General features: G+C 40.4%; 5 protein-coding genes and 1 long non-coding RNA gene across 9 annotated transcripts; 2 read left to right on the top strand and 4 right to left on the bottom strand.

Annotated features, from left to right (window-relative positions):
* Positions 1 to 11,875: 11,875 nt before the first annotated feature.
* Positions 11,876 to 23,936, top strand: SK13 (shaggy-like kinase 13). 2 transcript variants are annotated; one of them, XM_088985923.1, is made up of 13 exons: positions 11,876 to 12,136; positions 16,593 to 16,715; positions 16,830 to 16,922; positions 18,834 to 18,893; positions 19,024 to 19,296; positions 21,128 to 21,202; positions 21,276 to 21,332; positions 22,218 to 22,358; positions 22,455 to 22,505; positions 22,771 to 22,866; positions 22,964 to 23,047; positions 23,263 to 23,365; positions 23,447 to 23,936. In XM_088985923.1, exons 1-13 carry the CDS (start codon positions 12,134 to 12,136, stop codon positions 23,527 to 23,529), a joined length of 1,242 nt encoding a protein of 413 aa, XP_088842049.1. In that variant the 5' UTR covers positions 11,876 to 12,133; the 3' UTR covers positions 23,530 to 23,936. The 2 variants fall into 2 exon arrangements, with proteins under 2 accessions (XP_088842049.1, XP_088842048.1); XM_088985922.1 differs by having other exon boundaries at positions 16,588 to 16,715.
* Positions 23,937 to 24,697: 761 nt separating this feature from the next.
* LOC148853873 (putative polygalacturonase At1g80170) lies at positions 24,698 to 27,808 on the bottom strand. Its single transcript, XM_088983007.1, has 9 exons — positions 27,557 to 27,808; positions 27,300 to 27,428; positions 27,051 to 27,221; positions 26,913 to 26,933; positions 26,564 to 26,771; positions 26,089 to 26,170; positions 25,866 to 25,974; positions 25,585 to 25,701; positions 24,698 to 25,340 (listed from the first exon to the last, which is right to left on the bottom strand). Exons 1-9 carry the CDS (start codon positions 27,806 to 27,808, stop codon positions 25,026 to 25,028), a joined length of 1,404 nt encoding a protein of 467 aa, XP_088839133.1. The 3' UTR covers positions 24,698 to 25,025.
* Positions 26,493 to 27,569, top strand: LOC148853874 (uncharacterized). Its single transcript, XR_016112566.1, has 2 exons — positions 26,493 to 26,724; positions 27,073 to 27,569. It is a non-coding gene; the product is annotated as an uncharacterized LOC148853874 (long non-coding RNA).
* Positions 27,809 to 29,287: 1,479 nt separating the features above from the next.
* LOC148853872 (PPR superfamily protein) lies at positions 29,288 to 32,271 on the bottom strand. Its single transcript, XM_088983055.1, has one exon. It carries the CDS (start codon positions 32,224 to 32,226, stop codon positions 30,217 to 30,219), a length of 2,010 nt encoding a protein of 669 aa, XP_088839181.1. The 5' UTR covers positions 32,227 to 32,271; the 3' UTR covers positions 29,288 to 30,216.
* Positions 32,272 to 35,226: 2,955 nt separating this feature from the next.
* Positions 35,227 to 40,165, bottom strand: LOC148853871 (uncharacterized). The gene is made up of 5 exons (XM_088984209.1): positions 39,716 to 40,165; positions 38,725 to 39,062; positions 38,033 to 38,137; positions 37,878 to 37,925; positions 35,227 to 35,710 (listed from the first exon to the last, which is right to left on the bottom strand). Exons 2-5 carry the CDS (start codon positions 38,989 to 38,991, stop codon positions 35,471 to 35,473), a joined length of 660 nt encoding a protein of 219 aa, XP_088840335.1. The 5' UTR covers positions 38,992 to 39,062; positions 39,716 to 40,165; the 3' UTR covers positions 35,227 to 35,470.
* A 9,508-nt stretch (positions 40,166 to 49,673) lies between these two features.
* Positions 49,674 to 54,407, bottom strand: LOC148853870 (uncharacterized). 3 transcript variants are annotated; one of them, XM_088941467.1, is made up of 5 exons: positions 54,290 to 54,407; positions 53,329 to 53,728; positions 50,763 to 50,867; positions 50,611 to 50,658; positions 49,674 to 50,124 (listed from the first exon to the last, which is right to left on the bottom strand). In XM_088941467.1, exons 2-5 carry the CDS (start codon positions 53,593 to 53,595, stop codon positions 49,885 to 49,887), a joined length of 660 nt encoding a protein of 219 aa, XP_088797593.1. In that variant the 5' UTR covers positions 53,596 to 53,728; positions 54,290 to 54,407; the 3' UTR covers positions 49,674 to 49,884. The 3 variants fall into 3 exon arrangements, with proteins under 3 accessions (XP_088797593.1, XP_088797592.1, XP_088797595.1); XM_088941466.1 differs by having other exon boundaries at positions 54,229 to 54,352; XM_088941469.1 differs by lacking the exon at positions 54,290 to 54,407 and adding an exon at positions 54,169 to 54,239.
* Positions 54,408 to 71,106: the final 16,699 nt, after the last annotated feature.

The raw sequence follows: 71,106 nt of genomic DNA, 5'->3' as shown, positions 1-71,106 counted from the left end.
AACCATCTGTCGTCCCCCTGGCAGCTAGCCAAGACCGATTGGAGGACCTGATGCAGTGCATGCGGGCAATGCAAGCCCAAATGCAACAGTTCCAGCAACACCAGCTTCACCAGCACCAAGTGCTGCACAACATCTCCCAGTATCACTATCAACAGCAGTTCCCCCAACTGCCACTGAACCAACCACTACTTCCACCTCGCCACCCCGCTCCGAGGCCGGTCAAGGCCTCCCTGTAGGATGGGCGCCCCCGCCAGGCGAAGGCCTCCAGGCCCTAGAACCACCTCAATAGCCAGGCCTTGTGCCCAGGCCAAAGAGAGAAAAATGTCATCCCCGCCTCGCAACCCGCAGGCGGGTCGGGAACCTCGCCCGCGAGGTCGGCACCCTGGCGCTCCCAGCCCGACCTCCCGCTCACCGAAAACCGATTCAGTGCCCTGGCGGCAGACCGCCAGCACTCCGAGCCCATCGAGCTCGGTAACACGGAGGCCAGCAGCGCCAGCGCAAGGCCCGCTCAACGGCGAAGGCGCCGGCGAAGTCGCCAGACCGCCACCCGCGCCTTGTTGGAATTCAGAGGCAAAGCCACGAGCTCGAACGAGGTTGGGGCTACCCCGGCTCTCTCCGTTCCTTCCCCCCTCGCATCGGAACTCCTGGCGGTCCCCTTACCCAGAGACTTCAAGCTCCCACCTCTGGACAAGTACGACGGGTCCTTCGACCCCAACGACCACGTTGACGCCTTTCAGTCGCAAATGCACCTCGCCAGGGCTAGCGAATCGTGCATGTGCGTGGCCTTTACCACCACCCTCAGAAGGGTAGCCCGCACTTGGTACAGGAACCTGGCCCCCGGGTTGATAAAGTGCTGGGCCCAGTTCGTGCAAGTCTTCACCACACACTTCGTCATCGGCCGACGGTGCCCCTAAACAGAGGAAAGCATCTTTGGAGTGGTCCAAAGAGAAGGAGAATCTATTCGGGGCTACATCAAGCGGTTCAACGAAGAATGCTTGCAAATACCGCGGTTGGACCCCGCAGTGCAGCTCGCGGCGGTCAAAAGAGGGGTGACGCACAAAGAGTTCAAATGGCACATGGTGGCCAACCAGCCCGCGACTGTGGCCGAATTCCTCAAACTCGCGGATAAGTTCATGAGGACAGAGGAAGAAATCAACCAACGAACCGAAGGCGGGAACGAGAAAAGAAAGAGAGAAGGCAAGTTCTCCAACCAGGTGAATAGAAAAAACCCGAACCGGGAGCCGAAGCCGAACCAGTCCTTCTGGGCCCACCTAGCAGTTCGGACGGACTACACGCCGTGAAACACGAGGCGGAAAGAGATCTTAATGACGATCAAAGACGCTCCGTACGTTAAGTGGCCACCTCGCCTGAAGGGAAATCCGAACCGTTGCAGAAGCAGCCTCCGGAAGAGAGGCCAGTTCGGGGAACCATCCATGTAATAGTGGGAGGATCCGTGGTAGCGGGGTGTACCTCGGCAGCAGCCCGGACATCAGTTCGCGAAGCAGCCCTCGAAGAACGGAACCCCCCAAAGAGACCAAAGACCGAAGAACCAATCTTTTTCACGGAGGACGACGCGCGAGGAGTCCACTACCCCCATGATGACGCGCTTGTCATTAAGCTAAGGATCAGCGACTTCGAGGTCAGGCGCGTACTCGTAGATTCGGGCAGCTCAGCGGACATCCTCTTCAAATCGGCATTTGACCAGTTGCAGTTAAAGAGGAGCGAGCTGAAGCCCGCGAACACTCCCTTGGTAGGTTACAGCGGAGAGGAAGTTAGGCCCCTCGGAAAAGTAACTGTCCCTGTGGAAGTCGGCACATGGCCTTGTGCGGTCAGACTCAACCATGGTTTCCTGTTAGTCGCGACCCCCTCCCCATACAATGCCATAATAGGGCGGCCGGTCACGCATGTCCTACGGGCGGCAGTCTCCATCTACTATTTGGCCATGAAGTTCCCTATGGACTTTGGTATAGGGGTAGCGCGGGGCGACCAGCTCAAGTCCCGCAAGTGCTACGTTGCTGCCCTAAAGGGAAAAACCAAGGCTGCCGACGACCTCGAGCTGGAGCGGCTGGTGGAGCAAGGTGAGGAGCGAGCTTCGCCCATGGAGGAAACAGTCGCAATCCCGACTTCAGCTACGGACCCAGCTCACACACTAAGCATCGGAGCTTCCATCGAAGACCCCCTACGAGCCGAACTGGTGAGTTTTTTACTTCAAAATTTAGATATTTTTGCCTGGTCCGCGGCCGACATGCCCGGCATTAGCCCTGGACTGATAACTCTCAAACTTAATACTGACCCTGTAGTCAGACCTGTTAGACAGAAGAAACGAAACCTAGCCCCAGAACGCTGGAGAGCGGTCGACGAGGAGGTTGAGAAGCTCCTCGCAGCAAACTTCATAAGGGAAGTCCACTACCCGAGTTGGGTGTCCAACCCGGTGTTGGTAAAAAAAGCAAGCGGCAAGTGGATGCGACCTCGGGAAACGAGTTGCTAAGCTTCCTGGACGCCTACTCGGGCTACAACCAAGTTAGGATGGACCCATCCGATGAGGAGAAAACCAGCTTCATAACCGAGTTCGGCCTGTATTGCTACAAAGTCATGCCCTTCGGACTAAAAAATGCCGGGGCAACTTTCCAAAGATTTGTAAATAAGCTATTTCGGCCCCTGATTGGTACGAAGATAGAGTGCTATGTAGACGACATGGTCGTCAAGACTCAGTTTTCACAAGAGTTAATACAAGACTTAGATTCTGTTTTCCAAATCCTGCGTCAGTTTAGCATGAAGTTGAATCCCAACAAGTGTGTCTTCGGCGTCACCTCGGGCAAGTTCCTAGGCTACATTGTCAATCGGCGCGGTATTGAGGCCAACCCGGACAAAATAAAAGCCATTCTAGATATGAAACCACCTCAGAAAGTAAAAGAGGTTCAGAGGCTAAACGGCCGCATAGCCGCTCTAAGCCGCTTCTTGTCTATGTCAGCAGACCGCTGCCTACCTTTCTTCAAGGCAGTCAAAGGCAAAGGGTTTGAGTGGACCCAGGACTGCCAGTTCGCGTTCGACGAACTAAAAGGTTACCTCGCTAGTGTGCCAACCTTAGCCCGGCCCGAGGTGGGCGAGGTCTTACAACTATACCTCTCGGCGAGCGACGAGGCGGTCAGTTCGGCACTAATAAAGGAAACAAACCGGGTCCAACGACCCATATATTATGTTTGTAAAATTTTGCAGGGAGCAGAGGCAAGGTACCCGGAGATAGAAAAACTAGCATATGCCCTAGTAATAGCAGCTCATAAACTCCGCCCGTACTTCCAGGCTCACACCGTCATCGTCCTAACTGACAAACCTCTTAGACAAGTTTTACTCAAACCCGAAGTCTCCGGTCGACTGACGAAATGGGCCATCGAACTCAGCGAGTATGACCTCCAGTACAAACCGAGAACCGCTATCAAGGCCCAATCTTTGGCAGATTTTATCGCCGAGTGCACTTTCAGCCACGAAGCCCCAGAGGTCGAGCCCGAGGTCCCCTGTTGCGGCGAACCCGGAGCTCCCGAGCCCATAGAGTCTGAACCGCGTGAAGTAGCAGCCAGTGTGGCATCTCTCTTGGTCAAGCGAAGAGCGAATTGGGATGAGGAGCCCTGGATCCTTCACGTGGATGGTTCCTCGAACCGGCAAGGCAGCGGAGCTGGAATAGTCTTGTGCGGCCCGAGCGGCACAAAATTAGAATACGCACTACGCTTTGAGTTCGCGACATCCAACAATGAGGCAGAGTACGAAACACTGATCGCCGGGCTGGACCTAGCGCGAAAGGTTAAGGCAAAACACTTAGTCATTTGCAGCGATTCTCAGCTCGTGGGAAACCAAGTTACCGGTGAATACGAAGCACGCGATCTCTCCATGATCGCATATTTGGCCAAAGTAAAAGAAGCCCTGCTCAACTTCCGGTCACACATCATCAGGCAAATCCCGAGGTCAGAAAACACTGAGGTCGTCGCCCTGTCCCGGTTAGCCAGCACGAGTCACAACAATATGAGAACTGTGTACATAGAGGACTTAACCTCGGCCTAGTATTCTCGGGGGGACAGAGGAGGTCGCTTTCGTCTTAGAAGCAGAGCCGAGCTGGATCGATCCACTCGCGAGCTTCTTGATAGACGGAACCCTCCCTGCAGAACGCAATGCGGCCAAGAGGGTGCAGCGCCAGGCGGCCAAATACGTCATAATAGACGAACGGTTATACCGACGGTCGTACACGCTTCCCTATTTGCGGTGCCTACGACCTACCAAAGCCGAGTTCGTACTCCGTGACACTCATGAAGGCCTGTGCGGCGGACACTTGGAGGGTAGAGCACTCGCCCAAAATGCACTTCGACAAGGATACTACTGGCCAACGATGAAGGCAGAAGCTGTCGAGCTCGTCAGAAAATGCGATAAGTGTTAGAAGCACGCTAACATCCACCATCAACCTGCCTCCGACCTCAAATACCTCGCCAGCCCGTGCCCCTTTGCACAATGGGGCATCGACCTCCTAAGGCCATTCCCACCAGCAACAGGCGGAAGAAAAGTGTTAGTTGTTGCAGTAGATTACTTTATGAAGTGGATAGAGCCGAACCTCTGGCAACTGTTACGGCTCGAAACATACAGAACTTTTGGAAGAACATAGTATGTCGGTTCGGATTACCTCGGGTTCTAATCTCCGACAACGGCAAACAGTTCGAGGATATCAAGTTCCAAGAGTGGTGCCAAGACATGGTGATTCGGCAAAATTTCACGTCAGTCGCGCACCCACAGGCAAACGGCCAGACGGAAGTGATGAACAGAGCCATCCTGCGCGGACTGAAGGCACGTCTGGATCGTGCTAAGGGATTGTGGGCCGAAGAGCTACCAAGTGTCTTATGGGCTCACCGAACGACCGAAAAAGCAGCCACGGGAGAAACCCCCTTCAACCTCACCTACGGCACTGAAGCGGTGATCCCGGCGGAAATCGAAATACCAACGTTGCGATTAGAAACATACGACGATCAGACGAACGGAGACGAGTTACGCACCAACCTCGACCTACTGGACGAGGTAAGGGACCTCGCGCACATCCGAACAGCGGCATACCAGCAGCAGGTAGCTCGCTACTACAATAGCAGAGTAAAGCAACTAAGCTTCCGAGTCGGCGACCTGGTCCTCCGTAAGATTATGGTACCCGAACCCGGCGTCGGCAAGTTTGAACCTAATTGGGAAGGGCCCTATAAAGTAAAAACAGCGCTCGGGGGCGCGTATGAAATCGAAACCTTGGAAGGCAAACAAGTACCCCGAACGTGGAACATCGCGAACTTGAGGCGATACTACCTATAAACACCTAGCGAAGTGGACGAAATCAGGCCAAGTGCCACAAGGCAAGCCGAGGAACTTCAGCACATTATCAGCTCGACAAAAATCAGTTCGCGGCATAAAGGGCCACGAAAATTTAAAAACCCGACAAAGAAACAGCTCGGGAAAGATGAGCAAGGGGAAAAAGACACTCCATTGCAAGAAACAGAACACTGGCAAAAAAAAAAATTTACATGCTCGGAGCCACTTCTTCGCCATCGGAAGGCACTTCAACAACACCCGAAGGCCCTGCCTCTCCTTCAGAGTCTGGCTCGCCATCGGCAGCATTGGCGATCTCCTGAGTTATGCGCGAAGTGGTTATGGCACTTACATCGAGGTCGGGGTATGTATTCCGGATCATCCACCGACTCAACTTGAACCCCCTCCTGTAAGAGTCCACCATCAGATCGTCAAAACGCGGGGAGGCAATGTAGTGTTCAATTGCCTTCTTCTTGGCGTCTTCAATGCCTTGGGAAAAAATCTGTGTTCTCTCCCTAATGTCCTCCTGAAAATACTCGACTTGATGCTGCAAATCCAACTTCAAGTCCGCCATATGCTTGACAACTACCCCCATGGCCTCGGCGTCACGCTGAGACCTCGCCTGTCTGGCCATCGCGACGCGAGCAGCCTTTTCAGCAGCATAAGCAGCCGCCTCAGCAGCCGCCTCAGCAGCCCAGGTATTTGCCTCTACAGCACGGAAGGCTTCTTCAGTAGCATGAGCGGTAGCCTCAGTAGCTCGCGCCTGTCGCAAGCTCCTCTCCACTTGGGCCGCCAAGGCATGAATCGAAGAATTCACCTACCAAAAGAAACAAGTGAGCAAAATGACAGTAGAAGCAACAGAATAAAAAAGGAAGACAGAATCTAACTTACCACCATGGCATGCGTTCCGGCACGGCAAGCGATCTAATTCAAGGGAAGATCGGTCAACGCCGCGACCTCCTCGGGGAAAGTAGCGTCCCTACTCTTCTGAAGAGCGTAGTTCGACGTCAACACGCTCCTAAACTCCCCTTGAGCTCTCGAGCTTGAGGGCCCAGCCCGCGTATGAGCAGACCCGGAGTGAGCAGTAGCACTTGAGTACGCAGGAGCGCCCGTATGAGTGGTTTCAGCGTAAGGCGCCCCGGCAGTCTCATGCACCGGTGGAGTCACTTTGGGCTCCCTGGGCAGATCCTCTGGTGTATGGTCTGGGGCTTGGGGCTCCTCATCCAGGGGCAGCTCGTTACGAGTTCGCTTGGCAACCCGCTTCCTCCTCTTCATACCTTGGAACAAACGCCCCCCGCAAGTTCTCTCCGCATCCATCACACCTACAGAAACCTACCCGAACTCAGGCCGGCTGCAAAAAGCTTAGCCTCCGTTAAGTAGTGGTGGCACTTTAAGTTTTGTCGTGCCCACTGCCGGAGACCCTTCACCGTCTCTTTATCAAGAGTTACGCCCAAATTGGGAGCGGCCTCACCCCACCCGGTCTGAAAGGGCCATCCTTGTACACTTCGCACGCCGAAGTAGTCCCGCTTCCAAGCCGGGACCTTATTAGGAAGATCGTGCAGAAGCTTGAAACCCTGGCGAGGAGTAAGGTAATACGCCCGTCTCCCCCCTGGAAGAGAACCCGCCTGTCTCTTGAGCATCAAGATAGAGGAGAATATCTCCAAGTCTAAGGGAAAGTTCTGCTCGCAAAAAAGGGAGATTGTCCCCACCAGGTTCCGGATAGAGTTCGGATGATGCTGGCCAATGGTGACACCGAAGTGGTTTATGACTTCGACGAAGAGGGGATGGAAAGGAAGTCGCAACCCTGCAGCAAGCTGCTCTCGAAAAATCACGATCTCGTCGGGACCGTGTTCCCAAGGAAAGCTACCCGAAGGAATAAAATATGTGTACCCCACGGGAAGATTATAAGACAGAAGTTTGGATTGAAGCCCCTCAGGCGTCATGGTCGAAGGGCCAAACCGGTCTAGCATTCGACCTCGGCGGGAGGTAGACGCCAAACTGCCCGAAGCGACTCGACCTACTGGTTCGTAGTCCTCAAACTCCACCTTAGGATCACTGAGGCAGTCTGGGGACACGGCTCGGTTGGTGGAACCTACATCGGCCCTACTCGAAGAGTCGTCTGAGCTATCAAAGCTAGACATTGGGGAAAAGACGAATTCAAGAAATTACTCACCGGAAAGTTTGAAGAAAAACTAAAGAACCGTGAACTGTGTAAATAGCCTTGACGCGAGCTGGAAAAGACTTGGACACGAGCTGAAAGGTTGGACGCGAGCTCAGTAGACAAACCGCAGAAGTGACAAACAACCGGGGTCCCCTACTATTTATAGCTACAGTATCAAGAATCGGCCGTACAGACCAAAGATGATCCGACGACCCACGTTCTTACCGGCCGCACCACCCTTAAGGTCGAGACGTGATTGGCGCACGTCTTTCCGAAAAAAGCGAAACGTCAGCGCATCTTTTTGAAACTGACGTCGCTTCGACACGTGTCTTTTCGAAACTGACGCGCCGCACGTCTCCCTGACAGTCGACCGCGCACGTACAGCAGTGGCGTGCCTTTTTTAAATGACCCGCTGTCACGTCCCAACGGCGTGAGTTGGTTTGAAATTTAAAACGCGCGGTCACAACCACCAGCGTTTTCGAGTAGGCACGTTCCCAGCCTCCTCGGAAACCGAAAGAACCCTAGCAAAAGTGTCTCGTACTGTGAAGGTTTGAAGGACGGGACAAATCCACCAGCTACCTCGCGAAAACTCCCCTTACCATGGCAAGACCCTCGGCGCAAGGAGTGGGGGGCAATTGATGAAGGAAGATTTGGTCCGACCTCTTCATTATGTGACACGTGGCAGAAACGACAGCTCGGCAGAAGGGGCCAAGCCTAGGCGGGGACAAGGGGACACACCGTCGAACTGACCCACCTTGTAACAGCTCGGGATAAACATCGCCGAACTGACCCACCTTGTAACAGCTCGGGATACACTTCGCCGAACTGACCCACCTTGTAACAGCTCGGGATACCCTCCGCCGAACTGACCCACCTTGTAACAGCTCGGGATAAACATCGCCGAACTGACCCACCTTGTAACAGCTCGGGATACACTTCGCCGAACTGACCCACCGTGTAACTGCTCGGGATACACTTCGCCGAACTGACCCATCTTGTAACAGCTCGGGATAGACTTCACCGAACTGACCCACCGTGTAATAGCTCGGGATACACTTCGCCGAACTGACCCATCTTGTAACAGCTCGGGATAGACTTCGCCGAACTGTCACCTTGTAACAGCTCGGGATACACTTCGCCGAACTGACCCACCTTGTAACAGCTCGGGACACTTCGCCGAACTGACCCACCTCATAACAGCTCGGGACAGTTCGCCGAACTGACCCACCTTGTAACAGTTCGGGATACCTCCGAGCTCAAGACCGCCTCGCTCAGCACTTTGCATCATCTTCTAGGCACCAAAGCCAAACAAGTCGTACTATGCCTGACACCAGGGAAGTCCGTGCCCGAGGACGCCACGCCTGACTGACTTGGGATCTGACGTTTGGCAGCAGCACTCTAAACGGCCACCTGCCACCGCCACTGACGCCGCCATCTCCAGTTAGACGGTTAGGCAGTGACGGTTCTGTCTCAACAGAAGGGACGGCGGCCGAGTTGACAAGCGCAAGGGTAATCATACCCGATCTGACAAGGGCCTCGGGACGAGTACACGAAGTGACTATAAGAGCCCCCTGCCCCCTGACAACGGAGGTATGCAAACTTTGCGCTATCTGGTATTACCTTGCTTTTGAAAGATTCTAACTTGAGCTTCAGAGCCTCTACATCGGGTTCCCCCCGGAGCTTTCCCATCTCCTCCGTTTCAGGTTCCCTGCTAGCCCGTTCAGAAGCAAGGCTGCGGACAGCTAAGACCGGCTGGATCGCGCTCCGTCAACTTTTATTGCTTTTTAATTTTTTTGTCAGAGCAAACCATTCATTCGGACCAAACAGTTGAACCGTTCAACTGGAACTGGACCCAGAATGGTTCCCTGTTCATTTTTGCTACAACATAGTCTCACCTTAATGTCATCACTTCTTCTAACTCAAAGTAAAACACGGCAATCCATCGAATGCCATGATTTGACAATTTCAGCCCAGGGCCAAAATCAAATTGCCACATTTGTTTTCCTTTGTATCCATATATAAAGAGTGGCCACTTCGTTTTGCTTCTTATTACATGTAAAAAAAACGTAAACTAGAATTTACATTCGCCCTATTTGCACTCTGCATTTATAATGGCTTAATTTGAAAAACATACAAATACAAATATGTACCATGCAAATGTATATAAAATAATACAAAATATAAGATTTTGCACTCTACACATTTGTATTTGCATTCCTTCCAAACTGATTAAATGGTGCAAATGAAACTTGCATTGCAAACAAATTGAGACTTACATTTTTGAGTTTGCTTATAATGCATTTATGAATATTTGCTGCATGTTAAGTCAAAATTTAAATTATTCACATTAATGTTAGATGATTTACTTTTTATTGGTTTATATTTCACAATATGTTCTTTCAAGATGCATAGACTCATACCAGAATAAAAACTAGAATGCTATTCAGGTCCTAATTTTATCAGTTAACCCCAACCTACCGAAACTATCATTTAACCATACTCGAAAAGACCATCCAATTTGAGCTAAGTCTTAAAATTTTGGTTGTGACATTGTTTTATCACTGATCACATTTTTTGTTTCATGGTGTAATTCTTTTTTTTTTTTTTTTTTGGGTAAATATTTCATGGTGTAATTCATGCACCATGGATTTTGCCTATGTTTTTTGTTCATCTTCTTGTTTCTCAAATTTAAGATAAACAAGTTAACTCACTTTAACATTATTATGCATACGAAAAACATAGTTGTGTTGTTTTTAGGGGTATTATAATCATATTATTATTAAAAAATTTGCATCTGGACCATTGTTTTAAAAGGCTCTTGAGGTGAGGCCAAAGGCCTAAGCCTCGAGGCGAGACTAGGAAAAAAGACTTAGCCTCAATAGCCTTAGACCCCCACCAGCAAGGCTTAGGCCTTAACTATTTATTATGCTAATGTGGAATTTAAGACAAAAAATAAAACCTTGTTTTGTATATATTGGTATAATGAGCAAATAAATAAACATACAAATAATAAAAAATTGCATATAAAATGTATAAGAACATAGCTTGCTTTATTGTTCATGCTTTATTCTTACTCATTTGCACTTTTCTCTCATACTTCATAACCTATTTATTCTAAAGCACATGCATCATATAAATGGTCACTCTTCGCTAATGCATGCTAGTGCAAGAAAGGAGATAGGAATGCCTTTTTATTAAAATAATGTTAGTTTATATCCTTAAAAAGTTTGACTTCTATGGTTTTGTTCTTCTATTTATGAAAAAAAACTACTTCGATAAGATTCTAACCCAAATTGTAATGTCTCTTTGGGGCACAATGTGAATACTCAATACATCCCTTTCGACATATTGGGGTGTATAAATACTTTGAACCATGAATTCATGTCTAATATACCATACAAACCATATAAAATTATAATTTTATATTTTCATGTCTTTATTATTTATGTATTATATCCATTTTTTTTTGTTCAAGTCTTACGCCTCAAAAAGCCTTGAGACTTACACTTTGCCCCAATGAGACAATCGACTCGCCTTGACCATTAGCCTTTTAAAATCTTGATATAAACATAAAATAGTTGATACTTAAATGCATATTTATAATACAGATTTCTACATACATATGTATTATATATATTAGATTTAGGTCGGATGAAATTGTCTAACATCTCGGCCCTAATCCAACACAAAATTAATTGGGTTCATAAATTTCAACTATAACCCAAATCCAAACTTCATTCCGATCCGACCGAACCCGATTTCTTTGGGTGGTCCAAAGTTGCACCCCTAACAACTATGGCCAATTTCGGTTAGTCTATTCCATCAATAGTATTGGAAAATGAAAAATACAGACACTCATTTTGACCGGAGAGCTCTGTATCAATAATGAAAATCATAACGTCGTCGTCACTCGTCACTATGGCTTTAATTAGGTACTAAGGACCCTCAGACCCTGGCGGTGGTGGTTGGTGGACCTTTCCCTCTCTCTCTCTCTCACTCTCGACTTTCAATTCGACCATACTTTGAAAGTTTGAATTAAACAAAGCAACACGTCCTCGTCTATGCTGGGGTCCACGTCCATTGTCCAAGTGTCGAACTCAAATCCAATCTCCAAGCCACGTGGCGTTCTCTTTGAATCTGATGAGTCCAGTCGCAGTAACAAATCAATGATCATCCTTGACAGCGCTGTCGCAATGGGACAATTAATTCCACCTTTGATGAACAGTTGTAAGATTAGGATGATTTGATTACTGACTTTTGACTTTATTAAACCAAAAAGAAAGCGAGGTGTCGGCGGGAACGCCTGTCAGCAACTTCATAAACGCTTCCAATTATCGTATGCCACGTGTCTTAACGAGAACCGATTTCAAGATTGTGACGGACGTGGAAACTGTTTCTTAACTGGATTTAACTGCGTGCTTGGAGTCCGCCCTCTGTTTAAACGCCAAAGCTGAATGCAGAGACCACCAGGTACGGACTCTTTGGTCAAACCTAGATAGAGCTGCAACTGGAAGAGAGATCAAGGACTCAGGTTCAAGGGGTTTGAGAGTTTCTGAAGAGGAGGAGCACCGTTCTTTCTTTCTCCCTCCTCTGCGCTCCAATTTATAAGGTGATCAGTTAAAGGTGGAAAATGTGAGGTTTTTACAGCTCATGGTATCCCTCTGCAACCTTTTTTCTCTTTTGCCCTGTCTTGTGGCATAGTTTTTTTTGCTTGTCTTTTCATGCTTGATTTGTTCTTCGTCGTCGTTCTTGTTGTCGTTTTAGGGTTTCGTTTCCATTTTTCCTGACACATGAAAAGCAGTTGCTTCTCTTCTGCTGTGTTCATCTCTGTGATTTTGGTTATTCGCTTGTTTAATCTGAGTTATGTCGATGCAAAATGTATTAGAATTAAGTTCTAGGTTTTTACTTTTTTTTTTTGGCATCAGTAAACTTCGGTAGAGCGACAAAATATCCATTACGGGGGTTTAGTTTATTGGATGAAATCATGTCAACTTGTCTCTCGTAATCCTTACGAGTGAAATTTGGGCATTTATTCAATCAAGTTTGCCTCGTTATTATTGTGATGGACGATTTCACGTCTTGGTGAAGACTGCAAACAATTTCCAGGTGTATGCTGAGATGGATGACTAGAAAGGGTAGGATCAGAAATTCTATAAAACTGTTAACTGGCCAGTTATGCTCCACGGAGAGTGTTGGGCAGTCAATAAACAGCATGTGCACAAAATGGATGTGGCAAAAATGCTTATACTTGAGAGAATGAGTGGAAAAGCTAGAAAGGATAGGATCAATAATGAATTCATTGGAAAGAACGTAGGAGTATCTTCAATAGGTGATAAAATGGGAGAGAGTAGAATGCATGGAAGACCATGAAAAGCACGTTTAAGAAGAAGTCATCTGTTGCAATTCGAAGGAACTATAAGGGCTAGGGGGGAGGCCAAAAAAGGACATGTGTTTGGGATAAACAGAACGGAATGGCAAAATAGGTTCGTGTAGCTGACCCCATATGTTTGGGATAAGTCTTGGGTCAGAAATGTAGTCATTCAAAGGAACCTAAGAGCCAATAGGTGATAAAATGAAAGAATTTAGACTAAGATGGTTTGGTCACTTGCAGACCACCTGCACCGCTACACCGCTTGTTAGAAGTGTTCAGTTACATGAAAAGCACGTTTAAGAAGAAGTCATCTGTTGCAATTTGAAGGAACTATAAGGGCTAGGGGGAGGCCGAAAAGGGACATGTGTTTGGGATAAACAGAACGGAATGGCAAAATAGGTTCGTGTAGCTGACCCCATATGTTTGGGATAAGTCTAGGGTCAGAAATGTAGTCATTCAAAGGAACCTAGGAGCCAATAGGTGATAAAATGAAAGAATTTAGACTAAGATGGTTTGGTCACTTGCAGACCACCTGCACCGCTACACCGCTTGTAAGAAGTGTTCAGTTACAAGTCGAAGGGGCTAGAAGGGCTAGGGGCAGACCAAAAGGGACAAGGGTTGAGGTGGTAAGAAATGATTTAAGTGCTCATGGTTTAACAATAGTTATGGCATTAAACAGAATGGAATGCTGAAACAGGATTCATGCAGCTGACCCTATATAGTTCGGGATAAGGTTCAGATGATGATGATGATGACTGCTTTTATTCTTCACAAAAGATGGGTTGACACTCTAGTCACTAGGCGGCTTTCTGGTTCAATATCTCTTAAAGCTTTTGAATTTCTGAAACTTGAAAGTGATGCAGATCAGGGGGAATTTTAACCTTGATCATCTGCTTTTTCCTATCATATTGCTTTGATCTCAAAGTTGATACTTAGGAGTAGTAAAATGGAAATATTTTTTACCATAGGCCTTGAGAGAGAAAGTTTAATGGAATCATATTTGTTGATGGCATACCAGTGAAGCTGAAAGAATGCCTTTTTTCAGTGAAATCATATTTGTTGGATTCTTTTAAGCATAAAAGCTATTATCCAATGCTGGTCCCAGATATCCAGGGTACTGGATACAGATCTAAACTCTGGAATTTTAACATGAAATGGCCACTAAGGGAGCAGAATGGAAGGGGTCGTGGTTATGTGCAAGTTTGACAGTTATGGTTAGCAAAGTTGACTTGATTTCTTTGTTGTCCCAATTTCTAGCATATTAGGTATTGCTGAAATGTTCAAGTTGATTTGCTAAATGAATTCATTTAAAAGCAGGAAGTAGAAAACAATCATGACATTTGAGTGACTATGTCAACTGACAGAAAGGATCCAAGAATCTTTTATGGAGGGAGAAGATTATTTGTGCAAACTACAAATCTCAACAACTGCTTTATTCATATCATCAGAATAGTGCTGTTTTTTTTTTGAATTGATAACAAAATGTAATTTATTAATGATCATTGTCAATAGTAGAAGAAAATAACATATAGAAGGGTCCAAAAAGGGGGGGGGGGGGGCAAAGCTCTTCAAAGAAGCCAACACATGGAACAATCCTTGACAAGACATCAAAACTGAAAAAATACACCTCTGATAACAACAAAAAAGGTCACATGAGATATGGAACTTAAGACATAAAGCAGTGGACTGATAATTTTTGAACAAAAATTCTTCTTCACTGTTTTCCCTGCCGCAACTTCTGCTTCCTCTCTTGCCCTATAACCAACCATGTTGAGCCACTGAGTCAGAAAGGGATTTTAGTGGGGTGACTAAAATGTGTGCAAATCTTTAATACGATGCAAGATATTGTTTTTCTAAAGATAGTGGTAATTATGTAAATTTGAGCTATGAGTGGATTCTATCTCTTATCCTTGGGTTATCTATATAGTTAGTGATATTTTTGACTAAAAATGTGTTTGATGCCAAATTATTCAAAGATACATAAAATCTGAGAATGTTTTATTTTTAGTATATTTTATAATATTAAATATGATTATATTTGTGAACATGCATATTTTAATATATCATACATACACTTGCATGTGAAATATGCTGGACCTTTTGTTCCATATCTTAATAACTAGTGTGAGGGCATGTGCCATGCACATGGCAAGTAAAGGTAAAGATATAAATTAACAATATGTGATGAAATTTAACTATTATGACTGCACCATAACCAAAGCAAATATCCAGTTTATAATAGTATAGATGTATTAAATGCATATTTTTTTTTATTGCATCTTGAAGCCGTACACAAACTTTTCTAGTATCAAACTTATACCATTTACATATTTACTATGATTATAAGTTATCCTCAGCGCAAGGTTATATTCTTACTGGTTGAGGTTTATGCATGGGATTTAGCATGAAACTAGTTAAATGCCCAATCTTTGGAACAATATTTCAATTGAAGGGTTGAGACATGGTGTTAGCCTGTGATGCATGCCTAGCATACTGGTGTTGGGCACAATAGGTACCCAATATGACATTCTATATTGCATGGACACTTTCAAAGTATACTTCATTATGTTAACACATTTAGAAATTTTGTATATGTTAGAAATTAAACTTGACAAGATTTTTTTTTCGATAGATTAAACTTGACAAGATATAAGTATTGAGAAATGACCTATAGATTCAAAGACTAAAAGCCCGAAATAAACATAGTAAATGGGATAAAATGTGACTATCCAAGATCTTACTCTTAGGAAATAAAGAGTCCTATCTCTGTTTCTCATATCTTCATTGATGTCACTACTTGATGATATCTCCTCTTTTTTTGTTTTAATTAAAACATGAATCAACTGTTTTGTATGTGTCTTTAGACTGGGTTATAGATTGGGTTAAAGCATTATTGCTACCTATATCTATTGTAATTCAATACTTTTCTGTTATTAATAAAAGTCTTTTTGCTGATAAAAAAAAAGTACCGAAGCATGATTGAAAGACTATCTTATATAGGCTGATAAAAAATACTATCTTATATAGGGAGAACATATAACAAAATAATTATTGCATACAAAAGGATTATAAGAATATTAAGGGGCTTAAAAACTCATTGCATTCTTAAAATGCTTCAATGCCTTTCATTAGTTTCTTTAGGTAAAACAATTTTTAAACCCAAATTTGCCAAAGTAAAATGGTAAAAGCACACATCTGGAATGAACAGTGATAGAAGAAGAAAAAAGGAAGAAATAATGAATAACTCATTCAGGTGGATCCCTAGAATTTAATATTCTTGTGAATTCCCTACTATGATACTTTGCATGTTGGGCTTTGTACCATGGTCTCTCTCCTTGTATGCAAAGGTTTTGCTGTTGCACTGCTAACAGTCCACACTGTAATATTAGTAAAACATTCTTTGATCATTGTTTCTGATTAAAACAATAAAATCATGGGTATGTTTAGAAGATAAATCAGTGCTGTGTTAACTGCTAAGCTTTGGGCTCACATTGTAAGCTTCAATTATAACACTGAAGAATTTTTTTTTTTCTTTTTTGTTTTGTGGTAAAGTTCAGATGAATTGGTGAAGGAATTCCTATAATGTTTCCCTTGGAGACCAGTTGTGAAATTTTTCAATGGTTCTGTACTTTTTCTGAATTCTGATGCCTAGATATTTTCTATTTCTTTCTGAGGTCTGTCTTTATATGTTTCTCTGTCTATGTTGAGTGTCTCTTTGATATGTGATCTCCAGAGCAGTTTGGACCAAATATGGCTTCTGCTGGCATAGCCCCTTCAGCAGTCGGAAACCCTGATGGCAATTCAATGTCTGTTGACAAACTTCCTGAGGAAATTAATGAGATGAAGATCAGAGATGATAAGGTTGTAATTGCTTTTTCCGCCAAATATTTTGGAGGAACCAGTTCTATATTTTGTGATTGTTTCTACTCCTTGATGCCCCATATTCTTGCTGAACCTTTTTTTTTCCCTTCGTAGGAAATGGAAGCAACTGTTGTGGATGAAAATGGGACTGAAACAGGTCACATTATTGTAACAACAATTGGTGGTAGAAATGGTCAACCCAAACAGGTGTATCATGGTTGATCTTTTTGGTTAACTATTGGATTATTTGTTGTTTATTTAGGTTGCAGGGAGAAAAGTTGTTATTATAAAAAAGAATATGTGAATGGTTAAATCAATAAAGGAAACACCACCTCCTAAAACCCACTCCAAACATTACCCCGACCATCACCTCCCAAAACTCCAAGAACAAAATTTAAACAGCAAATACAAAATAACAAACCCACCGTTTACAAAACACAACCAAGCAAAAAATCTTCCAACAATTCAGGATAAGCAGTAAACTGAACCCCCAAAACCCACCCTTCAACCTTAACTATGCCTAAAAACAATCACTATCTTCTCCAACAAGCAGATTCTTCAAACACCACCTCCTAAAACCCACTCCAAACATAACCCCGACCATCACCTCCCAAAACTCCAAGAACAAAATTTAAACAGCAAATACAAAATAACAAACCCACCGTTTACAAAACACAACCAAGCAAAAAATCTTCCAACAATTCAGGATAAGCAGTAAACTGAACCCCCAAAACCCACCCTTCAACCTTAACTATGCCTAAAAACAATCACTATCTTCTCCAACAAGAAGATTCTTCAATCACTGCCTACCACCATTTGAACCTTAAAGCTCAATTAGCTGGCTACTAAAGAGACAATTGACACCACCTCAATACCTCTCTTAAAGATTTTTTTCCACCTTTTTGATAGGCCCTATCCCAAACACACCACCTCTCAACTCAGCAAGCACTTTGGAAACTGGGATAGTTTGATAACATTTATACCTGTTAAAGTGTTTAACTGCATTAATATTCTTCTTACTGTCTTTCACTTATTTTGAATTGTCATTAATCATCTCCAACTCCAAAACTGCATTTTTTTCTCAAATGTCTTGAACTCATCCCCCTTTCCAAAACCTCCTCTATCAACCACCCCACTATTTCCAGCTAAACCCATTCTGCCTTGAGCCTCCTTAAACCCTAAATTGAAACCATCCTCAGCTTGAACGTTCTTCTCTTCCTCCCAACCCCTCTCCCCCCAACTCTTTAAATGTCTTTCTTGCAAATTTTGAGTTCTTCTATGCTTATCATTTCAAGATTTGAAGTCCTCGAGGGTTCAAGGCAGTACATATTGATTCTTTTTGATCAGCAGGCAGTACATGTTGATTGAACCCTCACAAATAAGAAAGCTAATACAGAAGAAACTAGTATTTAACTTTAAACTGAATAATTTAATTTAATAATCTCTATTTTATTATTATAATTTCAAAAAGTTAAGAATACAAAAGTATCCAAGAGCATGTGAAAAATATCTTGGCGATTAAGCAAGGCAACCCTCCATGAGAACCTTATTGCCTAGGCATCACCTTTACAACTATGGAATAATTTGTTGAAACCTATCATTTTATATATTTTAAAATTGTTCATGCTATAGAGTATATTCAGAAGTGTCTATGCATTATCTGGTGTCATATCTGCAGGTAGTGTCTGACACTGGTACACCTGGTATCTACAAGTATATGGGTAGTCAATGCTAGTTCAGTTGTCACTAAATGATACCTTAGTTTCATATTGTTTCACCTTAACAGGAAAATGAACTTTTGGTCTCTTTAAGATGTTTCATGCTGTGGTCTGTTTGTCTATGGTAAGACTTGAGAAAACATGATTAAAGTGTAAAATGGTATGATGAGGAGACATTCTTAGCAATTAGGTTATGCCCTCAAACTAGTATGGATTTTCTTGTTCTACACATATTTGCCCCTGCACCTCCTCTCTTCCCTTGTATGATTTGTTGTTATGTGAAATTAAGGTGTGTGCAAGTAAAGTATTCTATGGCAATGTATATGATTTGTTCAAAGTAACAGAGATTCCTCTGCATATTATGGTTCACCCGCTCTAATGCATTTTGAATTGTTGTCAGACTATAAGTTACATGGCTGAGCGTGTTGTTGGACATGGTTCATTTGGTATTGTGTTTCAGGTGATTTATTGAATCAATCATCATATTTTGAATCCATCGAATGATAAACTATTGTTGTCTAAGTTTATGAGGCAGTTCTCTCCAGACTGAAATTTTAACATACTCTAGCTTCAATAACTTTGTTCTGCAGGCTAAGTGCCTAGAAACAGGGGAAACTGTGGCAATCAAGAAGGTTTTGCAGGATAAGAGATATAAGAACCGGGAATTGCAGACAATGCGCCTTCTTGATCACCCCAATGTGGTCTCACTAAAACATTGCTTCTTTTCGACAACAGAAAAGGATGAATTGTACCTCAATTTGGTTCTTGAATATGTACCTGAAACAGTTTATCGTGTATCAAAGCACTATAGCCGGGCAAATCAACGAATGCCTATGATATATGTCAAACTCTATACATACCAGGTCTGGAATTTTGAATACACAATTCCTCTAGTTTTGTTTGACATAATGGAAGAAGAAAATGAATTCATTGAATTATTGTTTTCTTGGCATTGATTTTTAAAAAAGTATTTATTTCTTACTGCGACCTGAAAAACTTTGTATCAACCAATATTTGCTGCTTTGGATGCAAACTTACCTGATGTTGATTAAAATTGTTTTTATTTGTTTTTTTCCCTTCTTGTTGGTTGTTGTATTAGATTCATAGCCTTGAGCCCTTCACAATACTATGTCTCTAATCTATAAATACGTGTTATAGACACAAAACCTGCTTCCTCCTGAATTGTACTTGGAACTCACAATTTGTTATATTTATTCATCCATTTTTCATCAGAAATAGATTAAAAGGAACTTCTAAGTGCAGATAAAGAGGAAGCAAAGCACACAGTACAACTTACAATACATCCAATTGAAATAATGTGTTAACCATGAGAACGCAATATCAACCTGAAGAGAATCTAGCATCAGCAGATATTGGAATAAAATCACTCTGAATGCTGTTCAATTGAAAGTGTAGGATCTAGCATTTAATAAGTTTCACATTAACGTCCATTTGGACAGCATCCAGCCAACCACCAATTGAGAACTCCTCTATATGCAATCTCTCCCAGCCTAATGCAACCCAGTCTTGTGTCCTGATCCCAAAGAGAAGGGCTATAATTACTGTTCTAAGGGGGACTCCTTTATTGAATCAGAGAAAACAATTAGAATTTTACTTTATCTTATCCAAGCATTTAATTTTGTTCCCCTTTCAGATTGTCCTTTGTTTTTGGTAACATTTCCTGTACTATCTTTCAATATCTTACTTCATACTTGTTTCCATAGTAAACTATTATTTTACTATACTTACCATATTATTGTTTCTATTTCATCTTTGAGAGTTTCTTTCTTGAAACAAGAAGAAAAGAAACCAGACTTGACTGGATCTCACAATCAGTTAACCATTGTTTCTGTGAAAGAATATTTTCTTAACATATATTAAAACATTAGAGTTTATTTTATGGGATTGGAATAGATATTGGTTTCCTGACAATGATGAAAAAGAAACAGTGCTGATCTGGCACATGACATTGTTGATAAACATGGCACACCTCCATTGGAACTACGAAAAAATGCCCCTTTATATAATAATAAGCATTAGTAGAAGGACAATTTTTCCCTTTCAATTAGTTAGGGTTGCCCCCCCCCCCCCCCCCCCATCAGAAATGGGATGTGCCTATTTCCAAACCAAAAAACAAGAATAAACAAAAGAATTGTGGCACAGTTAATGGTTTTCTTGGTGATTCACCCTTGTTGGTAAGGGCTTGGCAGGGTAGTTTCATCATTTCTGGTTTTGTGGAGTTTGTGAATATGTTAGGGTATGGTGGATTGAAATGGTAAGGTATCTATAAATAAATAAAAACAAAAATATAAAGTCATGCCTCTGTGGTTTTGCTTCTTCATATTTTTCTTCTTTCTGTTAGTACAATGATCGTTTATCATCCATACAAAAATCAGTGTAGTTACAGAAAGAAGCCGAGCGATGACATGTAACATCTTATTGTTTGCATATGGTTTCCTTCTTCATGTTCAATAATCAAATTTTCATCCAGATACCAGTCCCCCGTCTCTCTGCTGTGGTTTATTCTAATGTTCTGCCTTTTAGGTGTTATTTGTGGTGGCTAATGGTGGAATTTATTTTTGTTTTAGCTAATAAAAATGATAGTTTTTAAAAACCAACATCATGCATATTGGAAAACAGTTCCTTGTTAATTCCAAAATTTTGAAGATTTCTGCTTTTTATGGACAATGGCAGATCTGTAGGGCATTGGCATATATTCATGGGGGCATCGGAGTTTGTCACAGGGACATCAAGCCACAAAATCTATTGGTTTGTGTTAGAAGATCAGAGACCTTCTGTCTTTATGATTTAAAACTCTTCATTAACCCTGCTGCTCTTTCAGGTCAACCCTCACACACACCAGCTCAAGCTTTGTGACTTTGGGAGTGCAAAAGTGCTGGTATGTTACCATTTTTTTACATGTTGATGCATGTTCCTGTTTTTGATAACTAAGCTAAATTTTGTTTTTAAACTGAAAAGTTTCCTTGTAACTGTAATTTAATTGCGAATTCAGGAAATAGAGCAGATGTGAAATACATGTGGTTAGTGTGGCACATGGTTCAAAGTATTGATATGCATTGTACTGTATTGTTTTTCTTTTTATCAGTGTACTGTATTGTGTTGTAGTTTATTGGTTTTTAGGGTCACGAAACACTAAATACTAGGATTTAGGACATGTAGCCATGTTCAATGTTTACTACCCTCCTCAGAGATGGCCATGCTCAACGCTTGACACCTGGAACAATTTTTATCCATCAGTATTGTTCCTTTGAATTGTGCAATGTGCAAAAATTGCATATTGCTTGTGCATGTTGATACTATGAACCATGGTGTGGCAATAGTTCTTAAAATGATCAAGGGAGCCATTGCAGGTTGTTTCTTTTATTGCATTGGGAGGAGTGTGCAACACCATCAATTGCAGTCTCTCTCTGGTATCTTCCATTTCTATGAAGGCTCTTGAAGGTGTTGCACAATAATCTTTCAGGAAGTGTGCCTGCCACACCAATGCAGCTTTGATTCATATCCATCACTAATGGTCGGATTTGCCCATATCTGTCAAAAAATTGTCAGATTTGTCCATCATTACATGATGTATGACCCACGACCCTTCTTAAGTTCCATTTCTTTTTGTTCCTTTCTTTCTAGATGCTCGCAAATGCCAAATGCCATGTTTCCACGTAGACCATTTCTTTGTCATTTTTTAATGGATTCCTGTTAATGATCTCTTGGTTTCCCTCTCCATTGATAGATACCTAAGCTTCTTTCTGATCTATTAATGTAACAGGTCAAGGGCGAGCCAAACATATCATATATTTGTTCACGTTACTATCGGGCACCTGAACTCATCTTTGGGGCAACAGAATACACAACTGCAATTGACATTTGGTCAGCGGGTTGTGTCCTTGCTGAACTACTTCTTGGACAGGTCTCTGCAAGGAATTGATTTGTTTTTATTGATATGTGACAATAATTGGGAGTACTGATCCTTCCATTGTTTTCTCTTTCTTTTCTTTCTTAATAGCCTCTCTTTCCTGGGGAGAGTGGAGTTGACCAGCTTGTTGAGATAATCAAGGTAAATTTATTCCAAGGCTTATACAATAAGGGCTCTGTTTCAATATTAATGCTCAGTTTGGAAAGAGTACAAATACAAAAGTGTACGGCCTAAAACCTTGCATATTGTATTTATAAAACCTTGTATTTGTATTTGTACTCTTCCCAAACTGTGCCTAAAGGGGCAGAAATGTTCATTCTCTATGTTAAAGTTGTGAAAATTTAATTAGCTCTATTTCATTATGTCAAAGTTGTGAGCAACTGAGCGTATCTTAGTTGGGTTTCAGGTGCTTGGTACTCCCACACGAGAAGAAATCAAATGTATGAATCCCAACTACACAGAGTTTAAATTTCCACAGATCAAGGCTCATCCCTGGCACAAAGTGAGCACCATGTGTCTCCATGTTATCTAGGATTTATGCATGAAAGCTTCTTGGTATTACTTACAATTGAGGTTTTACATTATTTTCATTTGTTCAGATATTCCACAAGCGCACGCCCCCAGAAGCAGTTGATCTTGTCTCAAGACTCCTTCAGTATTCTCCAAATCTACGATGCACTGCTGTGAGTGCTTCCTCTGCCCCAATACTACCTCCTTTCAATAACAAGGAGGTGGGGGGGGGGGGGGGGTCCATTTCCTTTCTTTTTACAATTTGTGGAATCCATTTATTTGTTTGAATGCTTTTTTATGCTATTTATACATCTTGCCAAATGGATCATTTATTTAATTTTGATGTTGCTCATATGTTCTTGAATTTGTGGGGGGATATTTTATGCAGTTGGAGGCCTGCGTTCATCCATTCTTTGATGAACTTCGTGATCCAAGCACTCGTCTTCCTAATGGGCGCCCTTTGCCTCCTCTTTTCAACTTTAAACCTCAAGGTTGCTTTCCTTCTTACTGTGCGTGCTCATTTACTCTGTTTTGACTGCCTGCTGATGTCATGTAACCTTTTACATTTGCAGAGCTAAAAGGAGCAACTTTAGAGCTCCTTGCAAAACTGATCCCTGAACATGCTCGGAAGCAGTGCCCCTTCCTTGGTTTCTAAGCTGTAACATTACATGGTCATAGATATGAAGTTGTCAAGTGTAACATAATGAATGCCCGGCATGTAGTTTCAAGAAATACAAACTGCGCAGTTAAAATTGTTGTTTTGGGTTTCTTCCAGAACACTGTTGAAAGCCGCTTGTTTAACCATGTATTGCACTGCTTGTCATAATATTCGATCCGGAAATGACGTTGAAAAATTATGCTGGGTATCGTATCCATATTCAGCTATTGACAGGCTAAAACATTTTCCCTCTTGTTTTTCTCCCTGGTATTCTTGCTTTTGTATGGACTTGCTTGGACCTCTTCCTTGCTGTATTTTCCTACTTGTATCGACTGGTTTGGTTTGTATCCTAAGAAACAAAGATATATGAATTATCAGTAATAAATGAAGAGTGCCAGAATCAATGAATTTACCCTGCTGATAATGAATGAATTTGTGAAAACAGCATTTTGTCAGACAAGTTCGGATTTTATTTGGAAAACTTTTATTTTTAAACCAGACCTCGGCTGACAGCTGATCCATAAAAAAGGAATAAAGAAAAACCCACAAAAATTATTTGATTGCGGGTGCTGTGCTGCAAAATTTTAATGCCCCTTTTTCTGACAAGTATAATCCCTAAGATGCATCGTATTCTGTTGAATAATATTGTAGACGCGCACCAGGAGGCAGCACGTCTGTCCAATACAATACCACTTTCATCTCCTCAAAATGCCAAAATAAACCGTAATTCCCACGGAACAGATAGATTAGTGGTAGCTATGTAGTTTAGACGACGATGATTCTACATTCCTTTAATGCCACATCTCCTTCCATCCTACCCTCTTCCCTTCATCCCTCACTAGGTTTGTTTGGAAGGTGCATAATTGTTCTTACCCTTTGTCCAACCATTTGTGGTTTTTATTGTCATTTAAGAAGTCTTTTTTTTTTGTCTGTTTCAAGTTCCAGATGACTGTTTAGGTGAATGTGAGATATCATAGTTGTTTCTCTTGTAATGGTAAATGTAAGCTTTTCTGTCTGTGGAGGAAACTCGAAGAGTTTGAGTTTGCTGCTTCAATGGATACATACACCGTTTAAAATGTGATGTATGCATAAATAAAGTCTGTCTTTCTATAAAATCTACTTTTAATTAACTATCTAAAATAATTAGTAAAATATCTTGGCAAAGGAAATAACCAATCTCTCTAAATCAATGTTATTTTACTTCTTTAGTGTACATTACATATGTTTGCTTTCTATTCATTGAATCAACGTATCATGTGTAACACCAATATCAAAATATATGCGGCTTTAGTACTGCTTTGGGCAATGGACTATTTTCACCCATGGCCCAATTCTACTCTATGAATTAGCCGACCCTATATAGTTGGGACAAGGCTTAGATGATGATGGTGATGATACAAAACTCTATGAACTACATATATATATATATCTAGTTTGCAACCAATCTCACAGCACTATTGGTGGCTCTAGAGGTTTTAAGTCGAGGCTCAGACTCAGAGCTCGGTGTGGATAGGGTTGTTTCTACTGATGAGTGTCATAAGTTCGGTATCCTTTGTGTTGTCTGGGTGGGTCTTCTTGTCTGAGAACCGCAAGCAATCGGCAGAGGGATGCACGAATCCATATCCAAATCCTGTGGCAGAGTTGCAGTAGGTCTCAACTGTTCCGTCCTCCTTCTCCAGGTTGACATTACTCAGGACTATGTGGCTGCATGGAACTGTATCGCTGCACGCAAATTTCATAGCTTTTGCGCTCTTAGTAGTCCCACTGATGTTTCGGTACATGATTTGGCTTATTTGCACAGCCGATGTCTGATAATGCAAAGAAGAGAGCGAGGGTTTAGGGTTAGTTTAAACTTTAAACCTGCAGCAGTCATTCTTGATCATGAGCTATATATGTTTAGTAGGTGCAATTCTTAATCTTCTTATGTGTAGTCTTCAATGTCTAGTTCAGTCGATGAAATGAATACTGAAGAATCGTCATGCAAATATGCAATGCAACAACACCAAAGCTATGGGATGAAGAGTCCCAAGGTTACAACTATTAGTAGTGTACCTGATTCTGACAAGATTTTGGGGAGTCGCAGTAGAATTGATCGATGATGATGGGATTTTCAACTTCGTCCATCTGCACATTTTCAAAGCGTATTGCGCGAACGTAGCCGGATCCTCCCTGCACGGAAAATTAAAAGATAAATCATATCTCACCGAAAAAAACAAAAACAAAAATGGTCGAAACTCTTTTCTGGGTATGGACGTATTGTTTGGGGTGCCCACAAGGCTACAACTACAGAACAATTAATCCTTGCTTGTCTGTTTGTTTGGAGAAAGATTTACCTGCCAAGTCTTAATCCTGACGCCATTAGTAGTCTCCCTAAGGAGTGCAGTGTCCAAAACCACCTTCGAGACGATGCCTACGGAATTGTCTTTGCCAAGGCTCCCTATGCTGAATGTTTATTATAACCGAAAAAAAAAAAGAAGAAGCTTTCAGAGCCATAAACATTAATTGCTACTCATACTCTGCCCATATCTGTTTGCTACCACCCAAAAATCAACATACCTGATGCCGTGGCCTGGTCCGCAATAGATGTTCTTCATCTTGATAGCTGAGCTAGCATTGACGATGGAGATGCAATCATCACCTATGCATCAAAACCACAGACCCATGATATACAACTTGTAACTTGTTTAGGAGATGTAGTCTGTAGAAAGAGATCTAGAGAGAGAGAGAGAGAGAATCAAATTTCATTGTGAAACAACGTAACTGAGCTTTCAGTTATGAATGTTTCCTTTGACGGTTTAACTGCCAGTCAGATCAGATCCCATAAAATACCGTCAAAATGGGGCTCAAAATGCTCACTTGGTCAGGGCCTCGGTGGTTTGAGATTAAACCGCCGGGCAGATTCGGGCTAACCCAGTTTAGTCCATTGCTTCAAGTTTTAGCCTTTAAGATATAATAAGCTTATCAACCCAGAGAAAAGAAAGAAATAAGAATGCAGCTGGGGCCGTGGGGAATGGAATAATGTATGGAAAACCTGTTCCAATTTTGCAATTTTGAATCGCAACATTAGTGGAGGCAGTGATATGGATTCCATCAGTGTTGGGACTGTTCCCTGGAGCCGAGACTAGGACGTTGGTTACTCGAACTGATGTGCAGCGAGAGATGATGAAGTGCATTTGTTGACTGTTCTGAATGGTAAGATCTTTCACCCTCACCGCCGTGCTCGAATCTATCGTTAAGGCCTGCATTCATTCAATATAATCACTGCTCCTACGTGCATTATATGTACTGTTGCTTAAAACAACTAATAAAAAAGTAATGCTATTTGAAACCATTGGCGATCGATGATGAGTGGGTGTGGGTTAATGGAAGGTAGTCCTTACTGTTGGTGCTCCTCTGCATGGCTGTCAAAAACAGATTAAAATTAAAATGGAACATCAGCAAATTAAGAAAATAGTGCTGGTTGACAGAAAAGAGATCAATATTGGAACAGAATTAATAATTAAGATGGAAGAATTTACATTTGATTTGTTTCTTTTGCAGGATGAATCCCACCATTTTCGGCCTGAGCCATCTATAACCCCACTACCTTGGAAAACCACCTTATTCAGTTTGGAGAAATCAAGCCAAATTCTTGGGTTGTTGGGGTCCCATCTCTTTGGATCATCTGGCGCTACTATTGTTCCGTCGATCTGCATTATTTAACGTTCATTCTGAAACCTCAGCTCATCACCGGTGATTAATACCCAAATTACTGAATGATTTGGTACCTGGATGATGAACTTGTCGCCACAGGGCCCTATGAATCTAGTGGCACTAACGAGATAACGTCGTCCTGCAGGCACCAAGAAAACTGATTTTGGAGCAGAGCATGCTTTATTCCATGCACTCACGAAGGCCTGAAATATTAAATATATAAAATCAATATATCGAGAACACAGAGGAAAAGTTCTTTTGTGTTTCTTGGTTTTTTTTTTCCCTTCAATTTAATTTATAAAATATCAATAAATAAAGAAAATTTTCACACTTGGGTATCATCAGCAACTCCATCTCCAACTGCACCAAAGCTATCTACATTAAAAAGGGTCTTGCCACCACGTTCGCTTCTCCATCCTGGGGTCTCGAGAAGTTCCTCTTCTATCTCTGTGACACCGAAATTCAAGTCTTCATCAAGTTCTCCAAGCATGGCAATGTCGTCATATATGTTATTCTCTGCAACTCCATGAGCTCCAGCTACCAGCAGAAAAACAAGAAGCAACACAAGGGAAAACTTCTCCATGTTTTCTTACGTGTGTGATGACTATGTTTTTGTAGGAACTTCTGAGTTCTGATTTATATAAATCAAGGGGAAGACATGGTTTTGATTTATATACGTGACATTAGTGGTGAAAATGAAGAGTTTGGGAGGGTTGCATATGGCTTGGCTTTGAAGAAGATGAAGGTGTCTTCTTTCTTTATTCTTTATCCACATGCCTAGACTTTAAGTAGAAGGGAAAAATGTTTTGGAATATTTGGCTTTACTCTTCCACCATTGAGCTCAAAATTCACCCAAATCCCAAGCTTTTCTGGAAATCTTGATCTGATCTACGGGTACATGACTACATGCCGGCAGTTTTCCTGCTTTGCCTTGGCATATCAATGACATAAATGAAGAAATAATTGAGCCGCTTTCAGGTTCCACTCGTTTCAGTGCTGCGATGACCCATTTGCCACCCATTATCTACTTGAATGCTACGTTATGTAGCATTACATGTTTGCTCTGGCCTATCCCCATCTTACGGCAGTCCAAACAGACCATCAATGGGCCTATGGACGAATAATTTATTAGCCCAACCTTTCTGGGTTTGGATTTATTTTGTTATTATAACTTGCAGACCCAATAAACAGAATACAGAAACAAAGGTTAGCATGAGTTTGTTAAGTGGGTGTTGTTCCCTTAGAATTAGGCAGGCCTAGGACCATTTTTATGTACCCATGGATGGCTTGTTAATTATTAGGCTACTCAGGTCTGGAGAGAAGCTGTCTTTGTCCAAACTGCGCCAGTTATTTAAGATTGCTTCCCACAGATTGGAATCAGACCGTTTATGAAGAGGATCAACTGCTGGTACCTCTGAGAAATGTGACTTCCTATTACAGTAAAGTTAACAGGACTCGTATAGATTTCAAATTTTCAATGTTTAAAACTGTTTTTCTTGGCTCCATATCAAATCTGCGACAAGCAAATTCTGAGGGGAGGCTTGGTCTTTGGCCTCTTTTCTTGTGAACAGAGTAAAAAACAAGATACTTCCTTACGACTGATGAACTACATCTATGAACCATGCCGATGTATTAGCTTCTTTCAAGTGAACATGAAATTTTTACACCCAAAATTTCCTTTCTCATCCCATCCCACCAAAATCTTCCCACAAACCCAAATTTCCTAACTAATTTGCCATGTATTCTACCAAAAAAAAATAACTTGCCATGTATAAGTTCCCTGGGTCATTCAGGGAAGCCCACTTCACAACACAACTAAAGAAACCCACTCTGTTATATGTCATATGACTCATATCTTTGGTCAATGTATTCAATCCTAGCACCTTCTTCCTTGTCTGGAACCACCAATCGTCATAAATCCAAATATTGCCCAACTCATAATTGGTTGTTCGTGTATGAAAGGAACGTAACACAGTTATTGATAACGTCATAAACTTACTAATCAAAAGTTGTATCTTCTTATGTTATCAGGTAAATGCCTAAATGGGTCTTTGCTCCAAAAGAAGAAATAACAAATAAATAAATGAAATAATGAATCTCACAGGGGAGAATGGCATCAAAAGTGAGTATTTTTACAAAAAACACAAACTAGAATATAATAACAATTACAATCACATGTCAAAAGATACAGCTGAACATTATACATTAGCAAGTCCCTGCTCAGAAAACATGACCCCCCCCCCCCCCATGTCATCTCAGTTCTCCCTAGGATTGAAAGGATTTTTACACTGTCATAAACAGAAAGCATTATCAGTTCATAGTGTCAGCAGACCATTGCAAGAGCCTCCAAGAGGGGAGGCAGAAAATTCCATCTGGGTGTCTCATCAACTCTTGAAAATAGAGAAACATGGATGAAGACTGAAGAGAGACCTGTAGCCTCTCTGTTCAGCAAATCAAAGCGGGTGGTAGTAGATGTAATAGCACATAAACACATCTGCATCATCTGATATTGCTACATCATAACCCTTCTTACTCAAAGAACTAAGTGATGGCATCAACACAGCAAGTAGTCTTTATGCACCAAATCAATATTGCTACATCATACCCCACTCTTATATGAACAGATTCAAATCAATATTGCTCTCTTGCAACTGATAACTACATTTATGAATCATGCCTATGTATTTGCATCTTACAAGTGGATATATATACCCCTTTGTTCCTTTATCATCCAGTTGAATGTGATAGTCAATTGCTTCCTATTGTGACCTGTGACTGTGAGAGAACCATTACAATAATTATGTACTCAATAATTCTCGTTTAACCATTGCTTCCTATTTTACAGTCTTCTGTTTCATTCTTATTTCAGTAGAAGGTATTAGGTTCAGCCTGATCAGTATGATTTCTGGGCTGTAATTGACTGTACAGATTGATAAGTATACCTGCAGCAAAATAATGTGAACCTACCGGGGTAAGTAGTTGCACATGATGTCAAGAGTAACCATGATCGATTGACTCAATAAAGCTGTAACCTGTCCCCTTTCTCATTTCACTTGTTTCCTTGTATTCTCTAATTTTCATGGACATCTCTGTATCACCAATTTCAGAATAGAAGCTCGATGCCTGCAACAACACTGCAGGATTGTCTGGGTCGAGCTCCAGCAAAGCTATTGCAGCTCTTCTTCCTACCTTCTCATTTCGGTGTACTATACAACTACGCAACAGGGAGCTCCACATTACTGAATCACCCTCAACTGGTGAGCATTTTAGCAACACTTCTGCTTCCTCTAACAAGCCTGCTCGCCCCAGAAGATCAACCATGCATGAATAGTGCCTCCTGTCTGGGTAGACGGCATGGATGGTTTCCATTGATTCAAATATTAATTGCCCTTCTCTCACCAAACCTGAGTGACTGCAACCCATTAACACAGACAAGAACGTTACAGCATCTGGCTTCAGGCCCTCCTGGATCATGGTCTCAAGCATCTTGAGGCCCTCTCTACCCATTCCATGTCGAGCATACCCAGTAATGAGTGATGTGAAGCAGATTAGGTTTGGAGCTGGAATTTGTTTGAAAACCTGGCAAGCATGTTGGATATGACCACATTTTGAATAGGCATCAATCAAGGAGCATGAAACCATCATATCCAATTCAAATCCTGATTTTATTATGCAACAGTTCAGCAATGCGCAGCTTGTTAAACTTGCCAAGGCAGATGATGACAATGCCTTCAGTGTCGTAGAGAAAGAAACATGATCCAGTCCTACTCCTTCATCGATCATCAGTCCAAACATCTCAACCACATCCTCTATTGCACCACAGTGTAACAAAGAAGTCATCAATGAGTTGCAGCATTCTAGAGTTCTCTCCGGGCTATCCTCAAACAATGCTACTGAACTTTCAATTTGGCCACATTTTCCATAAATGTTGACCAGTGCAGATTGAAGATGGATGCTTACACAGTCAAAACCCAGTTTTAGAACACAACAGTGAACTTGTTCCCCAAAATGAAGAGTCTTAGACTCGATTGCTGCATTCAAGAAGGCAACAAATGAACGAATTGAAGGGTTCTTTCCCCAACATTGCATCCTAGCAAAGAATTCAAGAGCTTCATGTAAAAGACCATTATCAGCATAGACAGAAACAACTGAGTTCCATGAAAGAACATCTTCAACTGGAATAATTTCGAAGGACTTCCTTGTATCAGTCAAGCTTCCACAAGCCGAATAGAAGTCCACTAAAGCATTGGCAACAAATAAATTCGACTTTAACCATCCGCCCTTAATCACCTGACAATGCAGTTGCTTCCCTTCTTCCAACAATCTCCCAACACCACAGGCATATATCAAATAGCAGAAAGTAACACCATTTGGCTCAACCCCAACATCTGATTTCATCTTCAAGTAGAATCCTAGCACCTCATATGATCGACTCAGTTGACAGAACCCACGAAGAACCAAATTCCACGTTGCTAAACTTCTACCAGGCAATTCATCAAACAACCGCATGGCAGGGTTAAGATATGAAGCTTGCAGGTACAGATCAATCAGTGCGGACCCAACAAACAAGTTTGCGTTGAACCCAAGCAAAACCACTCTGCAATGAACTTGAAGGCCTTCTCGGTAGAACCCAGCACCACTGCAAATACTCAAAACTGAAGAACATGTGAACGAGCTTTCTCTAAGGCCTCGAGAAACCATTTCTTTGAAGAGATCAACGGCCAGCTCTGGAAACCCATGGCGAGCGTGACCAGCTATTACCAAGTTCCAGGAGACGACGTCACGGACGGACATTGCTTCAAATATCTCAACGGCTGAATGAAGACGGCCACATTTGATCAATTTATCGATCGTTCGGTTGCAGGAAAACAAACCCGCGTAATAACTTCCATCCAGCTCTAATAAAGCAGAAGAGAAAGAAGCTCGGGTTGCTATTTTTGGTATAACAACGGCGACAATCGATCGGGCAAAACTTAATAGACTTCTTGTTCGCAATGGCATTGCTTGCAATTGCAAGCGCCTTCGATGACGAGGTACCAAGGTCAAAAAAACAAGGATATTAACTTTGTGACTTTGGGATGCGACGGGTCGGGTGGAAGATATCGTAACATGACCCGGACCCAATATGCAAAGTGCGGCTCCTTTCCAGTTTCCACTTTCCACGCAGCAATGACGCAGGTTATGAAGTATTGAAGTATGATACGTAATCCGAATTCCGAACCCAAACACCTCTCAAGTTTCAAGGCCATGGCCCATGGGCACGTCCAAGGTAAAATCGTTAAGGCCCATTTGGGATTTGGGAGAGGGCTAAGCTGAAGATGGTTCAACTGTTTTTAATCTCTCCGGTCCAACTAAGTATTCAAAGAGGCTGAAGCTTACAACCCTTCAAATGACCGACTGACAGACGATTAGGACCCTCCTGATTTTTCGCCAAATAAGCACTTAAGGTTATGTTTCGTGTGAAGGAAAAAAATAGGAAAAGGTAGGAAAACCTTTACAAATCTTGTATAGGTTTTCTCATCTTTCCCTTTCTTTCCCTACATTTTCCTTCAAACCAAACATAACCTAAAACTCCTTCATCCCAAAGCTTTAGTTTAGGATACTAATGTGTATGGTGATAGACTGATAGTGACTAGGACTAATTCTCCAATTCTAGTGGGAACTGGGAACGGGAAGAACAAGCATGCGTTGGACCTTTACATATTTAGGGATGCAACTTGGATCAGGTTGGGTTGAAATTTTGTCAAATTTCAATGGGTACTAATCTTAACCTTAATCCAAGCCTGATGTGATGTAATTGAAATTCTTTTTAAGTCAGGCAATCCAATTTGCAGCCCTAAATGGATTGGTCACATTGGTTTTATGGTCAATTTAGACTAGGGTGGCAAAGGAGTGGATTGGATTGAGTTGGGTGTGGGAGTACCAACCCACCCATATTGACCCACTAACCTATTTGTCACCCATATTTATAGATGTTAATGGGTCACAATCCACTTTGACCCCGACTCACCCATATGACCTGCTAAGAAATTTACAAAACCTCTATTTTTTATGTACAATCCATAAAATTTCAAATTTATCTCCTCTGGTGATCCCATCTTCTCTCTTTCTCTCCCTCTCCTCTCCCAATCTCTTTCCACTCCTCTCTCTCTCTCTCTCTCTCTCATTCTTCTCCTCCTTTTCTCTCCACTGCTGCAACCTGCTTCCTCCTCTCTTCTACTACAACTTGCAACTTTGTATATAACAAAAATAGAGCATGTAGCAGCTACCCTCAATAGTAAGGGTGTCAATGGACCGGTTTTGGATTGGACCCCATCCAGTCCAAAATCAATTTGGATAGACCAACAAGACCTATTGGATTGGACTAATTCATTCCAAAATATTTATTAGATTGGATTGGACCTGGTCCATCCATAATAAATTTATATTGGATTGGGTTGGATTCAGCCAATATCAGATCCATTGATATAAGATAAGAATATATGTGTCAATGGACCAGGTTTGGGTTGAAACCAATCTAAATCAAGATGAATTTGAACAGATTGGATGGTCCAGACATTGAATTGAACCGGTCCAAAATATTCATTGGATTAGATTAGGCCTGGTCCATTTATAATGGATTTGCATTGGACTGAATTGGATTGGACCAAATTCAGATCAATTGACACCCCTACTCACTAGACTGGAGGTGAAAGGTTACTCTCCAACCTTCAGCCCTAATGCAAATAAAAATTTGCATTACTGCAAAACTATGACAGTGCAAATCATTTGAGTGTAAATTCTGACCTATTTTGTTTCAAATTTTAACTTATTTTATTTGATTGCGATATAAATAAAATAAATTAAGATATAAAGCAGAATAAAGTAAAACCCAAAACAAAATTAAAAGAGAATTTGCATTTTTTTCATTTGCATTCTCATACATTTATACTTAATGTAAATAAAATTGCACTGTAACCAAATAGCAGAGGTAAAAGGTGGGTTTTCAAGTAGGTTGGGGTCAAAATTGTCAACCTTAATTTAGGCCACCCTACAGAAAAGAGATGGTCAATATCAGCCACACGTAGACATTATATTAATAATAATTCCTGAAGCTTAATTATACGGACCATGCACGGTCATGGGATAGATCTACATTTGGTTTGCCGGATGAGAAGGAATAAAAAGGGAATGACTCTTTTCTTTTCTTTTTTCGGTTTTGAGATGAAATGAGATACGAGATACATAGGGCTATCAATGGTCCGGTCTACCTGACAGAACCGAATTAGCTGAACTGATAATATCAGTTTTGGTTGAGATTTTTTGTCCCAATTTTATTAATTGGGTTGGGGCTGGTTTCATGCAGTCCTGACCCAGACCCGACACGTGACAGCCCTAGAGATGGGATAGAAAACAGTTGGAAATGTAATTCTCCCTTTTTTCAGTTGTAATTCTCATGGTTTTTGAAGTAGGTTCGCATCATTTTGGTGTGAAAAAGTAGAAAAGGAGGGCAAGAACCATCAAACCCAAACTACTCCATAAAAGGAAAAAAGCAATGGTACATGAAATTTTTGGGGACTGACATTTCCACTGTATCTGTATTCCCTTGTACAACCAATGGAACATGAATTTTTTTTTGCACCCAATTTTCCTGTCATCTCATCCCGCCAGAATCTTCCCACAAACCAAATGCAAAAACTCTTTATGAGCTCCGAACTAATTTGCATAAGATTCCTGTGCAATTCAAGAAGGACCATCTAACAACAAAACTAAAAAAACCCACTCTGTTATATTTTTGGTCAATGCATTCAATCCTAGCACTTCATTCCTTGTCCGGAACCACAAATCATCATAAATCCAAACATTGCCCGTAACACAGTTATTGATAACATCATAAACTTATTAATCCAAGCTTGGGCATGTCATCAGGTAAATGATTAAATGAGTCTTGCCCTATGAGTAGCAATAACAAATAATGAAATGAAATACAGAACCACATAGGAGAATGACATCCTGTGAGTATTTTGCCATAAATACATACCGGAATATACTGATAATTAAGATCATATGTCACAAGATACAGCTGAGCATTATACATTAGCAAGTCCCCGCTCAAAAAACATAAACCCCCTATGTCATCTCAACTCTCCCTAGGAAAGAAAGAAACTTTCCTCGGATTCAAAGGACATTTACAGTACTATCATAAACAGACTGTATTCTCAATTCTTAATATGCAAGAAAAGAGGCTATTGCTAAGAATGTTGTGTCAACAGATCACTGCAAGAGCCTCCAAAAGGGAGGCAGCAAATTCCATCTGGGTGTCTTCATCAATTCTTGAAAACAGAGGAACATGGATGAAGAGAGACTTGTGGCCTCTCTGTTCAGCAAATCGAAGAGAGTGGTAGTAGATGTAATTGCACACAAACACGTCAGCATCATCTGATATTGCTACATCATACCCCTTCTTATTCAAGAACTCAGCGATAGCATCAACACAGCAAGTAGTCTTTATGCATAGACAAAGATTAAATAAATAAAAATTAGAATTTTAGGTTCCATATATAACAATGCACAATTTCATATGATAAGCAAAGACTAAGTAGTCTTTTTCCCCGGATAAGAAAGATGATAGGCAGTAGTTGAATCTTAAAGGGAGGATTTCATCTCAGGTCTTAGGATGATTAGGATACAATGATCCTAGCCATCATAAAACAGTGCAAAGAGGAAAAATTTTTAGAAGAAAAAGGTATAGAGATCAAGAAGCTAACATCATCCACCATTTGAGACCAAATCCTATGGACCCTTCAGTCCACCATTTACATGGACCATCCAATCAATTTTTTCCACGTAATCTCATAATTTTTGAGACTTAATGGTGGTTATGGACACCACCAACAGAATGAGAGCCAACAACTGACTTCCCCTTCTCTATCTCCCCATTCCTTCTTCCTTCTCTCTTCCTTTTCTCCTTTGTTGCCGGTGAACAGGAAAGCAACCAAACCAGCAGTGATCGATGGCATGAAGACAGAGGGGGTTATCTATGATAATCTACTTGTATTATCATGCTCATGGCATCGACCTTCTTCAACAATGGAAGGTCCTGCTGTTCAGCCAATAAGATTTCTTGACCTCCATTTATGGTCTTGCCACCCTTCCATAGCTCTGTATTTTCTTGGGTTTGATCTGAAAAACATTAACCAGTTGATTGCAGAGACACAAATGAAATTGCGAAGAGAAAGAATTCCAGATCAAGGGAAGAAAGAAGAATTGGACAAGTTGGGTTCACCGGATTTCATCTGAAAGAAAGTGTGACAACACAAATCAAAATTCTCATGAGCAACAAAGCAGAAATCAGAGATATACTAACCTAGGTCAGAAATCGGCAGAGGTTTTAGTTCATGTGTCATGATCTGTAATGACTTCATATTTTTCTGTCAGAGTATCTCGGTTTTTTTTTTCTGAAACACCATTCAAGTAACTCAGATTGATTCCAAAGAAAAAGAAATAAAAAAGATAGGGAGAAAAAGAAGGAACCAAGGAGACTAGAGGATCCTGTACCTTCCATGGCATTGAGTGTTCTTCTTTTTTGATGAATGCATTGAGTGTTCTTCTTGAAAAGCAAGTTTCGGAGCCAGAGGCATAAAATTGGGGTGTGTGTGTGTGTGTGTATGTATGTGTGTGTGCGCGTGCGTGCGTGCGTGCGCGTGTGTGTGTGTGCGCGTGCGTGCGTGCATGCACGCGTGTGTGTGTGTGTTCTCACACACACAGCGCTCTGGCTTTTTGTTCGAAGGGTTTCAGGTTGGGGAAGAAGAGAAAAGAAGACAGTGAACAATCAAGTTTCAGAGCCAGAGGCATAAAATTGGAGTGTGTGTGTGTGTGTGTGTTTCTCTCACACACAGCGCTCTGGTTTTTTGTTCAAAGGGTTTCAGGTTGGGGAAGAAGAGAAAAGAAGACAGTGAACAATAATGGCTGTTAAGTCTCATAAAAGTCATGAGATTACGTGGCAACAACTGATTGGAGGGTACATGTAAATGGACTGAAGGGTCTATAAGATGTGCACTCCCATCATTCAATCAGGTCAAGTAGCTATCATCATGCAATCATGTCAACTTGTAACTTAGAATATCTCCATATGGATCACAATTAGCATTTTTGCAAGCACTTGTAATATTTTCCGTAGGGAGGATTGCTTCTTCACATATGAAAATTTTGGGTATTTCTCTTGTTAATATCATTTTTTGCAGGTCAATGATATTATTATCATTAACTGAAGTAATTTTAAATTTTATAACTGAAAAGTTACATCAAGTATTTTTGTCAAAGTGCTTAGCTTCACAATCAATAAACTATCTATAAAAAAGTTTTAACACTCAAGAATTTTTGGCCAATTAATGCTTGTTATGATCCTTCATAAGTCCCACAAAAGATTCTACAAAGCTATGTTAGTAGCATGAAAGTTGAATTGCGAATTTTTGAGCAAGCATTATTTGGAAAAGTGCCACAGGGAATAAGGAGTAAATGATTAGTAGGAGAAGCAGTACTGGCACATCTTGGATCAAGAAGATCTCCAATCTTTTTTTCTAATACAATGATCAGTTCTCTATCCAGAATGTCACCAATTTATCACTTGCAACAAGCAAGTAACAGATAATAAAATATAATATGCAACTCACCTTTCTTGTTTGGAAAGTTCCTCCATCCTCAGGAAATATTGCAAGTTTCTTACAAGATTAAAATAAAAGGTTGAGTTAATAAACCATACATCCTGATAGCTTGGTTTCAACCAATTTAAGTGCAATGATATATATAAAATAAAAAAGACTCTTACCTGAGGCTGCCATCCAAGTTCATCCGGACAAAGAAAGGTAGCCTCATTTACTGCTTGCCGCTCAATAGCAAATTTCAGTGCCCCAGCATTGGCTCCAAAATGAAGCTGAATATACAGAAAAGGAGAAGCTTGAATGGTGAGAAATGTTACATCAACATTGGAGAAATGTAAGCAACCCAGTTTTTGTTTTTAATGCATTTCATTAAGCAACCTAGTATCTTTGAAATTATCAATGCTTTAATTATTCATAAATTTCAAACATGTTGAAGCAAATCTAAAGCTTTTCAATCAACGCCACATAAGTTGAATTTTTGGAAATCAAATTGATGAATGTGGACAGGCTTGATCACAACTACTCAGTTTGAGGCAAAACCAGATAATGGTACAGATTGCACAGTGCAGCTCACAACACTATTCCAAGCTTAGCAATATATACAACCAACTCTGTACCATGAATTGCAAGTCAAGTAAGGTTGATTTTACTCCCTAAAGGTTACCCTAAACTCACCCAATTGGAATGGGGTTATAATTTAAAAAAAAAAAAGTTTTTTTTTTTTGTTTTTATTTTCCTTAGCAATAAAAAATGAATCTAAATGAAGTGACTAAAATGCTATATAAAACTAAAATGAAACAATTCCATTTCATTAGAACACTAAGCTTCTTCAGACTTGAAAAGAAGGGCTGGAACTGACCCAAATGACTGGTCCATCGCTTGAAGAATTTGTAAATGGTTCAGAGCTACCTGACTCCATTATCTGATAAAGTGTGGGAAGAACCCCATGTCCAGCAGCCTCGAGAACAGTACAACTCCCAAGAATGATTCCCCCGGGCATTCCTCTTCTTTTGAGAAACTCTTTCAGGTTACTAACTATGACCTCAGTAGGATTATTGGCAACTCCATAGAATTTCTTGAATCCAGTCACATGGACTGTAATGGGAAGAGGCCCTTCTGATCCCATCTCCTTGCAGCAGACTCTAAATGCACTTCACAACATTTCTTGGTGGTATGCATATAAATATACCCATCAAACTGGAAAAAAAAGTAAAACAAGGTTACTTCCTTGGATAATAGCACAAGCATAACCAATAAGAGCCAGAGAGAAATCAGACCCCTGTTTGGAGGTCGGAGATTATACAAGAAAAGCATGGAGTAAAGTTTTTTTTTTTTTGTTCCATGACAAGAAGTATGCAGTAAAATTGAAGGATGAGAAAGAAAAACGATTATATGAGTCTTTTCTGTTATTATTAATATGGTAACTGACAGGCTTCGACATCCATCAAAATGGAAATTTGCAATCATACTTTCGAGTTTCAACAACCTTATCAACCAACTTATGCGACAAAGCTGCTTAAGGCTAATTCAAACCTATACAAAACTTGTATGGGTTGCCCTACCTTTTTCCTTCAAACCAATACAGCCTAAAGATACACCAAACTTATCTAAATCCTACAAAATCAAGAAAAAAGTGAGCTTTACAAATTCTGAGAAGTAACTTCTGATGCTTAAGCCCTGCAATCCAGTAGACAAATAAAGGATAGCAACGTTCAAGGTGGGGGGAAAAGAGTAGTAATAGGATTAGAAAGAGCAAAAGAAAGAAAAACAACGGAACGAATAGAAATTTATAACTTATGAGAGACGATCAAACCATGGGATTGAAAATTAAAGAAGAAAAAAAAAATCACCTGTAGAACCGAAGTTGGAAAAGCAAAGGCTTCAAACCCCACAAAAACCCTGATTCTTTTTTATATGAATCGAAGAAACATGGAGCCGGTAGAAGAAGGTATAAAAGCTGCAGCTCTGAGCACGGGGGTAGGGGGTTACCGCTTCCCCTTGTTAAATGTTGTTTCAAGACCTCCAATCATCCAATGGTTTCAGTTGAAACAATCAAACCGGAAAAGACAAAAAGTAAAACTGCGTATTGGAAATCCGGGATCGACAAATCGACGACGTGCTCAGTATTATTATTATAATGTAATTTTGTGTTTCGGATAAAGTTGAGAGTTGGGAGGCTGAGTTGGAACCGGAACAGTGATTGAGAGAGCGAGCCGCCGGAGTTTTACAGTTTTACCGGTTCAGGAATAAAGAGGGGAGGGGGAGAAAAAATAACTTCTCCCAATCTTAGTTCGTAGTACGTAGTAGGTGGCAGTTTGTCACCGTCTAATACAGCCTTCATTACTTGGCACGTTAAGGGACATTATCGTCATTTTTGTCTATAAAATTTTTGAGAAAAGTGATGTTATATTCAAAGAGATCATTAAAAGTTTAATGTAATATTTGAGAATGGGTGGTCGACCTCATTGGGTGCCTAACCTTGGCACTCCTAGACCATCATCCATTGCGGGGCGGCCCTAGTTAATGGTTAGCATGGCTATTAAAGTTCCTCATAGGTGCATACATGCTCATAGGGACAGTGCATGAACCGACACTGTGTTGCCGACACTCAAGGGAGGCTTGGCATGCAGGCCTAGCTCAAGCACGACCCTTCACCATGCCAGTCCCTTGTCCAAGTTGAGTGAGCTACCCCATTGTCCATAGTGCACGGGTGTGTTCCAGCCCAGCAATTGCCTTTCATCATGGCACACAGGTAACCACATCATCGGCATACAGGAAACCCATCACATCGACGCCCAATTGCCTCACATCATGCCCTTCCCCCTTTAGCACGTAAGCGGCGCCTCCCATGGACCAGCCAGAGCCAGCCGAGTGCCCCGGCCATGCGACTTGAGGTCATGATCCAGTGCTACTGACCTTGGTGGAGCCATCTCATCGGGCAACTCCTATCCTCCAAGCGCACATAAGGCTTATCATGGATGCCGCACGGGTTTCTTCCGCTGTAGAACTACCCCCGTGACAAGTTGGCACGCACAAACAACATAAACACCGAACCGAACACAGAGCCACCACGGCACCACCGTGAAGAGAAGACTGAAGAGATAGATGAGATCCTTGACGTCGTCCACACCATACCATAGAGGACTTTGGCTTCAATCCAGGCAGAGTTGGTGCGCCCATCGTTCGTGCAGCATGAATACGCACCACATGTCCTTAAAACATAAAACATGTGCGTCATAAAAACGTGTGGGGTGCTTCTCTCTTGCCCATACCAAATCAAACCACGTTGCACGCTGGTCCTCGAACTCGCATACATGGACTGGGCCGCCACGTCTCTCTCTCCTCTGTAGTCCCCATCCTCCCTCTCCCTTTCACTTTCATCCAATGTCAGGGTTCTACCTTTCAACCGGCTAGTGACCAGAGCAACCGGTGACGGACGGCAACCTTCGTCCATATACTGGCCATGGTTCTTGATGAAGGGTGATTTGGCATGACCTAGTAAGAAGGGGACACATAGACGCAATCTCCTTGAGGGGCGACAACCCAACCAAACGAACCCATTTCACAACATTTGGAGCTTGAGTATCCAGCCACCTCGACATAGAGACACCTCGATACCCATTCCCGTTCAGGACTAAAGAATCAAAGTGCCAGTTCGGAGCTAAAGAGCTAAAACGCCACATAATCGACTCCAAAGGCCTCCCCAACAGACCCTGAATTTCTCAGGATCACGATGAGACTCTCCTAGCTTCGCCTAAATCGGAGGTAAATGATAAACCTTATCAACATATTGCTCTCCTTCAAAAATGGAACAAATCTTATCTGCACAGCCCGGAGATCTCGGAGCTCTTTCGTAAGGCCCACAACTACTCCATTATATAAGGACATGAAACCTTAAGGCATAGGTACGCGTGATTATTTTACTCACTAGCATTCAAGCACTCAAGTATTCAGCTCACATTCACAGTATAAGTACTGACTTAAGCATCAGAGTGACCTTGTCGGGTTAGCTACCCCGAGTTCTCTGATCTACTATTCTACAAATTGGTCCAGCTCGCCGTGCAACTAGAGATCGGATCGTCTTCCAACTAGGAGTATCGAGATCGCGTTCCATCAATTGGTGCCGTCTGTGGTAAACGATCGAAAGGTCATCCCAACTTTAGTTGCAATTTTATTTTATTTTTCAAATTATCCCAATGGACTCTTCCAGCAACACTGGAAAAAGTACGGAGATGAATGTCACTAGGGGGCAAGATCAGCAATCAACTTTCCCCCAAGGTCCTATGGTATGTATTGGCCAGTTTACTATTTCTCTTACAATGTCAGGAGTCCCGTCACTTTTCGTACCGCGGAGCACTATGCAAGTGAGCATCCCGCTTCCCCTAGCGGGGGTGACTTTCTCCGAGCCATCTGTGGTCCCTCCTGGAAGCGGGCATTCCCAGTTCCATGACCTCGTTCAGTGCGTCCGGACAATATAGATGATGCAGCAGGTCCAACAATTCCAGTAGTATCAGTAGTACTATCTGTACCAGCAGTTCCCACCACTGCAGCCAAACCAGCAGTTGATTCCACTCTGACACCCAGAGTTGCGTCAAGGCCAGAACCCGAATCGGCTTGGAACCAGCCAGAACGTCAACCGATCCCCCCATCGGGGTGAGGGGACCTTGCAAGTACTGGTTCTTCCCAGGGGTCAGGTTTTGCCCCGTGGGAGGAGAGACGGTCAGCACACTCCTCCAGTCTTGCAAGGAAATTTTAGAAACAAGTCCGGGGATAGTCAGTTCAATAGGGCCAATCCACCTTGGCACTCTCAGCAGAAAAATGATAGCTCACGAGGAGATAATAACCAGCCCAGAGTTTGAGGTGTGAACTCGAGGTAAGACCCCTCCGTTCCTCGTGATAGTCAATGCGAACCCCGCAACCAAGAGAACCTAGCAAGAAGGAACCAGGATCTACCTCGCGATAATGTTCATAGTGATGCCGAAATACCAGACCAGACCAAAATCAGTAGTACCAATGTTGAGCCAGTGAAGAAGTAGCAGCAGCGACGTCGCAAGACACGCTGCTCCTCGGCCATAAACAATCCGCCGGTGAAGCCAGGCCAGCAAGTAGAGCAAGCCAAAGAAAGGGAAGAAGTGGTCTTGGTGTCTATGAAGACTGCGCCTCCATTACTTTGCTGGTCATCTCCTTTGTCTACCAAGCTCTTGGCAACTCCGATGCCAAAAGATTTCAAGGTACCCCCGTTAGACAAGTATGATGGGTTGCTTGACCCCAATGATCATGTAGACTCCTTCTAGTCTTAGATGCAACTAGATGGGGTTGACAAGTCCTGCATGTGTGTGGCCTTCTCTACTGCGTTTAGGGGGGTAGTCCGAACTTGGTATCGGAACCCCACGCCGGGCTCCATCAAAAGCTGGTCCCAATTTGCTGACCTGTTTACTGTGCACTTCATTACCAGCAAGAAGTGCCCAAATTCGCAAGAAAACCTTCGGGATAACCAATTGCCTCTAAGTAGCCCGAGCATAGATAGCTCGAGTGCAAACCCTACGGTGTCTTTCCACCTCGGCGTACAACAATGTAGGGCTAATCCCATTTGGAGTCTAGCTCATTAGTTTGACACATCGGAATAACCAACACTTGGAAAATTTTTAGAAAGATTTTCGCACAAGAAGATTTTTGCACAAGATTTTTTGAATCATTATATTTCATTAACATAAAAATTCCAAGTACATGATTACTATAACCGGGCTCGGAGGCCCAGGACATACACTATATGGGGGGGGTCCAAGAAAAGAGGCATGATTAAACATCCGATCTGCTAGAATCCCCTCCAGTAGGTAGGTCAGTCTCCATGTGATCCTCCTCCACGTCATCTCGGCCTGCCTCCCCTAATGGTCTCGCCTCGAGAAGTTCGTCATCGCTTTCTCCCTCGGAGGAGCCAAGTTCCTTGTCAACCTCCTTCGCCATTTCCAGAGTAACGGTGGACATAGAGATGGACCCGAAATTGAGCTCAGGGAACTTTTGCCGCATCAACCACTTGTAGAGCTTGAAGCCCGACCGATACGAGCCAAAGCCATACTTGACCTGGAGGTCGTGAAACTCAGAGGATTCCTTGAACTCCTTGATGGCGCGGTCTCTTTTATAGATCCTCGCCTCCCGAATGGTGGTGTCGAAGATTTTAGTATGCTCCCTGATCATTGCCTCAAGGTTTTCGTTCTCCCGGAGGAGAGCTTCCTTCTCCCCCTTGAGCTTCTTCTTCTCCTCTGTCAGCACTAGGATCAGCTCTTCTTGGCTTCGAGCTCCCTTCTTGGCTCTGAGAACTTCACCCTGAGCTAAATCCAGCTCATGGTAAAGCTTCCGAGCGTTCTCTTTGGCCTCCCGAGCTCGCTTCAGGCGGATATCAGATTGGTAGATGAGCGAGTGGATAGTGAAGTTCACCTAAAAAATAGAAAGCAAGCGTAAGTATCACTGATAGAAGAATAAGAAAGTAAGTGAAGGGGTAGGTTACTTACCACCATACAGTAGCTAGCCGCTCTCCCTCCAAGCTTACTCGTTGGCATGTCAGCCCACTCCGCGACCTCCTCAGGAAACACGACATCCTTGCTCTTAAGAAGCCCAAGCTGAGGAATCATTATGCTTTCCTTTGCTAAGGAGGGCTGAGGCTCAGGCACCGAAGTACCTTCAGGCTTGTGAGGTGGGGTCCCCTCATCCTGGTCCTCGTCCAGGTCAACAACCAGGGGGGTTGGGGGTGAACTTCCTCCCCCGGGAGCTCGGCAGAGGTCGGCTCTGGCGCTGCGACCTCGGGATTAGCAGGAACCAAAGAGCTAGCCTCCTCTCGATGAGACCTCTTCGAGGCCTTTCTCTTCTTTCCCTTCTGAACACTCCTTAGAAGGTTAGCAACGTCAACACCCGTCATAGCTTCTGTAAGAGAGAAGAAAAAGAGTTAGCTACGAACTGAAGTAAGTGCAAAAAGAAAAAAGGAGAAGTAATGTGTGTGCCGAGGTGGAGGCCTACCAGGAAGACTCAGCCCAGCTCGTACAAGCTTTTCCTCGGCCAGGAAATCTTCCATTTCAAGGTCGACGTCCCTCCAAGAGTTGATGACCACCCTAGTCTCAGCATCCAGCCTCACCCCGGGGTCCTTAATGGCCACTCGCCAGTGAGTCGGGAATGGCCATCCTTCAAGATTCTGAACAAAGAAGTACCTCCTCTTCCAAGCCGATACATTGTTTGGGTTACCGAACAGAACCTTGAACCCAGGGCGAGGAGAGATATAATAACTCTGTCGGGTGTCCTCGCGCAGGCAAGAAGCGTTCTTCTTAATGGAGCAAATCGAGCTAAAGATGTCTAGGTAAAAGGTCGGTTATACTCGTGAAAAAGTGAGATCGTGCCAACAATGGTACGGATGGAGTTTGGGTGTAGCTGGTCAATAGTGATGTTAAAGAACTTAATGATTTCTATGATGAAAGGCTGGTAAGGGGCTATCAAGGACAACAATCTGTCCGAGGTCATCGTGGAAGGGCCGAAGTTATCTAGATCCCGACCTCGAGAAGATGGGACCCCCTCTCTGGAGGTCGATCGCTCGACCTGAGGTTCGGGTTCCTCAAGTCGAGATGCCCAACGTCAGGTAAAGGCGTTTCTCCTAAAAGGTGTAAAGAGGAGCTCTCTAGCGAAGAGCTGACCCCACTGGCGGGAGCCGAGGACCGCACCTTGACACCCTCGAGCTCACTAGAATCGCTAACCTATCTATGCTAGCACTAGACATATTGGATAGGAAAATGAAAAGGGAACAAGTTGTGAAAGAAGAAGAACTCACCAAAAAAGACAATAACGACCTCGGACATAAAGGGAAGAATGGCGAGCTGAAGGACTCCGACGCGATCTCAGGAGAGCTCAGTTACACGATTTATGGCGAAGGTAATGGGCCCTTTGGCCCTCTATTTATAGTCCACCACATTCGGCAATCAACAGTTGAGACCTATACGATCCAATGGCACCCATGAAAACTAGTTGCACGCTACCCGAGGATGAAATTGGTTAAGCGCGCCCTTTGGCGTCTGCGGAGTTTATAAACAGTGTGACGACTGCGAATGCCTGAGACGTGACCTGGGTCATTTCATGGTTGAGCCAGATCGTTGAACAGGCCCGACCAACGGTTCGCCCTCCAAATCGTCTAGACTTTGTGCCAAATCCACGTGGACTCATCATGAACTCCCTACACCGGATTAGGACCCCTGACACGAGGAGTGGAGGGCAATTGATGAAGGGTGATTTGGCACGACCTAGTAAGAAGGGGACACATAGACGTGATCTGCTAGAGGGGTGACAACTCAGCCAAACGAACCCATTTTGCAACATTCGGAGCTCGAGTATCCAGCTACCTCGGCGTAGAGACACCTCGATACCCATTCCATTTCGGGACTAAAGAATCAAAGTGTGAGTTCGGAGCTAAAGAGTCGAAACGCCACATAATCGACTCCAAAGGCCTCCCTAACGAATCCCAAATTTCTTGGGATCTCGATGAGACTCGTCCTAGCTTCACCTGAATTGGAGGTAAACGATAAACCTTGTCAACATATTGCTCTCCTTCAAAAACGGAACAAACCTTATCCACACAGCTCGGAGATCCCAGAGCTCTTTCGTAAGGCCCACGACTACTCCATTATATAAGGACATGAAACCTCAAGGCAAAGGTACGTGTGATTTTTTACTCACTAGCATTCAAGCACTCAAGTATTTCAGCTCACATTTATAGTATAAATACTGACTTGAGCATCAGAGCAACCTCACCGGTTTAGCTACCCTGGGTTCTCTGATATACTATTTTGTAGATTGGTCCAGCTCGCCGCGCAACTGGAGATCGGATCATCTTCCAGCTAAGAGTATCTAGATCGTGCACCATCAGTTTTTCTTCTTTTTTTTTTCTTTCTTTTTAATCCTTGGTTTGGCCGTTACATCCCCTAAAAACTAACGTATTCTTTTTTTATTTTTGAATTATTACAGAACCGGTGGAACGGACAAGGTATCAGCCATTACGGGCGGTTACGGCATTCTTAACCATTACCGATGACGAAGAACAACAGAAGTCAGGTAATTCCCTTCTCTCTTCTTGTTGTCTTCATCCTCACAAATGACCTGATCTTGTTTTCCATGTTTGGTGGAGGTGGGTCTTCATGGGTCACTGGGAAGTCAAGAGAAAGGGAAAGAAACTCTGGAGGAGGTTCGCTGTCATGGAGGGCTGAGCTGCTGCTGCTGTTGGGTTGTTGGTGGGGACCCTCCACTTTGAAGTTTTGGCAATAACAATTTCAATTTTTAATAAGAGAGAGTTCCTTTTCAGTTTTCACACTAACAAAGGTAACCTGCGATCCTTTCAACAGCCCCTAATACAACAACCCTGTTTTAATTGAATCTAAGATTCTGTCTTTCAAATTTTGAACTATACTTTTTTTATATAATTTTTAGCAAGTTATTCGTTCAAAACCAAAACTTCAAAAGGAAAAAGTGTTGTGGAAGTTGATATTCATGGCTATTTTCTACCTTTCTAAGTACATAAACTGAAAAAAAGTGACAAGTAATGAGAGTCCTAATCTTAAGCCACAATTGCAGATAAAAACGGCTTTAGCTCATTCGTGTTTTCCACCAACTACAGTGTACAGTATAGAAATCCACATCGCAACTGGCAAGTAAATAACGCCAAATCTTCAGAATGTACATTCTCAATTTCTCATAAATTTGTTTCTTAAGCTACAAATAAAATAGAATATAACTCTATCATTGAAATGCCAAACAAATAAAAGAACCCTGCCATTGAGACTCCATGAAGCAAAAGCAAAACATATTCAACGTTTTCTTAGTTCCATCATGCTCTGTCATTGAAATGACAAAACATAAGCTTGTTTCTTGGTCCCACCGTGCTTTGTTTTCTTCTTTTTTTTTTTATCTCAAAATAGAATATTTTCGGACTGATTTAATAAGAATAAGCCATTAAGATTTAAGGCTAAAGCAAGAAAACATAATATTTGTTTAAAAAATAAAACAGAGCACGATGGAACTGACCATGGAATATTGAACGGCAAGACATAGCATGAAGAGAGAAGGGAATTACCGGACTTACCTGCTGTTCTTCGTCACCGGTAATGGTTAAGAATGCCATCACCAGCCGTAATGGCTGATACCTTGTCCTTTCCACCGTTCTGGAATAATTAAAAAATAAAAAAAGAGTACATTAATTTTCAAGGGATATAACGACCAAACCAAGGATTAAAAAGAAGAAGAACCATGGCCAGTATTTGGACGAAGATTGCGCCGGTCGTCGGTTGCTCTGATCACTAGCCGGTTGAAAGGTAGAACCCTGACCTTGGACGGGAGTGAGAGGGAGAGGGAGGATGGGGACTGCCGAGGAGAGAGAGACGTGACAGCCCGGTCCATGTATGCGAGTTCGAGAACCAGCGTGCAGCGTGGGTTCGATTCGATATGGGTGAGAGGGTGATGAGAGGGAAGCACCTCGCACGTTTTAAGGACGTGTGGCGCGTATTCATGGTGCGCGAACGATGCGCGCATCAACTCTGTCTGGACTGAAGCCGAACTCACCATAGAGATAGGGCCAACCAGAGAGTTTCATATTGCCATGACAAGTTGTCACAGGGCCAATCGGCAGGGCCCCATGCGACACTCGAATGGTTCGAGTAAACCTAAGAAAGCAAGTAATTACACACAAAGATGGTACACAAGTTTGTGTCGAGGGGACTTCGTGCTTAACCTTTATACGGTCTTGGCACCACTCAATTATATACCTCCCCTCAAAAAGTAGTTTAAGTTTTTAGTGTTCTGACAAAATATTACATAAAAATACTGAAAAATCATACAACATAATTACAATAATGCCATCGACAATCCCCCATACAAAATACACATGTAGCCCCACCCCAAACACACTAAATGACACTTGATGGCACGTCATGGGCATGTCAAAGGCACTTGATGGCGCAAAAGAATGGCCCCTTGTGACAAAGTGGCGACACTATACTTGACTTTAAGCCATCAAGCCATGATGTTGATGCTTGACTAGTGAGTAGTGACTGGTGGGGTCTTAGTGTCGGTCTCTCTCTCTCTCTCTCTCTCATCCTGAATTGTGATGTCAACAAGTTGGGCGTTTACTCAGCTACTGATCTCATAAGACCGGATATACTCCTCACACCTGGCGCCTCACAAGCACGTTACATGCACATCCTACCAATACCAATACCATGAGGACGAGGAGCCATTTGTTGCTATTCATTTTTGTCACGTTGGTAGATGTTAATGTATCGATATAATGGGATATTATTGTGGGGTATACATGTGTTTGAGTTTTCTTCCACTATCCTATTACCAAAAAAAATGTTTTCTTCCTCTATTAGCTAGTTTTAGGGATAAATTTCCCTGAAGGCAGATAATAAATAGTATTAGAGCCTTACATTATGCCTCCTGTTACAACTGGCGCAAGTAATGACATCGGTATTGGTAGTATTTTCGGATTAGGTGGACTAGTGTAAAGTCAAGCTGTGTTGTGGACTTGGGGTATATATGTGCTCGGTTCCCTTTCCCAAATCTCCTAAGGCACCTAACGTCCTCCTTCTCCCACTCAAAATATGTTAAAATTTTTAAGATACATATCATATCATATGCAAATTCATAAATTTTAATTAATAAAACAATATTCTACTATTAAAATTTTTATTTTTATAGTTCTATTAAAAGAAAATTCATTTTAAATTAATAGATTTGATAGGTTCATTTAACTCCCGTGAAGAGGGGGCACACAGTACCACTGTATTGAAGATACAGGAGAAAGCCGTACTTGTTGATCTTACTTACCACAAAATACATTATGATTCCTCCCCGAAAACAGTCCGGGCTTCTCAATTCTCCCAAGGAAAAGACTGCAGTCCCTCTGAGTTCAACTATTTTATGAACAAACACAACAAATTTACATGGGAGGAAGAAGACCAATGAAACAGAATTACATTTCAGACAAACAAGGTCATCAGCTGGTAGATGCAAGGGCCTCCAAAAGGGAGGCTGCAAACTGCATCTGAGTGTCTTCATCGATTCTTGAAAACAGAGGGACATGGACGAATAGAGACTTGTGCCCCTTTTGTTCAGCAAACCTCAGAGAGTGGTAGTAAACATAGTTGCACACAAAGCGACCTGCATCATCGGAGATTGCTACATCATAGCCCTTCTTCTTCAAGAACTTCACAATCGCATCTGTAGAACATGAAGTCTGCAAGAAACAGAAGACCAATCAGTGAATCAGATATGCAATGGATAAGGTCATTAAGCACAAGTTTTTACATGTGCTATGCCCAAACATCAACAAATATCTGTGTGCGTGTCTAGGAGAGATAAGTTGGGCGTATAACTGTGAACATACTGACCCATTTGGTAGGACTTAGCCTTATGCCTTTATCTTAGCTTGTAAGTAGCTGCCTTGGTTTAGCTTGCTTTGGAGAAGCCACTGGAGAAGGCTTCAATAGATTTGCAAGACTGGCTTACAATGATCAATTTTGGCCCTCTAGATTTTTTACCAAATGTTGCTTATAAGCTTTCTAGGCAGACCCTACCTCACAAAGCCAAAAGCCACAGCATAAAAGCCCTCCCAAACAACCACACAATCAAGGATTTTCTTTAGTTATTATACTGTTTACAGAAAAAATTTTAACTAAACAAGCATACCAGAATAGTTAGGAAAACAAACAGAAAATTGTACCTCTCTTGTTCGAGAAATTCCCCCATCCTCTGGTACTATAGGGAGTTGCTGAGAAGAAAACAAAAGGATTATGAATAATGTATGCAAAGATAATTTAATTTCTGCATCAAACAGAAGGGAGTTCATTATGGAAAATGAAGAGAGCTTTTCACCTGAGGCTGCCATCCAAGCTCATCTGGACAACGGAAAGTAGCTTCATTAACTGCCTGTCGCTCAATGGCAAACTTTATTGCACCACTATTCACCCCAAAGTGAAGCTGATAGACATAGATATTACAGAAAACTTTAAGGTTAACAATATTTGATTCACAAAGGATCAACACAAATTTGAACGGGTTGTGATAATGGGCTATAATCTTCAAACCATCATTCTTAAACAGATTTGAACTACTAAAAACTTTAACATAGATCCCCAGGCTAGGTCAAAAGATTTTCATTGAAAAGGTTACTATGCTTGGGAAAACAATTGAAGAATATATTATAGCCATGTAATTCAGACACCCGTTTGATAAACTTTTATAAAGATAGGCTTACACGTATATGATTTGGGTCATAATTGGTAACAAAAATAAGCAAAGCTTTATCCCCACCAATCCATCTTTGAGATCTTTCCCCAACCCACCCAAAGAAGAAAAGAAACAAGCTAGCATAATGCAAGTCAAAATGTTCCAAAACCAAATTAAAATTTAAATATACATGCATAATAGATGATGTATCACATGTAATATCCAATATATGGCACATACTCAGAAGCAAAGCGCAATAATAATAGTATATACTTGGATTCGAAATATGTTGTAATTTGTTATCAAGAAGAGGGAGCAGAAAAGGATCAGAGATCAAACTTTTGATCCCTATGTACGACAATGCTGTTAGAAAAGAAGTATACAGCACCAAAGTTCAAAATATTGATACACCCTGATATGCTCAGAACGTGCGTACTACGGGTTTGAACAACATGCTACCTTTTTTAGATTTTTTTCAAAATTTTACAGGGGGGCGGTATTAGCAAGGCCTACCTGTTAAAATACTAAAATTTTGAAAAACTTAATATTTCACGTATCGGGGGTCAGGGTGGGGCTGATACGATGCAATATGCCCCAATCCCTGGCAAAATTTTGAACATTGTACAGCACCACCCCTGATCTTGTGGAAGAATTTAAATGAGCATACAGATCTTACTATACCCAAAGTGGGGGTCTTGGGGGAAACTATCCATACCTGATACAACCCATCCCTCTACATAGAATTAAATAAGCATAGAATCCTAAGAGATATACCATATAGTCCTTTTATGTGTTAATAATAATCCAAAGAATAAATTACAAAGGAAAAAAAATCCATGGATAAAGATGAAATATAACAACTGAAAGCAAATTAGATAAAACTACATAATTTTCACCAGATTCCCAATCCAATAATCAGAACTTTCATGAACATGCTTCTTTTGCCTAGCTATCTGCCTCTACATGCTTGGTAAATCATACATAAAATACTAAATGGATGATTAAAATCACTCGAGGATCAGCTGGAACAGTATACAGATAAGAAGGGATTAACGGATAAAAATAAATAGACAACAAAGTGAAGAGGTTGACAAGAACTGGTGGACCTGGATAAGAAAACAGAGACATTTAACAGCAGATTATTGGGTTGTAGTGACACAAGATCTACAAAAGGTGCCAAGACTGCCATATTAGCATTGCTGAAAAGAAATTTGCCTATGCTGGAGATGAGGTAGGGGATGGATGGCTTTATTCTCAAAAGTCACAACGTAATTTAATTTGGTAAATCATTTGTTAGGAATACAAAATATCCAGAATTAATCCAATATTTGTTTCATGTTGGATGGTTTTGCAATATAAACATAGCACCTCTAGCACAGATAAAGAAAGAATATTTTCTTTTCCTTTTAAACTGGCCATCCATGTGCTATTTCAGACAGCCATTTCCTACAATGGATGAAGCAAATAATGTGACAAAGGGCAGACCATATCCAGCAACAAAGCAGAACAATGAGGAAGGGTTACTACTATTGCAACTCACATACAAAATGGACAGAAAACAAGAAGTCAAACCATTCATTCAGAATCACTAGATTCATAACAAAGACCTAATGCTACTCAAGGTTCAATTCCCACTTCCAAACCTGTTATTCCCCACGTCACTATCACTACAAAAAAAAAAAGCTTTAACTCTGAAGTTGAGAATGAGACTAGTGAAATCGTCTCCACAATAGAAGAGGCGATGGTTTCACCATCTAAGAAAGAGGTATAATGAAAACTCCATTCAGGACTCAGGAGGAGAATACTCCAACTTCCGAATTTTCACCGAACCAAACTATGGACCTGATTACAACATAAAATAAATCTCTTTCTTTCATGCCTGGGGGCAGAGGTGTTTTAAAGACCAACAGGCACATAGAAACAGCATCTTATGATTGTTTTTTAATTTAATAACAAGGACTTCATATGAAATGCTCTTAGTAGATTCAAACGTAAATCAACAAGTAACGACTAACGTACTAAATTCTGAGTTTAACTGCATTCTGAACTACCTTACTAAACCCAAGTAGAGAATCCAAGTAACGATTTCCTCAATAAGAAACTCCTAACCAAAACAGATACACTTTTAAGAAAGAAAATCGGTTCCCGGCCAGACTTTACAGAATTGAATTTAAAAAAAAAAAAAGGAATGTTTTGCATAATCAAAGCTTACCCATATGACTTGTTCGTTGCTCGGATGATCTGCAGATGGCTTGGAGGTACCCGATTCCAATGTCTTATAAAGCATAGGAAGAGCACCATCTCCGGCTGTCTCGAGAACAGTGCAACTGCCAAGAGTAACTCCTCCCGACAGTCCTCTTCTCTTGACGAAATCTTTCAGGTTACTAACAATCGTCTCTGTGGGATTCTCAGCAACTCCCTGGAATTTCTTGAATCCAGTTACGTGAACTGTAACGCTGAGCGGCCCTTCAGATCCCATTTCCTCAAACCACACTTGGATACAGTTCCCAATATTTGTTGAAAGTAGGAAACTCGTTAGTCTACCGAACAACTCGAACAGGATAAAATCAATACAAATATCGCTCGCCTGGTTCCCACAAATAATAACACGCCTGAAAGTAAGACGAACGAAGGCAGATCACTGCATGCTTTAAGGAATTAAGAAAATGAAAAACGATGACAAGCTAGGGGAAAAAAACGAAAATTTTAAGCCAAAACTGACGGCTACGATCTAGGGCGTTCCAAAGAAATAAGGATGAACAGGAAATTCGCAAAATATATATATATATATATATATTATTCCAAACCTTGAATATAAAAACACGAATATAAAAGCAAATACCTTCTAAAATCAGAAAGAAGGATAATAGAACATCAACTAACTAAATTTGATCATTTAGTAGCGGAGAAAATCGAATAACATGAATTTCGATTGGAATTAAAAACAACGAACTTCAACCCTTCAGAAAGTTGACCATGAAGCAAGACAAAATTCGAGTATTTTTACCGACGAGAGTTACATAAGAATCAAGCAAAAGAACAATTGAGTTACCTAAAACTAACAATCGTGAAAGAAAATTAAGAAGTGAAGTAGGAAAAAGGAAGAACTTACAATCTTCAAACGATCCTAGTTTTTCATAATCGAAAAAATAAAAGTTGCAGAGTAGATATACCCTTTCTTTCCGCTCTCTGCCAAATTATTGCCGTCTTTATTAAGAAAAAGAAGCAGCTTCAATGGTCTCTTTATCGGCTGCTGTTAGTATATTTCGCTTATACCCCTCTCCATTTAATATATTACCAATATGCCCCTCCATGTAACAAATCCACCAATTTCTTCTGAGTCTGATTCTACTGCGCGCACCTATGGACCATCCATCTAAACCGCACATCTAGCATACACAAACTCTTCATATCTTGAGATTGAGAGTTGAGACGACCTTTAGTTAGGATCCAGTTGTACCTTTTAACAGACTTACAGTTGCACCTTTTAACAAAGATGTGTTTGGGTAGTAATAGGAATCCATTATTTCAAAGTGAAGATAACCAAAGATTGCTACTTTGCTAGTGCGGATAAAAAAAAGGATTAATAAATTATTTATAAGTCGATTATCGATAGGTCAGATGACTCAGATCTACTCGATAGAACCTAATCCATCGAATCCATTTTTTAGGTTTTGTTTCTGGTTGGACCGAAACTGGTTCTTATTTTTTCTGAACCGATTTTATAGTAAATCACCTTTTTTTTGTTATATATATATTAAACTATAAAATTCACAAAAACTAAATAAATCTATACTATTATTAAAAAAGTATGAATAAAAATGTGGAACTTTTATTTATCTTAAATATCTTAACTTTTTTATTTGATTTAAATCCCTAAATATAATTTAAACAACCATTTTTCTTCTCATTTAAATCCCTCTGGTTAAGCCTATATTTTTTAAAGTAAGACCTTAAGCAAAATGATTCATCAAAATCATCATTAAGTACAGATAAGAGAGTCTAGAGGGGCTACAAGCATATTTTGCAATAGCATGCGCGGCTTTATTGCTTGTACGTGGTCTGAAAGAGAAGTAGCATATTGGAATTCCTTTAGATTAGAAGTCCCTGCAATTGGTAATGATAGAGAAAAGTGCAACGGCATGTTTAGATTATCATCCAACGAGGAATTAACAACCATCTATTAGCATATTAAGTAAGTCTTATTTTTTAACTAGAATATTCTTTTGAATTTGGGTCACTTTAATTGTGAGGGTATAAAATGTAATTTAAACTACTTTATTTCTTCTCATTCAATTCCCTTTTATTAAGTTATTTAGTATATTAATTCCATTATTTCTATTGGAACCTATGTTTTTTTGGTAAAAAATAATTGTGTGACAAAAAAACCTATGGTTAATGTTAACATTATTTCATTGAAACCTATGATTAATATTAATTAACCATATCAAATAAAAATAAGTATGATAAAGAATAATTGCTTTTGTTGATGATCGAAATAAAATATAAATTTAAAATTAACCCAAAATAGAGTTGTTTTCCTGTTTCGTGACAAGACAACAATTCAACCTTTTGGATTAAATATATAAACCTTTGATTTCATAATTAAATAATAATAAAAATTAAAAAATATAAAAACACATTAGGCACATCTTTAATAATGTATATTTACCATATTAAATTAAAATAAGACACATCTTTAATAATGTATATTTACCACATTAGACAATTATTGTATTTTTTCATTATCAATATATTTTCAATAATTGTGTATGTTCACTATAAATTTTCAATAATTATTGATGATTAAACTATTGTTATTTATTAGAGATGAGACTATTGATTCAGCTGAAATTATGAGTGTTCATGAGTTGGTTCGGTTCGGTCGTAGGCTATTTGGCCCACTCAAGTTGAATCGTTTTGGGTCAATTTTTTTTGTTTGGTCAATCGGTTCAAAAGATTTAAACTTAAAGTTTTAATTTAATTTTAAAAATTATAGTGCAATTATTAAATTAGATTTATGATATAAAACATTTTAAACTAAGAAATATGAGAAATTTCCCACTTTTTCATATTTTAAATTATATTTAAAATATGAAATATTAATATATATATATATATATATATATATATATATATATATATATATCCATGGTTAGGTCGTTTGATTTTGCTTGGTTTACAAATGGCCAAAGTGAAACTGATCCAATTTGGTCGAATTGGAAAAATTTTTAACCAAAGTCGACCTAAAATACTAGAAAACCGACCAACTCGGGTCGAGTTGATCGGGTTGGTTAGTTTCATCAATTTGATGATCAAGCCTAACAGAAATTAATTGTTGTTATTTTTGTATTATAAAAAATTTATTAAAAGTAGTATACAAAATATGAATAATTATTGATTATTTAAAAAGTTGTAAATATAAAATAATTGTATACTCTTATGTGATTCTATTAGGGTCATTTACTAGAACACATCTTATAGTTTTACATATTTACTTAAACCTACTTTATTGTTTTTATTTAATTAAAACATCCCATATATTTTACAACTTATTTAGTTAATCAACCTTTCATTAGGGAGTGTTTGTTTTGTCATTAGGCCCATGATTTATTTATTCCAAAAATACCGTTAATACTTTTTTTTTTGTAAAGAAAATAAAATTAACCAAATATAACCAAGTGGTTCCTTGTGTCTTATAAATGGCAAACATGGTATTTTTATTTTTATTTTCTTTTGATTAAATTTATTTAAATGAACATTATGGTCAACACGGTCATTTTCCATTGTCATCTAATGGACGATTAATTAAATCCATTGCAAATTATAAGTGGTGTTTTAGTAAAATTTTAATTATAAGATAGATTTTAGTAAATCTATAAAATTATAAGGGGTATTTTAGTAAATAACCATTTCTATTATTTAGTTTTTGCTTAATAAATCCCATGCATCGCACGGGTCCCCACTAGTATATTTTTTAAAAGATATATCATTTTCTATCATCATTATTGTCATCATCAAAATTGCCAGGTGCACACCCTTACTATTATTATTAATATATAAACAGTTTTTTACGTTTTTTGATTTTAAGCCAAAGGCAAATTCATTCATTCACATTGCTAAGTACATTGATCCTTAAAAACAACTCTGTCGAGAAAGGTGGTGAAAAAGTAAGTGTATGTGAACATTAGAAATAGCAAGGCTAAAGTTACCCACGGGCCACCATATTGCCTACCTTCGGAATATATTTCTCCCAGCAATGGGACAACTTTTGCCTAACTTCTTTGCAATTGGCTATAATCTAACTAGTAGGGTGCAATTGGATCGGATCACGATCCGTTTTCATAATGTTATTTTATCGGATTCAGTTATTCATATTTTCGGGCTTTTTGATCGGATAATAGATGAATTGGATCACTCCCTACCGACCTAATATAATATTATATATTTATAAATGTTATTTATATTGCATTTTTTGTAATTTTTTATATTAATTTAATTTTTATAAAAAAACATGTATATATATGACAAAATAGTTAAAAATATACTTGTATTTTTTGTTTTTCTTTATTTAAACTGTCATATTTTATTTTTCTTGTAATAATTTGTCATTTTTTAAATTAAATCAGATTGAATCATATTCAGATATCTAACATCCTTATTAGATTCGAATTCAAATCAATATTTATGAGGTACAATCAAATCTTTGGGTCGGATCAAGTCAACTCTTTATTGGGTCGAGTTCAAATATGTCCTGATTCACATCCAATCCAATCCATTTGCATCCCTACTGACCACGGGCACGACATTGAAAAGAACATAACAGTGAAAATAAAATTTATGTAGCAACCCTCTATATTTGTTTTTTTGATAAATAACAACCATATATAGTTGGACAAGTTTAGACAAGGATGCCGGTGATGACAACCACGACGACCAATAAACCAGAATATTCACAAAAAAAATGAAATTAAAATAGAAGCAGCTGTTTTACCAAAATACCCTTGGTATTCATTCAAGCTCATACTACTTTCTGATTGGTCAAAGTTTTTTTATAGATCATACCTTTTGGGCATTGTAATAAACAAGAAAGTGTCAAGAAACGATAAATAGGTTTTTAGAAAATTATAAACCATATATTACTTCTTTTATCACTAAAACTAGCCATATGTGTGAAGGATTGGAACAGGTTAAGGATGTCAGTGGACGCTCAATGTTCAACATCCAATTTGATATTCAATCACATCATTCATGGATTTAGATATTAGCATTTGTATCATCATCATCTAAGCCTTATCTCAACTATATGGGGTTGTCTACATGAATCATGTTTCTCCCTTTTGTTTTATTTAATGTCATATCCATTATTAAATAATAAGTGCTTAAATCATTTCTTACTAATTTGTCCATATCATTTTTGGTCTTCTTATTAGCTCATTTAACTTGGAATGAATGTGAATCACTTCTCATGGGTGATATGAATGGTCTTCACTGCGTGTGACCAAATCATTTGTCTACTTTCTCCCACTTTGTCACTTATTTGAGTTACTCTTAGATTCCTTCCGATGATTGATGGATCTATTTCTATGTTAGTGTGTGCAATTGCCCCCATTGGGATTTGAAAAGATTTTATAAAATAATGAAAAAATATTTTTTTTTCACAATTGCCCCCATTTAAATAAAATAGTATGATCAATTTATTTTATTTTATTTTGTTTTGATAATAAGGGGTCAAATAATGGCACCCATGTCTAGGACCCCATAAAATCATCATCATCCATGCCTTATCCCAATAGGGTTACCTACATGAATCCTATTTCACTAATCCATTATATTTAAAACCATATCCACTTGTTAAACTTTTTGTGCATAAATAATTTCTTATTATGTTTACCCGTATCCTCTAGGGCTCACTTAAAATCTAAAACTGAAATAATGAGAAGTGAAGTGACTATTATACCTTTTCTGATATGGCAATTAACAAGCAGTACACGTAAAAACTTAAGTGGTCATTCAAACCATCTATTCTCTTTTCAAGTTTAGGATTGGAGTCCCGGACTCTTGGAGCAGGTTGTTGGACTGTGGAGGTGAAAAATGGGAAGACAAACTAGGTAGAGCCATCTTCTATCTCTATTCACTATAACATTTTTGAAAAATGAAAGACATTTGAGGAGATCTTTCTCGTGGTGTTTTACAAATTACAAACCCTAGTTTTTATGTAAAATTGTCCAAACTGTTGGTATGTTAGGAACAATGTTCTTTCCTTTCCTTTTAGTTTTTAGATCCCTATGTGCTTGAGAACATTGGAAAAATCTAAAAAAACCACTTGTGAGATATATTTATTTTCTGAAAATGTTTAGAGTGAAAATATTTTAACCTCAATTTTTTTTTTTTAATTACTCAAATGTTATGAATAAGTTGATGTTCTATATCAACCACTTCTTCCAATGACTTCATTTCTGATCCTATTGTTTCTAGCTTTTCCACTCATGCATTTTTACGTTACAAATAAACATTCAAACTCTTATATAAAATTTTTCGGATGGATTTGGATCTAGAGATTCAATGAGCAAATAACTCAACTTCAAGATGAATATTGAACCAATCAGTGGGCATACTTTATTTGGGGTTACACAATGGGTTATCCTGCCAATCTTGGTGGCTATTGGATTTGATCTTTGTTACAATCAGATCAATATCCTAATGTAAGATGCCATCCAACTGATTGGTAAGGTCTCCTACTAATGGTAACGGAAATTTTGGATCTTGCCTGCACCTGAGTTTGGGGGTTATGGATTGGGGGATGGACTACTCCTATTATATAGCCCCTCAAAGATATATAAAAAAAAAATCAATATCCTACCTAACGTGCCACTTACTAACTGTAACGAAGTCAGGGATCCTAACTTTTTTTTTTTTTTCTGATAAATGGGATCCTACCAACTTGGGTTAGGAATTTATTAGAATTTGAATGGACCCAGCTCGAAAGTCCAGGTCCAATGCACCCGATATACTCCCCTAACATGTTACCAAGACCTAACTCGGATTCGTTGCATTTTTCCCTGCTTAGTTATATTTGATCGCCCTTTATGATCCAATATAATAATCATGAAATTATCGTTATATAGATTATGTATAATTATATAATAATTGAGCTATATTTACTATTATATATAATCAAAGGATAACGTTGGGGTATCATAGCCACATTATCAGCAAAAACCCATATTTGGCCCATAAAAAAAAAAAAAAAAATATATATATATATATATATATATATATATATATATATCATAGCCACATTATCAGCAAAAACCCATATGTGGCCCATAATAAGCCAGTTTGATATATGGCCCAAATCAATTATTTAATTTTGGCATGACATGTGGTGGTTAATGTTAAGCTTTAAACAATGTTCACATACAACCATTAATCGGGTCAAATAGGAAACCTCCCCGAACCATCCCACACCCATATGAAACATTGGTTAACCCGGCCTTACTGAGTTATTAAACCAAATAAAGCCCATTTATACTTACAGACCCTCTAGGATATGAGTTGGGTAGACGAGGTCCAAACCCGGCCCAGTAACAGGCATATGTATAAATGCTTCCAATGTGCAGCTGGTGACCTCTTTATCTCTCTCCCAGGAAACCAGATTGTTTTACTTTTACCATACAATGAAGCTTTAAACAGAACGAAATTCTTCGAGAGTTGAAATTGTAGAGGTAAACCATCTTCATTACGTCGAGTCTGCTGATCTATACTCCTTTTTTTTTTTTTTTTCTTCTGATGCTTATTTGGAACAATTTCTGCAGAGCTTTGAAGCAATCTCATGCTTAATCTTCAGGATTGTTTTGTGTTCCACGTTTCCACAAGTCACTAGTTTTAAATAACTTCAGTGTTCTTAGTGATGTCATTTGTTTTCATGTTCGAATACTTTTTGGTATTGTAGGCATAAGATTATGTTCCAATTATACTGTAAATTTTGGTGTTCTACAAGTATAGCTAAAATCTCCCTTCAATTTAGTGGTCCATTTATTTTTTATTTTTTCTTCGGAATTTCTGATGGATGTTTACCTGGTTTACGTACCAAAAATGAGAAAAATAAAGAAAGAAAATCCTGATTACATGGGCTATTTTGTTTCAGTTCTCATCCTCACAAATCGATTCCTGTTTTAAGAGCACGCTGATGGTTCTCGACACTACCTTCACACTCCATCGGCTCTTGGGATCAGTTTGCAGAGTTCTTCCTAGATCACTTTGTAAGTAACCAACGGTGTTATAAAACCATCATTTTTCTAATGTTTGTCAAGCAAAAGTGCGGGAAAAGCCTTCGGGAGTATATAAAGAGGTTCAAGCAAAAAAAACTCGAGGTTAAGAACCTCGACCCCTCGGTCTCCATGCATACAGCCATCAGTGGCCTTCAGCTTGGACCCCTCAATTGGTCTATTTCTAAGACTTCGCCCAAGTTTAAAGCCAAGTTCTTGAAGAAGGACCTCATCCTCAGAAAGGTCATGGTTCCTGAGCCCGGCATCAGAAAGCTTGGCCCAAACTAGGAAGGACCCTACATAATCAATTAAGTAGTAGGACCCAACACCTTTTTGCTAGAATATATGGGTGGAAGACCAATGCCTCATACCTGTAACTCTAAAAATCTTCAAATGTACTATCAATATAAATGTAAATATCTTAACGGAAATTTGTGAATGAAAAGTGCAAGTTCCGCTTTCGATCGAATCTTTCTTTGTGTAAGTGTTCTCGTCCCTTTCAATCACCAAGACCCCTCGACTGGCCAATCACAACATACAACCTTCCTTAAGGTTATACGCTCGGACAAGACGTCAGCCCCCTTGGCCGACCGATTGCAGCATACAACCTTAAGGTTATATGCATGTACCAAACGTTAGCCCAAGGCATACGGCACTTTGCGAGTCACACGCCTAGTTGCCTTTTTTACCTTTTAGCTGATGCCAGAACCCCCAGGACCTCGAAAACTATTGATAAGTGTCGACGACCCCAGATCCGACCTCAAAGACCCTAAGAGGAGAGAGTCTTTGTGAAGGCCAAAGAGTAAACACCAGCCACTCACTTAATAAAAATACGACAAGCGACACACTAAGTAAACAACACTTCTCTACTAAGGCAATCACCTTCCTCCTTCGCTAAGGCAAGAAGTTCCAAGACCTCGGCAACTGCTACTAAGTGACTTATGATGTCGGCTCGACCTAAAAAATTCTAAGGTGGAACATCCTCATGAAGAGCTAAGTAAAGATCATTTTTGCAAAAAAGAGATATTTTATTAAGAATTGCAAGTTTCTTTACAAAAATTCCTCTTTGGGGGAAGGCATCGACCCCTCGCACAAAAGAAGAAAGAGAAGAAGAGAATAAGATCATCTTTTGACAAGAAACTCAAGTTCCATTAACTCAAGTGTCTTTACAAAGAAAAAGAACTCTTATGGGGAGGTGTCGACCCCTTACAAAAGAGAGAGAGAGAGAGAGAGAGAGAGTAGAACAAGTACATGAAATATTCATTAAAAAAGGGGGCCTTGAATGTGGATAAATATTTTCACTGGGCATCCCCAATTTGAACCTCGACCTCAACATTCTCTTCGACCGTTACATCTTGCCTGATGGTTTGGTGAGCGCCGCCTTGAGCCTCAATCATGTCCACCACATCGACTTGGTTTTTGTCAGAAGGATCTAATTGACTAACCTCAAAGTTTGGGAAGAATTTCAACACATGGACTTTGCAGTCCTCATACCCCTCCAAGTAGGCTATGGAGGCGAACTTGGCCAAGTCCTTCTTGTGCTCCTCCAAGGCCTTATAATCCTCTACGGCCCAAGAAGACGTCTCCTGAAGCCTTTACTCCATGGACTTCAGTGTGGATTTCATAGACCTTAGTTGATCCTTCTTCACCGTTACATTGGCATCGAGTTTCTTTCGGTGCTCATACTCTTCATGAGCCTTCCCATCAGTAGCCTCTCGACCAGCTGGTGTCTTAGACGCTCAGTCTCTTTTTGTGATTGGCACAACTATTGTACCAAGATCTCCACTTTGTCATAGAGGCCTACTCCACAAGAATCCACTTGCAAAAGAAGAATAACTTCACATTAGGTGGAAAATTTTAACCAAGGGAGAAAGTAACACCGCCAAGGAAACAAGATCTCTTCCTAACTCGACTATCTTGTCCAGTAGTGTGTCCCAAATGGCTTGGGCGAAATGTTGGGTCCAAGACTGGCGACCCCTGAGGGAATCATGCCAACCACCAGCTGACGGTTGATGCCTACATTGCTTAGGTCATCCCCCTCCTTGACGTTCTAAACCGGGTGGAACATTCGATGCTACGACAACAACTCGTCCTCTAAGGGGTCTGAAGAACAAGGAGCTACCGGTCGTAATCTTCCAGGAATGCCCTCACCCAGTGATCCTTCACCAACACCTTTTTCAGAGCATGTTGCTCGTGGACACCTTTGGTCGACCGCTTTCATCCTTCTGGCCTTGGCGCCACCCCTCAGCCGAGGTGGGTTCAACTCGTTCTGCCTTCGAGGCATCTCCTCGGTCGGGCCCTTTCAAGACTTCATGGCTGCCTCTGCCAATGGCATGACTTTCATGTTATCCTCCATTTCTGCCAACAAGAGAAACAAACAAGTTAGAAAAGCGGCAACGAAATTCATGTAATTTCACAATTAACAGACAATCGGAGTGTCCATACCAAGGGGGACAGGACTAAGACTGACCATCACCAAGGCCTCCTCCTTCACCAAGGGTCTAGCATGAATTTTCCTGCCCAACTAAAGCTGATTCATCATGGCCTTGTCCTCGTTGCTATTGCGTGGCGCGATCCTCTTGGCCAGCATATTTGGGTCCCCCCAACTGGACCAAAAGGACCAGCCTTGGGGCAACTAACAAAGAATAATTTCTTCTTCCAATTATGGATGATGAGTTGTCCACCACCTTTCCCCGTCGGCCTTGGAAATACCACAAGCCTTCCCCGTTATGATGCTTCCTCCATGCAAACAAACTCCAAAATGTGTTCAGAGTCACAGGCATATCTCGAAGATGAGCCATCACCAACACAACCACTGTTGTCCTAACAACATTGAGAACAAGCTGGCTAAGGGTGAGCTTATAGTGGTTCAAAATCTTGGGAATTAAGGGGTGCAGGGGAACTTGCAACCCAAAGTAAAGGTAATGCTTGTAGATGCACACCTCCCCTTCAGAAGCAATTCACAACCTATCACCAACGCAGGGGACTCTAACCCTATAGCCTCCTAGAATGTAGTACTTCTCGGCCAAAGCCCTAACTTGCTCCTTATCGAGAATTCTGTCTAGGTCCAGACGGGGATAATGCCCCAGCGTCACGCCTCGGCTTTAGGTTCCTCGACCTCTTCTACATCTACCACTTCAAGAAGCACAAGAACATTTCCTATGGCATCGTCCCTTGACCGTGTGGAACCAGTACTCTCATTGGCAGAGTCCACACTCTACTGGTCACGCTTGACCCTGCATGACATGACCCTTTCCCTCAGCACCTGGGTGTTGGATGTCCGAGAGGAGCTATCGGAGTCACTGCTATCGCTCCCATCGTTACTAGGAGTGCTGCTGGGAGCACTATAGTCGGGAAATTCGTAAGCATTATGACCAAAATTCGAGGCCAACATGTCGAAGATAAAAGTTCTTTACCTAAAGATGTTAGCGAAAGGAAGTTTAAGGAATTAATTGTGGAAAGCCAAGGTGTCCTCAGTAGCTCCAAGACTAAAGGTTTTGAGCAAATTATGAAGTCCCACTCAACTAGCCACCCTATTTAAAGGAAAATTGATGGCCTGGATTCAATTGATCCAACGTTTGCGAATCAGCCGACCTAACAACCTAAACTGACAAGCTCCACGTGGCATCAACCTTGGGAGGCGAAATGACACCAAGAGACAAGGCCCGTTCACCCGTCAACTCCAGACCAAGGACATGATGAACTACACCCCCCGTACCATCTCATGCACGACCTCAATCAATCGATCCTTGCACCTGTCCTATGTATGGACCTACGATAGATGATGTTAACACCCATATAGGGCACTCACAATGCACACGAATAGCCTATGCCTGTATGGGCCACGGTCACATACCTTCAGCCTAGAATGATCCTTTAATAACACGGAGGATGAATGAAGGATAGAAGGAGCAATTGCCTCACAACCACTGAGAAGAGCTCCACAGCCGAGGCCGATGACTCCACGCAAATCTCTTTGGCCAAAGGCGAGGCCTCCACACAACTCGCCAACCGACCTCGACCACTATGGCCCTGAGAGTATGGGGCAAGTGATGTAGGAATATTAGGCCGACCTACAAATCCTAACATATGGCATCGGCCGGATGCATCCTGGCCATCTATCATCAACTACTATCAACCACTCTCAATTGCTTCTCTTTTAAGGCAACTTTGGCTATAAAAGGGGCTCCCACATTGAGATAAATACATAGAAATTTAATCTCTAAGTTTCCTTACTTGCGTGATTCGACCCCTCACAACCCTTGGCTAACTTGATCGTTGAAGTCTTCGCCCTTGGGATGACTCCCGATGCCTCTGACATCTTCTTTATCTCAGCGGGTTAGACCCATCGGCTTCGAACAACAGAAATATAGTTGTTGCCCTCGGCTTCATATTTGGCAGCTAACACCCACAGTTTACTCTTTAAATGTAGTGAAGCCATGGAGGGAAGGGCTTAGATAGTTGTGACCCAAAGAAAACAACTACAGAATTGACTTTACCAAGTGCTAAACAAATGCCTATCATCTTTTACGGTTTAAAAGTGGATACTGTTTCCCTTTTTCATTGGCTTCTGTTTAAGTCACTTCAACCATTACGTGTCCCTTGAATCTTTTACTTAATAAAATCATTATCATATTTCTTTGATTTTTTTCTTTTTCTTTTTGTTTTCAACTCATGGGATTATCTTCATTAGGGCAGGAACATATTGCTAGTGAAGGGAGTGATGACTTTGATTGGGAGAATGAAAAAGAACATGAGTTCAACTCACCATTCCCGTCTTGTTTGACTCCTGCAGTTCCTGGTCAAGGAGAGTTTATGGGTCACGGGGAGGTGTGTTACTTCTTTGTATATTGTGGAATCTCCTTCCTACTTGTAGCAATGAAACCCTTAATGTAGTTCATAATAATAATAATCAAAATATTATGTGAAAATTAAAGTATAATTACCTTTACTAGAAAAAGGGAATGTTATTCATGAATCATCTTAGCTTTGCAGTTACTTTACATACTGGTTGCTTTTCTTTGTTTTTGTCCCTCGAATTTGTATATGTTTGATTGTGTAACCTAGAATTCGGATAGGATTGAGGGTCATTTATCATTCATTGTTCATTGTCACTGCCTTTTTTGGTTATTATCCAATTATTGAACTGAAAGTGTTTATTCAATTATTTGTGTCGTTTTCTTATGGAGGGACGTTGATTGAAAAATGGTTCTAAAATTTGAAGGACCTAGGTGTTTCAAGGTGGTTTTGGGTATCAAAGTTTAGTAAGCACACACAGCTAATGGGTGTTGATGCACAATGATCATTTAATAGAATGGAAGAAAGCCTGTGAAACAGAACAGGTTAGAACTCAACATTGGCAAGATAAAAGAATTGATCACACATGGGGATAAACTAATCACTTCAGATAAAGAGGCTAATAAATTTTAGAACTCATTCAGGTGGACCCCTTGGCTAGTCCATCAGGAATAGAGGTGTCAATTGGACTGTATTTGGTCCAATCCGGTCCAGTCCAATGTGAGTCCATTACAAATGGACCTGGTTCAATCCAGTCCAATGAATATTTTGGACCATTTTGGACCGGTCCAGAGACTGTTCAAATTCCTGTTAACTTGAATTGATTTCAACTCAAACCTGTCCACTGACACCTAGGTTCTTTTCTTTTATCAATGGACCAGATATTGGCTCAATCCAATATAAATTTATTATGGAGGGGCCAGGTCCAATCCAATATGTCATATTTGTCCGTCTAATCTGTCCAAATTCAATATGTTTTATTGGTCCGTCCAATCTGTTCAAATGGATTTTGATTTGAACGGAGTCCAACCCAAAACCGGTCCATTCACACCCCTAATCAGGAATACTCTCCTCCATTTCTCCCTTTCATTAGATATATGACATGGGTAACGGTCTGGTATTATATACGTCTGTTCAGGCTTATTTTTGTGTTATAGAACTATGTTGGGATTTTTGTTGTCTCTATTGTTTATGGATTTTTAAGAATCTCTCTGCAGTGAAATTGTTTGTTGATTCGCTAGCACGTCTTGGAATTTCAATTTGCTTTTATTAGGGACATAAGAAATGTAGAAATAGAAATTAGCTGAATCGAATTCCTAAGTCTAATTCAGTATTTTAGGAGGTGTGAGAGGTGTAGGCACTTTTTTTCATTTTTCTTAATATAAAAGATTTTTATTAAAAATAAAGAAAAATGAAAAATTTCTTCCTCCTCGTCCCCTTCCACTTGAGGAGGCATTATGCCTCTTACGTTCTGAACTACGTCTGTTGAAGAGACAATATTTTGATCCACATGCTGAATGGTTCATTTCCTCTAAATAACTCTCCAAAACCTCTTACTTTACATCCTTTCTAATCTTCCCAAATGGAATTCCTGCATAATAACATTTGGAAAGCTAATTCTTTTCTTAGGATCAAAGGTTTTGCTTAAAGAACAACTTTAAAAGATAAACTTGTGCAACATGCTACTGAAAAGGCAGCATTACAATGCTGTCATCAACCAGGTTGAAAGGGATAGATTTTCAGATTTTATCTTTTCTTATGTTTTTATTCCTTTCTTCATTATAATTTTTGGAGATTTTTGTTGTATTCTGCAATTCTAGACTGTCATCCACCCAATGATATTATATTTTGACAAGCAATACTGATGAGATAGATTTTATTAATGTGGGCAATAAAGATCCACTATTTTAATGGGGTGGTTAGAAATAGGGTTAAGTAGATGCACAGCCTAAGGATGACCTTTAGGCTCAGTTTAGAAGGAGTGTAAATATAAATATGTAGAATGTAAAACATTATGTTTTGTATGCATTTGTACTGTACATATTTATATTTGTATTCATTTCAATTTAAATCGTAAAGACAAAAAAACTATAACAGAGAACATGAGTGAATGAAGCCATTGGCAGATCCAGGGGACAACCTAAATGAGCATTTCGTGTTGGGTACAAACGCCTTAGCTTCCCTTACATCAAAGCCTTAGGCTCAGTCTGGGAAGAGTGCAAATACAAATATGTATAGTGCAAATAAAAGGTTTAGAAAGAAGATTTTGCACTGAACATATTTGTATTTAAACGTTTCCCAAACTTAGCCTCAGGGGCCAGACCTTTCTGTCCCAGTGAAGAACTGTCTAACCATGAATTGGCACCATATACTAGTCCAGCCTAATCAGTAACCCAATTTTAGACCCTGAAGGAGAACAAGAAGTTCATACCCAAGTTCCTTAACCTGCTATCCCTGAATAGCTAGCAAAATATTTCCACCTTGGTCATCCCATCCAGTAGTCACCTGATGGTTGCCTTCAATTTCCACTCTTTGAACGCCCAAGAGAATTAGGAGTCTTAATGCTAACAGAGAAGAGCTGGGTTGCAACATTCCTGTAGAGCAACCTATCTAACCATATTGGAATTAGCAACTTCTTGCTAGTCTTTGAGTAGGGGTTAGCATTTTAATGGTTTTTGGATAATTTGGTTATTTTGGTTAATGTAATTTTAAAAGCTAAAATCGAAATTTTGGTTTGGTTTTTTGGTTTCACTAAACCAAATTCCTTAAGGCCGAGTTTGGAAGGAGTACAAATATAAATATGTAGAGTGCAAAATTTTATATTTTGTATGTATTTATACTGTACATATTTGCATTTGTACTGCTTCCAAATTGAGCCTAACTAAAATATAATGGTTCATTTGATTGTGTTCAAGTATGAGGCATTTAGTAAAAAGGATTGCTTATACGGGGATAGGAGAGTGCAGCATATCAATTGTATCTCTATAATTGAATGTTTCTCAAGGATCTTAAGTCCGATTTCCTATTTCATTTTGACATTACTAGTAATTAAGTATGTGTATTGCACGTATGAATATATTTTTTCATATTAATTACTTATGTAGTTATATCATAATTAAGATATAAATTAAAAATTAATAAAAGTAATAATATGACTGAAAATAAACTTAAATACTTGTACTAAATGTGCATGTACAGTAATTTTAAATTACAATTATTATTATTATTATTATTATTATTATTATTATTAACGTGCAGAAATTTCTTTTGGTAGGATGTATGCACCTTAATGGCTAGAATCATAAAATTAGGAAATGCACCCAAATTTACCCGGCCCAAGATCCAATTTCCAATTGCAGAGTGATTAGGAGTTGCAACTTGGACTGGTTTAGCTCTAACCTGATCCAAATCAGGTTTGGTTAGGGATAAAAATTATGAACCTAACTTCTGGTTTGGATTTGAGGCTTTGAGAGCAACCTAAGTATCACATGCATGTCTATTGATATTTGTATTTGATCCTAAGGCTGCGTATGATAAATTTGTATTGATGCAAAACTATGAGAGTATAAATGATTTGGATGTAAATTCTGATTTATTTTTGTTCTAATGTTTACTTTATTTTGTTTGATTACAATACAAATGAAGTAAAGTAAAATTCAAAATAAAATTAAACCAAATTTTGCATTAATTGTATTCATTTGCACTCTCACGTATTTGTTGTAATGCAAATAATATTGCACTGCAACAAAGACAGTCTAAATCTAAGAATAATTGCATTTAATCCGAAATCTAAGAAACAAAAACATTTTTTAGAGCAATTTAAAAACCCACCCATTAACGATTTACCCGCCCCCACTTCTCATAGATGCATGTGGCAGGGCCTAGGATGGTGCCATGTGGCATTGGGCGGATGAAATCCTAGCCATCCGTTGCTAATTAACTTTAGCCACGGTCAAGCATAAATGGAGGTCCTTCCTCTTTAGGTAAATTGGTAAATCATCTTGGCATCTTGCTAATTACTACTCTCTCTGGCTTTTGTGCTCTTGAGTGACTTTGTTTGAACTCTCACCTTAAGCCTCGTCCAACCTCTAATATTGTGTATTTGATTAATTTGATCGTCCGAGATTCTGCCCCTGGGATAACACCCGGGGCCTTTGATGTATTTTCTTGTTATCAGGTTGGATACATCAGCTCTCAGACACATAAGCCCTTGACTAAGGAAATGAAGTTACCTTGTTGCCCTCAATCCATCCTTAGCAGCAATAGATTCTAACATCTATGAACACATTTGGGTTTGCTTTTAAGGAAGTGATCATCGTGTACTTTGATTCAAACAGAACTTTCTTAATTCTTACGATTGAAAACCATTTCTGGTAAAACAAAATCACAGATTCACAGTTTCTTTTTATTTTATTCTTTTTTTTCATTAATATGGTTGGTTCTTCAAAAGGCATTTCCCATTTTCATATTTCTCAGAAATTAATGCTTCCGAGAACAAAAATCAAACTCTGTATGTAGATCTTTCGCAAAAACACAAATAATTAAAAGAAAACATTGGTACTGCTATTTCATTGCTGTGATGGTAAAGCTGAGTAGCATGGTTTGAGATGTTTCGGTTGAGTGTTATTTCATCACACATGGACAAGCTAACCTAGATTGTCTTTTTTTTTTTCCTTTTCCATATAGGCCTGCACTAAAGAAGACTAAGCGTGTTGATGGCTTTGTCTCTGATAAGTTTTTTGTGAGACATTTGATTGAATGAAGTGGATGCTTTTCTGTATTATTGCGAGAAACAACACCACCACCTAAGACCAACTTTTTGCTGCTCATCATGCCTTCCCACATAAAAGTAGCTTTGATTATAGATCGAATCTACTTTGCACACCTTGTCTTCTTCTTCTCCTGTGTAGCAACACCATTGC

This window comes from Nelumbo lutea, chromosome 4, assembly GCF_056320005.1.
Source record: "Nelumbo lutea isolate HS-2025 chromosome 4, American lotus-T2T, whole genome shotgun sequence".
Classification (NCBI taxonomy): Eukaryota; Viridiplantae; Streptophyta; class Magnoliopsida; order Proteales; family Nelumbonaceae; genus Nelumbo; species Nelumbo lutea.
Note: the sequence above shows the minus strand (reverse complement) of the source record. Positions and strands in the feature narration are given on the sequence as shown.

Coding starts and splice junctions, on each gene's coding strand:
- LOC148853871 (XM_088984209.1), bottom strand. CDS start 38,991: ATGGGATCAGAAGGGCCTCTTCCCATTACAGTCCATGTGACTGGATTC. Junction 38,138..38,724: donor GCGATGGACCAGTCATTTGG/GTCAGTTCCAGC, acceptor CTGTATATTCAG/CTTCATTTTGGAGCCAATGC. Junction 35,711..37,877: donor GAACTTTCCAAACAAGAAAG/GTGAGTTGCATA, acceptor CTATGCATAAAG/ACTACTTGCTGTGTTGATGC.
- LOC148853870 (XM_088941467.1), bottom strand. CDS start 53,595: ATGGGATCTGAAGGGCCGCTCAGCGTTACAGTTCACGTAACTGGATTC. Junction 50,868..53,328: donor GCAACGAACAAGTCATATGG/GTAAGCTTTGAT, acceptor TATGTCTATCAG/CTTCACTTTGGGGTGAATAG. Junction 50,659..50,762: donor AGCTTGGATGGCAGCCTCAG/GTGAAAAGCTCT, acceptor TTTTCTTCTCAG/CAACTCCCTATAGTACCAGA.
- LOC148853872 (XM_088983055.1), bottom strand. CDS start 32,226: ATGCCATTGCGAACAAGAAGTCTATTAAGTTTTGCCCGATCGATTGTC.
- LOC148853873 (XM_088983007.1), bottom strand. CDS start 27,808: ATGGAGAAGTTTTCCCTTGTGTTGCTTCTTGTTTTTCTGCTGGTAGCT. Junction 25,975..26,088: donor GGACCAGGCCACGGCATCAG/GTATGTTGATTT, acceptor ATAAACATTCAG/CATAGGGAGCCTTGGCAAAG. Junction 25,341..25,584: donor CAAAATCTTGTCAGAATCAG/GTACACTACTAA, acceptor TTGCATTATCAG/ACATCGGCTGTGCAAATAAG.
- SK13 (XM_088985923.1), top strand. Junction 19,297..21,127: donor TCAAACTCTATACATACCAG/GTCTGGAATTTT, acceptor GGACAATGGCAG/ATCTGTAGGGCATTGGCATA. Junction 23,366..23,446: donor TTTCAACTTTAAACCTCAAG/GTTGCTTTCCTT, acceptor TTACATTTGCAG/AGCTAAAAGGAGCAACTTTA.